A 71,922-nucleotide genomic window follows, 5' to 3' on the forward strand; every position below is an offset into this window, starting at 1 on the left:
AACCGTGATTGAAGGCTGTCACTCAATCCCCAGTCCCAGAAGGGGCTCCTTTCAGAGAGGAAAACACCCCTAGAGCCTCTGGCAGAATTCGGTGATTTTTATTATTATGTTGCTTAGATTTCACAAACATGAAACCAAGAACATATTTCAGAATGCTTATGGTTCTTTTGTAACCATGGAAAGAAAGTAATTTGCAGTCGATGGACAGTTTGCGGAAGCCGAACTGCCTACCTCATGAACACGGCGCTCTCCCTACCGCCCTGGGCCTTGCTTCGGTTTGCTGGGGAGGCTTTGCAGGGCCTCTTGGCTGGGATACCTCTCCCATGTTGCTGCCCCTGGTCACAGCCATACTGCTGGGCACCTACACCGTGAGGACACTGAGTGGACATGGAGCCATGGGGCAGCAGTTGGTCATGAGGTGGCATCCACATGGTCTGAAACAGGTTTCTGTTCATTAAGAATGATCATTGCGATAAAAACATGGAGTGAAAGAAAACCCTCTACTGACCTGAGAATGCGTCAGCTGAGTTGGATGGGGAAGTGGAGTGAGGAAGGTGAGGGCTGAAAGGAAATGAGGGAGGGAGAGGAAAGGAGAGAAGAGAAGCGAAAGCGGGAGGGAGGATGGGAGTGAAGAGGGAGATGGAGGAGAAGGAAGAGAGGGCGGTGGGCAGGAGCCTGGGAAATGAGCCCCAGAACCGGTTCCTGACCCTCGTGGGTGCGTCAGAGCTGATCTTCCAGGAGAGGCGGCCCGGGAAGGCTTCCCCTTAGGAAGTGAGGGCCGGGGGGAGCTGATTTTTTGGCTCTCAGTGGGGCTGTTGCTGACCTGAGATGCAGTTGACAGTTATCCCGAAGAGGTAAGAGGTCGTCTGCACAGCCACCATTTGCCGTCAGGTTGGAGAGAGAAGTGCTCATCCCCATGAGTTCTTTCTATTGTGGATTTTTCCCAGTTTAGCTGATCAGCCTGTCAGTGGAAATGTCAGGGATTACTAACATGTCTCCATTCTACAGAGCAGTCGGCCAGCTTCCGATTCTGTCATTGTTGGGGGCACCACTCCCGACCTGTCATTAGGCCAGTGCCGGCCCAGCGTGAGAGCTGCAGCCTGAGGCGCTGGGAAGCCTGTGGGGCTCTTGCTGCCGGGGCTCTGATGGGAGTTGTGCACTGAAAGAATGATGTCCCTTGAGCAGAGCCTGGCGAGGAGGGGGTGCTGCTGTTGCTGCAGTACATGGAATTTCAATGACGAATGAAATGCCCTTTTAATTATGACCAGAGCTCTATGCTCTGCATTTCTTCAATGGAAATGTGCTGAAATGAATTTGCTGTTAATCGGTTGCCTCATGCAAGACAGTGTGCTTGGGAGCAAAGTAGGATGTGGACTTACCTACAGAACTTCCTTCTCTCAACAGACTATAATCAGTTGGATGGTGCTACACAGGAATACGTGAGAATTCATGTGAGAAAGGTGATAGGTGCAGATCTGTGTGACCAGCAGGTGTGGGGGGAGTTTTGAGAAAAGCTTTTGGCTGAAGTGGTGTCAGGTGCAGGTGCTGAAGTGTGATGTCTGGCTGGATGGAAGAGCACATGCCTCTAGGCTGCAGGAAACAGATAAAAGAGGAGGTGGGCACACGTGGGTCACGTCTTAGGAATGGTAGCAATTCAGGCAGACCCAGGATCAGGCTCCCACGGGGGAGGAGTGGACTTTAGGACCCAGGGAGCATGGGGTGGGGGTCATGCCCAGGCTGCTGCAGGGCTTGCTGCTGTGTCAGTAGGGCCCTGTGCTTGGCCTCTTTAAAACTGTTTCCTGATCCATAAAATGGGCACTACAAAATCCACCTTGTGACACTGAAGCTTAAATGAGATGATCTACATGGTGCCTTCCTTGCCTTTCTGACATCATAGGCTCACAGCTATGGTGGCAGTGACAGGCTGGATGGAATGCTGGAGCCACTTTGTGTCTGGTGAAGCCACATGGATTTGTGCAGTGCTTGTGACTGTCTCTGAAAGCCTTTGGTCATGGCAGTGGCAGCCTCGAGTGGCTCTTGGCATATTTCAGTCTGTAGAGTGCAAGGTTGGCTGGAGCTCCGAGGCCATTGATACTAGCCAGGGGTGAGCTGATGGGACCCTAAAACTTGGGGGAAGGTCGAGAGGAGTTGGCTGCCAGAAGTATTGTAGATTTCTGGCTTCAAGAACTTGTTGATTTATGGACACAGGAAGGTAAACCCAGATGCCTCCAAAATTTTAAGTCCAGAAGAAAGGTGGGAGTGTACAATTGTTGACTAGGTCATGGTTGCCCTGTCCCTTTCTTTCTGACCATCGTTTCTCCTCCCTCCCCTTGCCTTTGTGGGCAGGAGGGCCTGAGTCTGTACAGTGGTCTGTTTCATGGTGATGATGGCCGATTACTACCCTGCAGTAAGAAGTCTCTCCACTTTATTTTGCAGCAGTAGTTAAATAAATTTAAGGAATAATGGTGAAGTGGAATTTGTTTTGTTTTTGCCTTTTTTTTTTTTTTTTGAAGTATGATTTATGTGAATGTTCTTCCCAATTTCACTGATCACTTTGAGAGGCCAAAACATGCTTTGGTTTGTTATTTTGTGTTTGACTTTGAGCTAGTTTATTTTCTCACAGAATTACATTCCTTATTTGGGCTTTTACAAAACTGAAACACAGGATGGTGCATCTCCATTGAGGGTTGTTCTGAAGTGTGACTTTTCTTGGCATGCTTGAGAATCAGTGACATTATTTTATAGAAACACTTTGTAACTGACAACAAAGCTTTAGAAGCTGTTGTAAAGGGCAAGGTAGGCAACGTGTTATGCTTTGTGGGTCACAGAATTCTCTGCATATTTTTCTTTTGTTAAAACTTCAAAGTGTAAAAACCACTTGTGGTTCCCTGGCCAAGGCTGGTTCGGGGATCATGGTTTGCAGACCCTTGACAGCACCTTACCTGAAAGCTGATCTCCCTGCTCAATGAAGTGAGTAGGAGCCCACCTCATTGGTTCAGCTAGAAAGATGCTGCCCTCATGCTGGAATTTGCTTCAAACAAACTTGAAAGTTCTGGCACCGCTGCTCATTTCCGTACTGTTGCAGGTCATCTAAAATACGGAGGGTGCCTTGGCGTTTTGATTTTGTTACTCCTCTTTATCGGTTCTGAGATGGCTTATCGAGGGTTAGACATTTTCAGAAATGATCAGGCAGAGCCGCAGCCATCTTGCAGATCAAGTGAGGTTTTTTCTGAAAGTTTGTTACAGGCTTAAATTTCTGATCCCTTTCCATCCACTGATTTTGTATGATTGGTTTCTTTTTGTTCCCATTTGGGTCTATGAAACTTGTTGAACAGCGTCTCCCCACCACGGTAGAACTTTAGCTCTGATTTCGTGCATGAGTAGGTATCCTCATTTGTCATTTGCGATGAGAAAGTGCTGCAGGTCCTGCATGGCTTCCGTCTCTTCCCTGCACACGGATGGATGTGGGAGTTATTTGAGGTGTGTGAACTTGCTACCCTTAGAGCCTCCAGGTTCACTCCCCTGGACCACACTCCTCCCTCCTGGTTCACGCCCCTGGACTGTACTCCTCCCTCCTCCCCTGGACTGCACTCCCCCCTCCTGGTTCACTCCCCTGGACTGCACTCCTCCCTCCTGGTTCACTCCCCTGGACTGTACTCCTCCCTCCTGGTTCACTCCCCTGCGCCGCCACCCCTGCCTCCTGGTTCACTCCCCTGGGCCCCCACTCCTCCCTCTTGGAGCTCAGTAGTTTCTGCTGTGCTTGTGCCAGCATGATAAGGCTGAGTGGCAGCTCCAGGGCTGTGGCAGCTCACACAGCTGTGACGTTAGTGCAGAGAACCGCGGGGATGCAGCTGCCCTTGCTGTGACGCTTTGAGTGTTGTAGTCGGGGTGGGAAGCTGGGTGGGACGTGGATGTCCCAGGGTGGGACAGGAGCCTCCCCTCAGCCTCTGTCAAACACTTCTCAGCCAGGTGTGGTGGCTCATGCCTGTAATCCCAGCGCTTTAGGAGGCCGGGGCAGGCGGATCACCTGAGGTCAGGAGTTGGAGACCATCTTGGCCAACATGGTAAGACCCTGTCTCAACTAAAAATTAGCCGGGTGAGGTGGTACCCACCTATAGTCCCAGCTACTCTGGAGGCTGAGGCAGGGGAGGATCCCTTGAACCTGGGAGGTGGAGGCTGTAGTGAGCAGAGATCACACCACTGCATTCCAGCCTGGATGACAGCAAGACTCTGTCACAGAAAAACAAAATGAAACTTCTCTATATCATGCTCACAGCTTGTAAGCAGAGGAGAGAATGTTTGTTTGGCAGAAATATTCAGATTTAGGAAGTCTTTTCTGATTAAGAGAATCAACAACTCAGTTAATCCTCTGCCAACTTTCAGTCGTGTTGTGGCTGGGAGCAGGGGTGGCTGTTAAAACAGGTGCCTGTCTTTGGGAGGCTGAGGCGGGTAGATCACAAGACCCAGGAGCTGGAGAGCAGCCTGACCAACATGGTGAAACCTCATCTCTACTAAAAATATAAAAGCTAGCTGGGTGTGGTGGCGTGCACCTGTAATCCCAGCTATTCAGGAGGCCGAGGCAGGAGAATTGCTTGAATCTTGGGAGGTGGAGGTTGCAGAGAGCTCAGTCAGGGGTGGGTGCCGGCTCCCGCAGATAGAAGAGCCAAGCGTCCTGCAGGAGGCCAACGTGTGCACTGGGAGTTTCCAGGTGCGTGTCCTGGTACATGGCCCAGAGGCTCCTGACAAGGCTCAGTGCACCAGGCACACAGTGGACTGTTGGTGCCTGATCCAACGAGGGAGTGAGTGAGGGCCGAGACACAGGTGCGGGGATGCACGGGACGGTGTACAGTCAGGTGGAGAGTCATGCTGTGGGGTCCGGAAGAGACGGGTTCGAGAATAAATGGGACGGGGGTACATGTAGGTGGAGAGTCATGCTGCTGTGGTCTGGGAAATGTGTTTTTGCTTCTATCTGAGAAGGTGGACCTGAGCATTTCTGTGCTTTGGCATTTAATCTGTGCACTATCCTCCATGGGGTGCGTGTCTCTGTGGTAGAGGACACCCCGGGCACAGTGGATGTCAGCGGCCGTGGCTGGACTCAGGGTCCATGAAAGTTGCGTGATCGAACGTGTTTGGTACATTCTCAGCTCCTGCCCAGGTGCCTCCCAAGCATCGGGTGTTGTGGCTCCCCACAGCCTTCCCATCTGCGTGTAGCATGACCACCACCTTCCTACCATGTGTTTGTCCTACCACGGATGCCGTGTCTAACGGACGCTGTGCTCTCCAGCTACTTTCCTATAATCAAAAGCCTTGACTTTGCCTGTGTTTCAGAGACAACAGGGTATTAATCTTTCATGATTGCTCTGAGGATTTCCAAAAGCAAATGCATCTTACAGGATGCAAGATAGAGGAGACAGTAATTACAGATGACTTTTCTCAGTCTTTTGATTGTGGTAAAGTTATATAGCATTTGAACCATTTTTAAGTGTATGGTTTGGGGGCATTAAGTGTGTTCACACTGTCGTGCCGCGATCACCACCATCCATCTCCAGAGCTTCCTGGTCTCCCCATGCTTGAAACTCGGTCTACCGAACACTAGCTCTCCTCCTGCCGCAGCTCTGGGAAGCATACAGATTGCTTGCAAAATAGGCTTTTTCAGTAAGAGAAGGGGCGAGGAGAAGAGCTCTCAAAACTCTTGAGATTTGAGGAAGTGTTTTAGGTTTTGCTCTCTGGTTCCCAGTGTAAAGGAGCTATTGAAGACGTGGGAAGGCGAAGGTCTGTGATCTCAGGAAGTGCTGGGCTGGGCAGCTTTCCCGCTGTGATGGGGGCACTTGTCCTCAAACCCTCCTGAGATAATCGCGTGAGGATGGTGCTGTATTGTGACAGCTCTGAACTTGGTCTCCTCCAACGTTGCCAAGTACATAAACTTTGGTGGTTGCCGTCTAGTGTCTGCGAGAGACCTAGAAATGGAACATTGTTGACTTTAGAACACACTCATTCTTATAACACTCTACCTGTTCTCTTCAGTAGGAAATACACTGTGTCCTTTTTTTTTTTTTTTTTTTTTTTTTTTGCTTTAATAGTCTGTGTTGCAGTAGCAGTAGTTGCAGCAGACGCTACTTCTGGTTCATGGTTATTGCCAAACACAAGCTTCTGGAAACCGTGTGAAAAATGAAGGGGAAAAGTGGTTTTTTGCCTAAGGCTTTTTTGAACATCTTCTTTTTTCTGGAATATCTGTTGTGGTGTGAAACATTTTCAATTTAGGGAGTTGTAACGTGTTTTATTCTGGTTAGCTTTGAAACTCCATGTTTCTGCATGTCATGGGGTTGCTTTATCCTGTTATTCTATGATATAGCTGGTTTTCAAAACTATTGGTTATTTCACTTTAAAAACCAAAGCAGCTTACAGTATGAGTGTGATTCCCATAAGAATTTAATTGTAAAATTGATTCGTGTTCAATAAACTTACTGGAATGACTCGTTAGATCAATGGACAAAAAGATGATAAGAACATGTCAAGTCTCTGGGCCAGGAAGGACTTGCAAATAATACACGTGATACACAGGAATTTCTTAACAAAAGATTAGATTTGGTACATAACTGTTTAAAATCTCTGTTTTCTATTATAGCCATTCCACAGTGCCCACGGGGGTGGGCTGCAGGACTGCCTATGGACACCAAGGTCTGTGGGCGCTCAGGTCCCTGGTATAAAATGGCATCGTGTTTGCATATGACATACGCACATCTTCCTGCAGACTTTCAGTCATGTCAGGGTTGCTTGTAACACCTATACCATGGACATGCCATGCGAGTAGTTGTTAAATGATATTGCTTACTGAATAATAAAGTCTGAATGCTTGGTACAAACACCCTAAAGTGTTCTCGATCTATGCTTGGTTGAATCCACAGGCCTGGAACCCCGGGATAGAGTACAGACTCTAGAAGCAAAATGAACAAATAAAGAACTTGAGGTCAGCAGTGACGGGTGTGGGATCACACTGAATCTCTTGTGTTTTGCTGTCTGTGTCACTACAGAGTGTAAACGGGGACCATTTTTGGCTTAAGGTAAAATAGGTAACAGGAAACACTATGGAATGGGCATGAAGGCGCGCCCCTCATTACCACATGTTACAGCCAAGCCCCTGCCTCCTGGGGAAGAATCTGTTCTGTGGGGAGACTAGACGTTGATGATTTCTGGACATGTGAAGGGAAATGCCCTCCAAGAAGCGTGGCTTTGGCTGGAGCACATCAGACGAGAGTTAGCGTGGTGTGGAGTTGCCACAGTGCCCCTCACACCTGCTGCTTCTCTCCTCTCCTCACCCCTGGCCCTGGCTCTGGTTCTTACCAAGGGAGGAAAGTTCATCTCCAGCTGAACCCCACACAGGGCTGTGGGTCTCTAGGGCCCGTGCTGCCTTCTCCTGAACAGGCTGCGACAGAGGAGGGTCTGGCCATACTTGAGCTGTGAGCGATGCTCTCGGAGATCCAGCATCCTGCAAACCCAGGTGCTGAAGGTTCCTCCTCCACCGTCCTGCAGGGAGAGGGGTCTGTTCCTGCTTCCCCTCCACCCGAGCTGACTTCTTGTCTGTTCGGTACACCTGGCTCTTAAGAGCAGTTATTGCTAAAAGTAATCATCCAGCAGACAAATACCATAAGGTGACAGTCTGGGAGGATAGATGGGGCTGGAAGGTGGTTTCCTGAATAACAGGGTTCAGGTTCCTGTTTTGGCGTCACTGGACCCAAGGCCCCCAGGCAATTGAAATATTGTTAGCAAAACACCCATGTTGTATCTGAGTTTTTTTTAAAGGAATGGGCGCAAACTTCTAACAGGGACCTGCCAGAAGAGAAGGATTTCTTCTCTGCAAAGCGAAGGTCAGGGCTGATTGGCATTTGCCACCTGGGACTAGCAGGGACCCAGGCTGCTTCCCTCCTGCTGCCCGACCCCTGCCCCTCCAGCTCCTGCCCCTGTTCCTGTTCCCACCAGCAGGAAGAGGAGTGGGAAGGTGCCTTTTCTCCTTTAAGGGGATGAGGTAAGAGTTGCACTTGCCGTTTCGCTAGTCCCTGGGGTGCTTCTCCAGCATGGATGGGAGTTGGGTTTGGCGGCCTGAGCCCCGTGAAGCTGGGGTTGCTGTTCCCTGAGCAGCAGGAAGCCGGGACTCTGGGGAGTGGGGTCAGAGGGTAGCCTTTGCTGCATCCCCAGGAGGGGCCCCTCGTCCCAGTTGACATCACTGCAGAAGGGGGTGTGGGCTTCATGGTCCATTGATAAATAGAACGTCCCTTTTTTTTTTTTTTTTAAGTACATCAAACCCTAATTCCTTCGGCCTTTACTAAAGTGGCATTTTGTGATTCCACATGATTGCATTATACCCGCAGGAGAGAATGCTTCCTGTAAACCAGAAGCGTCTGAGATAGTTCTCGGCCCATTCAGAAAGTTCATTTTCCCAAGGTTAAAGACACAGCGTCAGGAGGGGTTGAGGACACACTGTGACAGTCTCAGGATGGGTTGAGGACACACCTGGGACACAGCCTCAGGAAGGGTTGAGGACGCACCGTGACAGTCTCAGGACCCCAAGGTGTTTGGGGCACAACTTGGTCTTACACATTTTAGGGAGATGTGAGACAATATATGTGAGGTGTACGTTGGTTTGGTCCAGGAAGGAGGGATGACTCGAAGCGGGGAGGGGTTTCCAGGTCACAGGTAGATCAGAGACAGATGCGTTTCTGGTGAGCCTTTCCAGAGAAAGCAGTAAGATCCGCATTTATCTCCGTGTGTAGATGGTGACTTTGAGTTCTGTCCTCTGTCCCTGAGGAATTTCCTTGTGGACCAACGGTTGTGAGGGAGGTACGTGGCTTTCCCCCCCCTCCCCCCAGTCTCTGTTAGGAGCATGGGAGGCAGATTTGCCCTAAGCCGTTTCCCACCTTGACTTCCCTTTAGCTTACTGATTTCGGGGTCCTGAGATGTATTTTCACTTCACACTTCTGAACACACTGGCACTCTAAACAGTGTTGTAGGAGGCGTTCTAACTGATTTAGAAGAAGAAACTATTTGGAAGGACTTGAGCACCTTCGTCCTTGAGAGAAACAAGCCTTTGTTTATTTGCCCCGAGGCTGGTAGGCTGGCGGCGTGGGCGGCCTTAGAAAGCTGTGCCTCTCTGAGCGCCTGCCTGTGGAATCTGGTGACTTTGAGGTTAATCCAGCAGCGACATGTTTTGGAAAGCAGATTGTCTCTTAAAGTGTTGGTGATTGATTCTAACACCGGAATTTCAATGTGTATTTTCCACCCTCCTTACTTTGTCTCATGCCCTGAGATACTGCTGCATTTGTCCTTAGGCTTCATTGAGGGAGGGTCAGTTCTGGCCCTTTCTTTAGATATTGACCTTGAATGGACAGAATCGAGATTCAGAAAAAGCCTTGAGCTGTGAGAGTGTGCTGATATCTATGTCAGTGGAATTCATGTGTTAAACTCAGTAATAGTTTAAGAAATATCAATCCTAGGCTGGGCATACTGGCTTACACCTGTAATCCCAGCACCTTGGGAGGCTGAGGTGGGCAGATTCACTTTTGAGCCCAGGAGTTTGAGACCAGCCTGGGCAACATAGCAAGACCCTGACTCTACAAAAAATTAAAAAGTGGTGGTGTGCACCTGTGGTCCCAGCTACTCAGGAGGCTGAGGCTGGAGGATCACCCAAGCCTGGAAGGTTGAGGCTGCAGTGAATAGTGATAGCACCACTATACTTACGGTGCATTGTGCCTGAGTGACAGAACAAGAACTTCTGTCACCACACACACACACAATCAATTCTAAATGAACAGAAAAGAGACCTTTTAAGTGGAAAAACATCCTGTTTGGTTGCTCTACTTGGGTAACTGTTGACTCATTTGTCAGTAAGAAAATGCAGCGGCCAGGTCTGCTGGGACCACCTGTTAAGGCTACTCTGGGCCTCATGGTTTGAGAAGGGTCTGTCCAGGGGAGAGTGGGAGTGGCTTAAGGGCCTAGAAGCCAGTTCTTGTAGTTCAGCGTGACTCAGGGTGTGGAGCTGGGGGCAGGGCCCTCTAGGGCATGAGTGGATAAACCGATGGGCTTCCAGGATGAGCCCCTGTGACTTTGCCTGGTTTACATCTGTCCAGTACAAATCCACAGTCTCTTACTCTAGAAGCTTCTGCCAGGGCTGATGGACTGGCCTGGAGATAGAGGGTGCCCTCAGAGCCTCAGGGTGCCTTCTGGTTTAGGAAGAGCACTTAGTCACCTAGATCTAGGATTTATGGCACTACAGGGGACTCGTCACACTCAGAGAAGCAGCCATGTACATTCTAGACTTGGTTCTAGGCGAAGTATTTTAAAGCCTGTTGGAACCCTGTGTTCTGTTTATCTGTAAAACAAGTTAGAGTCCTAACTAGTTAAAACCTATTTTTAAAATTTTGCCACAGAATATGGCAGTTGTGGTGGAGCCTGGCCAGAGACCCCACACTCAGAGGCTGCTGCATGCTGGGGTTGCAAGTGTTGCCTGCATCAGCTGCCTCTCCTGGCGCATCTGTGTTTTTGACATGGGCGCCCATAGAGGCTCGGCCTGTGGGACTTGTGCAGCCATTTTTCTGTGTTCCTCTGAGTTTCCACAGACTTCATGGGCCCGTGGCAGAGCGTATGGTATCTGCTTGCATCCTGATTTCCCCAAACCCCAGGACAGGCCAAGAATTCCTTACACACAGCTGCAGAGGGCCCCGGGGCGTGGATTTGCGGGTGACACAGGCTTTCCCCAGCTCGGCCTTCATCTCCAGAGTTGGCTTTAGAGCGATAGAAGCTTCCATCAGACTGGGGGGCCCTGAAGCTTTGGTGGTAGGAATTGGGTGACCAGCACGCGTGATACCCCATTTCTTTGCATTTGTAGCAATAGTTGTTAACATGACCACGAGATGTACAGAGGAAGGAAAAAAGGAGGTTTTTTATTTTCAGAGTAAGTCTGTGCTTTGGGAAATGTGGTCTCGGGGGAGCTGTAAGCAGACGCCTCTCATGAGGGGAAGAGGCTGCGGCGTTAAACGTTCCGGTTTTTGTTTGCTGTGTGTGTTCATCGGGCTCATGGAATGTCTGAATGTTTACAGGAAAACTGGAGTTTCTTCATCCGGTTCGTGGAATGTCTGAACACTTACAGGGAAAGTCTAGCACATGCGCAGTGAGTTAACCTCTAACATCCATGTTCGCCTTGGGGCTAGTGTAACATTCGAAATGAGGCGGACTCAGCGTGTCATGTACAAAGGTGAGTTGTTGGGCACAGACGTTTATGCGCAGCCTCAATCACAGCCAGGACTTGCTTAGAGTCTGCGGTTTCTGGCGGGAAAGAACACTCATGAGGCCATTCTCTCCAGTTGGGGCTGCCGGCAGGGTCCCAGGGTGAGGCTGTCTGGTCGGCCGGCGTCAGAAGTCCACCCAGGTCCCTTCTGTCTGATGGCGGAGGAGACTTCAGGCTGGTTAACAAACTGTACAGGAGTTAGCGTCGTGGGGCTTTGGGGCTGACCTTCCTCCCTGTAATGCCGGTTACATTTCTCTCCGGGCCTCATTGTAGCCACAGAGAATCCACCTCGTCTGACAGCAGGGGGTGCCATGTTGACATAGTGATTTATTGTATTAACCTTTTTATTACTATTTTAATAAAAGCCTTTTTTTTTTCTTTTTAAAGTGATAGGGTCTTGCTGTGTTGCCCAGGCTAGACTTGAACTCCTGATCTCAAGCAATCCTCCCATCTCGGCCTCCCAAAGTGCTGGGCTTACGGTTTGAGCCACTGTGTCTAGTCCAAAGCCATGTTTTTAAAACTTGGCAGTTTAAAAACACTACTCCTTTCACCCCCTCAAGCAGGTTGGTTGGCCTTGTACCAACTGGAGTATCTGGACCTTGGTCCCCCTTTTATTTTTCCCTTTGGCCTCAAATTCTGATGAGAACAGCAGTTACAAAAGGGGCATTAGGTGACTCTTCAGTTACTAAAGCCAGAATTCTCACTAGTTAGAGATGTTTGTCCCCAGGATCCCAGAAAGCTGTTTTTGAATCAATCCCAGAGCAAATAAGTAAGGAACTAAAGCCTTGGTCCTCTGCTTAGTATCTGGGAAATGTGTTATTGCTCATACCCTTTCATCTGTGCTGACGTGCTGCATCTCATCACGGGAAGCAAAGTCGCCCTGTGGAATAAAGCCAGGCTCACGGTGGCACGTCGGGATGCTCCGGGCTGCCAATCCCTTAGATGGGCAGACATGGAGGCTCAGCATCTTGTGCAGAGCCCGGGCAACCGGGGTGCATCCTTGGAGACCACACAGACGGTCGGCAAGGTTGGACGTCCAGGCAGATGGCCCTGATGGTCTCGCCACGCAGTGGTGAGCTAGGAATTTGTTAGCAAAGAAATGAAACTCGCTTGTGGGTCCCAGCTACATGGAAGGCTGAGGCGGGAGGATTGCTTGAGCCAGAAGGTCAAGGCCACGATGAGTCATGATTGTAATACTGCACTCCGGCTTGGGTGACAGAGCGAGACTCCGACTCAAAAAATAAAAGCAAGCAAGCTAAACCCTTACTCTCCATAGCAGGAGGGAGAATTTATCCAAGTAACTGCAACAAAAGTCTTAGATGATGTAATTTCAGTGGCTAAATGAGCTGTCCAGCCCACGTGGCTGGCTCACAACGCAATAGAGCCAGGTGCTGCTGCAGCGCCCTCCCACCCGATTGCTTGTGGACATTTTCTGTTTTCCCATATCTCTCTTTTGGATACATAGCTCACTCATTTGTAGCTAAGCATCAGTAAAACAGGTTGTCTATTTTGAGACCTAACTATTGTGTCTTTTAAGGACGGAAAATGAAGCAGGTGACAGCGTGGCGATGTGGTGAATAGATTTAGATGAATATTTAATACTTGGCACCACTCTAATCGCTTCTTCCTGTCCCATGCTTAATTACAGCTGCCGCCTCCTAGGACAGAACACTTTCAGTTCTGTGAGTAGGAATTAAACATTTTCTAAATCAGAAGTTTCAGTTAAGCAGTATTTTACATGAATGCAGTCCCTAAGTGCTCACTGTACTGGTGTGTGGTGTAGAGGAAGGAAGAGGGGCTTGGGGCCGGGTCTATGGTGCAGTGTCTTGGTTCCCATCTGTGAGATGAGGGCCGTGAGAATGGCCTAGAAGTTTCAGACTGTGGGATTGAATGGATCTGCCCACTCCTGGGAAGCCTCGAGTCTACCTCGACTTGGGCTGGTTTTAGGGAGATGCCGGCAGCGCTGTCCTCACAGGTCACTGGGAGGGGCTCTGGCACCGTCCCCTTCAGGTGTCTCATGATCAGCCCAACTTGCTCATCTCAGAAGCTGCTGGTCGTGTTCTCATTCCTGTTGTTGCGTGTTACTTAGGTTCTGTTCATGTGGGGACCTAGGAAGTTCCACAGTGAGAGGAGAGCCGTTGAGCCGCCTTCCTGCCTGGACGCCAGCCCCACGGAGGACCGTGACTGCTTGAGGTTGGCTTCTGCCCCCGGCCTCACCTGTGGACGTGTTGAAGTAGTGGTACTATCTAAGCTCCTGGGGCACACAGCGCAGTTACGTGGATCCACAGGACACTATGGCATCCAAGCACGTGCTCCCGGAGGAGAGGACCCTGCGGGCGCTGATGTTGGGAGCTGGCCGAGAGTCCAGCGTGTGAGACTCCCTGTGACGTGCACAGCTGCCATCTGCGCAGGCCCTCGTGACGCCAAGATGATCATGCGATAAATGCACAAAGCGCATCTCCAACAAAAAGCCGCCAAGCATCCACATCCAGGATATCCACCACAGTGGCTTTTTGGTGTTAATACGATGAATGTGAGCAGCAGGTGGTCTGCGTTCTGGGGGTGTGTGACGGTGCCACTGCGGTTTTGTTCTCATGTCTTGATGAGCATGAACGGCTCCTGATGAGGGTAGGTAAGGATGCTGTGACCGGAGACTCTGCAGGATTGTAGCTTGAGGAACCAAGGAGGATTTTTCTCTTGCAAACCCTTCAGGGAGGAAGTTCCAGGCTGGTGACTACTCCATGAGGTATTCAGGGATCCAGGTTCCTTCCAGACCCCTGCTTTGAGTTCCCAAGGACGCGGCTGTTCTTGCTGTGGTTGGGACTGGGTGATTGCCACGCTGGTGGGGGGGAAGGGGGAGGCTTAGGGTGAGAGTGTCCATGATTTGCCTAATCTACATAATGACAGGGAGCTGGGAGTAAAGTGTAGCCATGGCCTGGAAGATGGATGTTGGTGAACGACTGGCTGCACTTACCGCAGCTGGCCCAGGGATGGGGAAAGATGGCTGATTATGCCATTTAACTGTACCTGGTTCTTTCAGATTTGACTTCCTTATGGATTTTTTGCTGTAAAGAGGAGAGAGCCTGTGGTTCTAGGTCAAGCATCTCACTCATCTCAAAACATCTTGTATCCCTTAGCGAACATTTATGTCAAGTTTTGGAAGTCCTGCAAACTGGCAAGCATTTCTCAATCTGGTTTAACCATTGGATTTTATATCTGTGTCTGCATCTCTATTTACATCTATGTGGTTATTTGGCACCTTGTAGTACCTTTGTAATAGGTTCTATTTGGTGGAAGTTATTTTCAACAAACCCTTGTTGCTACTAGAATTTTCAAGGTTGCACATAGAAAGGAGAAAATAAAAACCACATCTTCTCTAATTTTAAAATTTGTTGTTCCTCAAATCACACCAGAAGTACAAATATTACAAATTACAAAAGCAGCCAGAATCAAGAGATTTCTGGGTGATTCTGGCTAATCAGTAGTATTTGCTGAGGTGTGTGAAGCAGAGCAACACACCAAGAAGCCCGGGATGGGGGAGAGTTGGGAGGCCAGGCTGTGACTTCAGAGGTGCTGTTGCCTCAGGGAGAGGAGCTAGATGCAGAGAGGATAAATGGCCGCAGGTGCGACCACCGCCATCCTTACCGTGGTACGGGGGCGTTTGTGAGCTGAGTTATGAACCAGGTGAAGGCCGTGCAGGCATCGGAGAATCCAGGCCAGACGTGACCGGTGGAGGCTTGGTGGAGGTGAGGAGCCAGACAGCCTCGCTAAATGTGCGGTGGCTCACTGCAGACAGCACCCATCAGTCGCCAGACAGACGGGCTTGATCTTCAGCCCCTACAACAGCTGCCCTTATCCTGTCTGCCTCCACCTTCTGAGGGCCTATAGGCGTCGCAAATGTGTGTTTTTAAAACAGATTCGGATGAGTTGCTTTCTGCACAACACACCTGGACAGACGGAGGCTGGTTCTCCACAATGGCAGCAGGGATTTGGCATGGACTGGTGGGACAGAGCCTCGGAGCACAGCAGCAGCTCCCTGGGAGAAGATGGTGCCTGCGGGATGGAGGAAAGAAGAGGCAAACGGTGCTGAGGCGTGAACGCCAGTTTGTTCTTAGACATGACACACATCTTCCGGAAGTTTCCATGAAGCACCGTTAAAGCCACCAGTGTGGACGGATGCTGAGATCAGGACGCCCAGAACATACTTGTATTTGAAATCCTTCATGTGCTGCAATCTCTTCAAAGAGGACCACAAGTCGTCTCTAATAATGTAAAATTAATTTTTTAGTAAGTGCCATGGCTATTTTTTTTTTTTTTTTGGTGGGGTACGGCTGGTGTGTGACAGTAAAACAGATGCAGTGACACAGCTGGGGGGTGTTGGTTCTGGGCCCCAGTTGGGCAGTTGTATGAAAACAAACCGAAAAGTCTCCACAGTGGTATGAACCGAAACACCTGGATTACGTGTTTCCATGTATTTAACATAAATGCACACATTTGTATTCTAAACATACATTTTTCTATTATGTAATAAAATTCACACCTTTAAGTATTTAGCATAGAAACAGCTGTGCAGCATCTTCTCCCTGCCCACAGATACCCGGATGTTCTGTGTGGAAACTGCTACTGTGGGCTTTGCGAGTGGTGAGCCGTGCACAGATATGTGCTACGTTTGCTGTGTCCGCTGACGCGAGTCCTGGTTAGTCCTGTTTCAGGTGGATGCTTTCCCTTGTAGTTCCCTTCTCTTGTTCTGTTTGTAAGTTCAGTAAACTCGGGACCAATGGTGAAGAGTAGGCGTTACAGGAGCACGGTGTCGGCAATTAAGGAAAATCCACGCCAGTTGCACAAGGAGGCGTGCGGGGTTCCACTGCCTGTGTGAGCTATCACTGGTGAGGGCCTCTGGGCAGAAGCTCATCTGGGCTACTTGGAAATGCAGATTCCTGGGCACAGACCTGAGAGGCCGTGGAGTGACCACCCTCCAGGGATCCTGCCCAAACTTGGCCATCTTGTCTCTTGGCAGGTCGTCGGTGCCTGGCTGTCTCATTGACATGCCCGGCCATCACAGAGTTAGCTGAGTCATCTGCACAGCTGGTGTGGATGTGCTGATGGGTGTACAAGGCTGGCCCGTCTTCCTTTCTTCCCCTATGAAGTGTTTGAAGGTCTGTTATCCTACCCTGTTTCCTCCCTGTCCTCAGTGGGCAAGCAGGAGGTTCATTTTCACTTGCAGATGTGGAAAATTCTGAAAGTCTCATAAAGCAGCCAGGATCATCTTCAGAATCTTCTTTGTTCCAATCAGCTCTGATATTTTCAGTTGGAAAGACTTTTCCTCAAACATTTTGCATTCGTTCTGTATGAGAAGTGCTGTAGACTTTCCTGTTGTTTTAGTAATTAGGATCTGTTCTGTTGTCCATCACAAAGGTATATATTTTCATTCTGAGACACGCTGAGTCAGCCTTTGCAGTCCAGAGGGATTTCATGTGCGTTCATAGAAGCTTCCATCAGAAACCACATTCCAAATAGCTGTGGACATACAACCTGCTTGTGACTTTGGGAATTGCCAAAGTCAAATTCTCGATTTGAGACTTTAGGAGCTTTAGAAATCTTGAAATTATAAAATGAAAATGTGACAAAATTAAGTGTATTTAAAACAAAAGAGATATTATGCTGCGAGTTTTAAGGGCTGTGATGCATTATTTGGTTATCCTAAAGGATGTCCTGTTCCACCCAAGTTACAAATACATGAAATAATTTAAATATAAGGTGATCCCTTCAGAACATCCTGGATTTGATCTTGATCTTCTGCCCTTGAAAATGTGATTCTTTCTCTTTTTTTCTTGAAAATGTGATGGTCTTAAACTGTGTGTCTAGACCATCTCATCTGAATTGCTTCAGAAACATCTGCACGGGCATCTTTCTATTCTTGGGTATAGAGAGATAGATATCATTACGCTTTAAAGTATCAAAAGGCCCGTAGAGCAGTTTTTCTTAAACTAAGGAGCTATTGTTGGAAATCAAGGTGTAGCAAGTTATAGAATCTCTCAGTGAAAGTGATTATTTAAAATAGAAATCTTAGTTTTTAAAATAAAATGCTAATAGAGAACATTTTGTTCGCAAGAATGTAAAATGTTACGTCTTAGTTTAGAATTTAAGGATAGTAATTTGCTTCTGAAATCTTTGTGACTGAGAACTGAAATCTTAACTAGGGTTTATCATCAATGTTTTATACATATGCACGTATACATATATATGTAAGGTATGTAAAAGGAAAATAAGCATGTCTGTATTTACATTTATATACACTTCTATAATGTGTATACTTCTAGTCACACAGAGGTCTAAGTGACTATGACTTTATTTGATGAGCAAGAGGGTAATTGAATAATTTTCCTGCTCTTAGCCTTGCTTTTGCATCTGAGCAGAGACCCTGCGAAGTGTGCCTCCCATGTTCCAGGCCTCACACAGTCCGTGCGAGGTTTTGGAAGCAGGAGTTTTTCTGCAGCCACTTCGGGAAGCAGGTGGTTGCCAAGATTGCCTAGAGCTCCAGGCTGTCTCCAGTCCAAGCCCTCCCTGCGTCAAAGCTGCCCCACCAGGGGCCTGGAACCAGGGACTGCTCCAGAAGGAGGAGGGCTCCTGTCACTGCTGGGCATGGGAACCTAGGACAGGAGGTGGAACGAGCCTCGGGCCAGTGCACGGCATCCCGGGAGTACTTGCGGAAAGCCCCAGCCACACTTTCCTGACCCCACGGCCAGCACCCAACTCTGAGATCCCCTTGGCCCACCCCTCAGGTTCCTAAAATGGTTAGGGTTTCCTGGGCTGTGAATTTTTAAGTCTAGGCTAAAAAGTCCTGGGACAGACTCACAGAGTTCTTTATGTAGAAACGACGAGTGTGCTGGTGACTGAGAGCAGGCACTGCACCCTCACTCCAGGGTCCTTTGCGCCAGGTGGAAATGAGCGTGTGGGTCATTCAGAGTCCCTGCACCCTCACTCCAGGCAGTGCTCTTTGGTTTATTAATTTAAAGCCTTGATAATGAAAATGTGTTCTCCCCAGAGTAGAGTTTCCGGTTACGGAGGCTCACCTGTAAATGTCATGCCAGGTCAAATATATTGGGATCTGGGCCAGGTCCTGCTTCCTGCCCATGGCCAAGGCAGGTACTTCATTTGGGAGGTGACCCAGAGGGACATCTGAGAGGCCTGCTTGTCCCCGAGGGATGAAGCCGCTGGCCTTCACACTCTGCTCCGGCCTCCATCAGCTCCTTCCTACCTGCAAACTGCCTGCTTTTATGTTGCCATCATTGGAGATATGTTAGGGACTTCGTATGGAGAAACCCCCATAGGACAAGCAGATCGTGGAAAGGTGGAAACCAGGGCTGGGAGGGTGGTGACCACGGCCAAAATGAGAACTGTGGTGGGCTGGGAGGTCCATCTTCTGTCTAAAGTGTTTTTTAAAATAAAACAGTGTCTCAGGAGCATGAGAGGGCAGGCCACAGACGAGAACGTATCTGTAGAAGACTCATCTGATAAAGGCTGTTATCCAAACCATGCAAGGAACTCTCAAAACTCAACAAGAAAATTAACAACCTGATTAAAAATGGAAAAGAGACCTGGACAGATACCCCAACAAAGAAGATATACAGATGGCAAATCTATAAGTGGAAAGATGGCCCGCATCTTATGTCATAGAGCGAGGCACCACTGTACACCCAGCAGCCTGGTCAATACTGGAACTCCGACACCATCGCGTGCTGGTGGATGTGTGGGCATCAGGACCCTCACTCATCGCTGGGGGAAGTGGGGCAGCTGCTGTGGGAGGCAGCTGCTGTGGGAGGCAGCTGCTGTGGGAGGCAGCTGCTGTGGGAGGCAGCTGCTGTGGGAGGCAGCTGCTGTGGGAGGCAGCTGCTATGGGAGGCAGCGTGGCAGTTTTCCGTGGAACTAAACACTCCGACCACAGAAGCAAATCACAGTCCTGGACGTTTACTCAGAGCAGCTGAAAGTTTACTTCCATGAGGAAATGTGCACACAGATGTTGACAGCAGCTTTATAGCTTAATTTATATTTGCCAAAACTAGAAAGCAACCAAGATGCACTTCAGTAGGTGAACGGATAAACTGTGTTAGGTCAGAAACTGGGATACTATTCAGTACAAAAAAGAACTGGACCACTAAGCCATGAAAAGACACGGATCTTAAACGCATGTTGCTAAGTGAGTCTCCAATCTGGAAAGGCTGCCTGCTGTGTGAGTCCAGCCGCAGGGCAGTCGGGAAAAGGCAAAGCTGTGGAGACAGTAAAAATGGTCAGCAGCTGCCAGGGGTTGGGAAAGGGAGGGATGAATGGGAGGAGCATAGGGGGATGTGTAGGGTGGGGAAGCAACTCCGGATGGGGCTTTCATGGGGGATCCATGCTGTTCCATGTCTGTGAAACCCACAGAGTGAGCAGCAGCAGGCCGAGCCCTCGTGTGAGCTGTGGACTCTGGGTGGTGGTGCCGCGTTGATGCGGGTCTGTCGGTCGTACAGAAGTGCTGCTCTGGTGGGGGCAGGAGAATGATGGAGGCTCTGCCTGTGCTGGGGAAGAAGATAGAAATGTGAGGACTCTGTACTTTCCTTCTGATTTTGCTGTGAACTGAAAACTGCTTCTAAAAACGTCTATTGAAAAGGCAAACAAGAAAGAATGCTAGCCAAAGAGTGCTAGCCAGATAGCATCTGTGTGAGGGTGTGGCCTGTGTTCTACGTTCAGTATTTCCCTGTTAGAATACACATATCTGAATTACTCAGAAGTTAAACCTTTGCATTAAGTAACTCACTACAATGTTACAGTATCGGCTTGAGCACTGCCAGGATAGCCAGGATCCTGTATCCTGACTAGCTTCTCCCCTTACAGGTGCAGTGATGCCCACGGCCTCACCCCAGTGAGCAGCAGGGCTGGGACCAGGAGTCAGGCTTTGGGGGCAGAGAGGAAGTGAGATCTGTAAGCCCATGGCAGGGAGGAGTCTGTGGCAGGGAGCCAGCAGGAATGATTTTTTTTTTTTCCTACTAGTTTTCCTTATCACTGAGGCCTTCTTAGACTTGGGGAGTCGGGAGTCCCCACTCTAGGGCACCTCAGAAACCAAAGGCTGCTCCTAATCCTCATGTTCCAGATGCCTCAGGGGGAGGTACCTGGGTTGTTGGATGCAGTTCCGTTATTTGCTGCTCGGTGGAATTTGCCCCCAGCATTTCTGGTGGTTTTCAAGAGCTGATGCTTGAGCTGCTTAAAATCACATATGGATATTGATTTACCTGTAAAAGTTAAGAATGGAATTTGAGTTCAAAGATTTGTGAAAATGCTCAAGTTTGTGTACTAATATATACATTTCTGGAAATATCTAAAAGTCCGGAATTTATATTAAACACTTCTCTTGATTTTTGTAATATCCACCTGTCATATTTCCATTTGGTTAATAGATGTCAGAGGGCTTAAATTTTGAGTGCCTGAATTCACTGAATTTAAAACTTCTTACATCAAATTTAATTAAATTGAATGTAGCCAACAGTATTATAAGTATTGATTAAAATATATATAAAAGCACATATCCATGAGCATGCAGATGGGGGCAACATATTAAACCATGGAAGTAGAATTAATGTTCTTTGTTTTCTGAGAAGACAAATTTTTTTTTTATACTTAAGTTCTAGGGTACATGTGCATAACGTGCAGGTTTGTTACATATGTATACTTGTGCCATGTTGGTGTGCTGCACCCATCAACTCGTCAGCACCCATCAACTCATCATTTACATCAGGTATAACTCCTAATGCAATCCCTCCCCCCTCCCCGTGATAGGCCCCGGTGTGCGATGATCACTAGTCAGTGATCTCATTGTTCAGTTCCCATCTATGAGTGAGAACATGCAGTGTTTGGTTTTCTGTTCTTGCGATAGTTTGCTGAGAATGATGGTTTCCAGCTGCATCCATGTCCCTACAAAGGACACAAACTCATCCTTTTTTATGGCTGCATAGTATTCCATGGTGTATATGTGCCACATGTTCTTAATCCAGTCTGTCACTGATGGACATTTGGATTTTTAAAAAGCCAAGGGGTCTTACGACTTTTTAGTTTGCAACTTATTTGCCCTAAAGTGAGAGTTTGGCAGCAGATTGACAGCAGCAGAAGAGTAGATCCTGGGCAAGTGTAGGCTCTGGGAGCAGCGGGGTGAGTGCTGGAAAGAACTAGCTGGAGGCAGAGCAGGGAGGTGCTCAGGCAGGTCAGGATGGCCTCAGGGCACACAGCTCAGCGAGCGAGAAAGAGTTCACATTTCCTGGAGAGCCCTTGTCTCTGCCCACAAAAAACCCAGACTCCTTCCAACTGGGATGGTGCATCTCATGTAAAAGTTGCTACTCCCAGAAAGAAAGCCAGTGGATATAGAATTTTTTTTTGTATGCAGAAATTACTTTAAATTTGTTTCTAACCTTATCCTTTTCTTCCCCCATCTTAGTGTCTAGTAACTTTCTACAGATAACACACATATCTTAGGAGAGCGCTGTATTTCAGTTGCTGTTGGCTCTGATGTGACTTTGTGGTGTCTGAGGTTCTGCCCAGAGCGTGGCGCTCTCTGCTGAGCGTTGCTTGTTGAAGGCCGGTATGGAAACTTTGCCTGTAAGCTCGTCGACCCCAGCAGTCTTGGTTCAGAAACCTTTGGATTTGCTGAGACTTCACACGGCCTTCTAAACTTCTTGCGTGACCTTTTCGTTTTAGTGTTCCCTATTAATTCAGATGTTTTCCAGAAGGTAAGTAAGCTGCTGAATGCAGGGTGGGGGGTGCCCTCCATTGGCCCTGGTGAGAAGCATCGCTGTTTCTCCGGATGGAGCTTCCCACCCGCCATGGTGTGCTCCAAGATGGAGTAGGGTTCTTTGGCAGAAGTAACCGTCAAAGGCCCTTGTCTCAGCGGCAGGGTGGCTGTGGGTGTGCAGCCTCATGGCCATACTGACCCCTCCCTGTCAATGGCACCAAGGAGAGGAGCAGAGAGAGGTCAGGGAAATGTGCTTCCGAGACTGCATCGTCCGTTTGTAACTAGACATGCAGAGAAAGTGTTGGAGATAAGCAGGAGAAAGTGTCTGTCCCTAATGAGCTCAGGCGTGCCGTCTGAATCGGCCCCCTTCCCAGGCTGGCTGTGCCAGCTGAGCGCCTAGGCCTGACTTCCCACCAGGACAGAGGCCCCGTGTATGTTGGGAGGGGGAAGGTTGGGGGAGGATCTTGCTTTATTGCCGTATCCAATGCCACTGCGGTGTCACCACTCAGGAAACGCCACGCAGGGTGGGTGATTGAGTTAAGAAACCTGGAAAACTCAGCAGTGCAGACTTTGGACATGACCCGTCCAGCCCTGGGGCTCTTTCTCTGAGTTTCCTTCCATGGCATCCTCATCCCAGAGGCTCCTGTCCCCGCATGGCTGTTGGCAGCTTCACAGCTTCCTCTGCCTCCCCTCCCAGGCCCTGGTGTGGCTGGGGCAGCTGGTGGCTGTGAAGACCCCACAGCCAGTAGATCGTTGGTGCCAACGGCTTGGGCCTGGGTTACCTGAGCCAAGGACTCCAGTGCACGGCTGAACCCACCTTGAATGGCTGGATTGGAAGGCCTTGGGTTGCAGAGAGGCAACCAGAAGATTGCAGATTGAAAGACAATCTGCAAAGGAGAAAGGGAAATGGGTGTGCTGGATGGGCAACTGGAGAAGTCTGTGCAGAGCCTGGGACCCGGTACAGATGCAGAGCTGGCATGGGGAATCTGGTGACACGGCCACCGTGGAAGTGGGCAAAGTCAAAGGCTTCAGACCGACATGGAGGGGCTGGTCTAAAACGTTCCTCCTTTTCCTTTAATCCTAGCAACTGTTGGCTTACAGGGTGGGGGGATGAGATCTGTGGTGGTGGCGAGGAGAGACAGGGATTTTAATTAAACCCCTCTTTCTGGGAGAGGGGAGTAGCCGTCTCTGTAGGACGGTGAGCATTGTCATCTCAGGCAGCTCAGGCTGCTGTAACGAAACACCATTGACTGAGTGGCTTATGAACAACAGAAATTTGTTTCTCATAGTTCTAGAGGCTGGAAGGCGGGATCAGGGTGCCGCACAGGTGGGATCTGGTATGGGTCTCTTCCTGGTTCGCACACACCTTCTCTCTGGCCCTGACACAGTGGGAGGGTGACGGATTTGCTGGGCTCCTTTCTGAGGCACAAACTCCATTCACGGGGCTGCAGCCTCAGGAACTCATCACCTCCCAAAGACCTCCTGACAGCATCGCATTGAGGGTGAGCATTTCAACCTGTGTTTTGGGGGACAGGCAGGCGGTTCATAACCGTCAGCCTCTTTGTGTATTTCTGACTCAACATTGAGTCTGCATTGGGCTGTCCAGGGGACAGAGCCTATGTGGACACTGAGCGAGGTCAGAGCTGCAAGCATGTACACATCGGGGGTAGGGGAGCTGCCAGGGCTGCAAGAACGGTGTTTCAGCATCAATCGGAGCTACTTTCCTGGCAAACGTACTCATAAGCTATCCTGGCAACATTAGCTTTTCATGAAGAGTCGATCAGGCAGTGGGGGCAGCAGGCGGTGTTGCCAGAAATTTGGAACTGATGGGCAGCAGAGAAGGGGCAGAGGCCACGACCTTGGTGTGGTCAGAAGTGCCAGGTGTCTGCCCTCCAGGCCTCACGCCTGTGACTGCAGAGACTGAGCCGACCGGGGCTTGCCGGCCAGTGTGGCTCTCATGCAGGTGATTATCGGGGTGTGCTTTCTATGTAATGTTCCCTCAACCCCATCCCCACCCCACCAGTTTCTGTGCCTAGCAGAAATCATGCTGCTCTCCTTGATGAAGCATTGAGTTTCCTATGGAGGTGTAGGAATAGCACGATTTGGCTCACATCAAAATACTCTGCAGTGAAGCTGCACAGAAGAGGATTTTAGGCTTCCATTTGATGTTTCAGACAATGCCTGAGTGTTACAGGGCCCTCTTGCTTGTTGAAAAACACCAGATGAGAAAGGTTACTGGTTAATAAGGGAGATGTTTTACATTAGCGCAGAGAGGGTGGCTTGAGATAAATTCAGTGTAACGTAGGTGTGTTTGTAAGCCGTGAAAGGGACCATCTCTCTGCTGGCGACACATGTTTTCTGGTATGGATTTTGTTCTGAAAAAGGATGACTGGCATTCGGTAGAATCATTCCAAAATTCACCTGGAAGGCATCCACATGGTGCCTTGTTTTCTCCTGACATTCTGGGCACCACGAGGAATTATTCTTGTCTTCAGCACTAGCAGGAGACTTCCTCAACACCTGCTCCTCTTTGGCATTGTGGGTGTGAAGGGGTCAAAGTGACCCTGTCTTCATGGAGATTTCAGACACCATGGGGACAGTGTGGCATGATGTCGGGCTCGGGTGGGATGGAGGCTTCCCCCAGAAAACAGCTGCTGATTCCAGGTCAGCCCTCGACCCCTCCTCCCTCTGTTCCTCCACGTCATATCTGAATTAAGGTGGTTCTATCATAGCGGGGGTGTCATGTTAACTGGAAGTGTGCTTTTGTTCTGGGCGGTAAATAAATTAATGGTACATTTGCCAAGGACAGCGAGATTTGATTTGAGGAATCCAATGTGGAAAAGGAGAAGGGGCTTGGCTTGGTGGGGACGTGTGTGATGGCAGCAGAAAGGAACAGCTGTACAGGCTGGTGGGATGGAGGGGCCGCGCCCGCATTTCCATGGGGTCTGTCGATGTTTGCGCCACTAGACCTGAACCTCTGTCTCCACTTCTAAAACCTGCATGGTGAGGAAGCCCCTGATGGGCCTGAGTTGTTACTTCCCGTGGTCATCGCTGGGAAGGGCCCCGGACGCCTCTCCTGGCTGGTGACGGCCCCGGGCCTGGACACTAGGTTCGTCCTGAGCTCTGCGAGGGGCTTGGGCTCCACGCGCAGCGGGTACCGGCACATGCCTTTGGACGTGAGATGTTGGCCCTTGGCTTGGAGGCCACCGCGATATGGGTGTGGTCAGGACTGGCTCATCCTTTGGGGAGAGAGCACCTGCCTGGGGGCTTCTCTGAGGTGCATAGCCCTGCAGTGCCCTCATAGGATGCCATGTCCTTTGGGCACTTCCTGCCGTTCCCCTGGACCCTCAGGTGTGGGAGCCAAGTGTGGTGTGTCTGTCACGGGCGGGGGGTGCTGAGGACACCACGTGCCTGCTCATGTGAAGACCCGAGGCGCTGCGTGGGCTTGTTTCTAGGGGGCCGTTGGCGTCTGGGGGCCTGTGGGTGTCTTTCCACTGGCAGGAAATAATGGGTGGCCCATGTTACTTTTTTTGTCTTTTTTTGCCAAAAAGCCCTAATGCCAACGTTGTTGTCCCTCTGTGGGAACCACCCATCTCAGACTCACTGGCCCTTCTGTTCCTGGGCTGTTGCAGTGTTGTGTTGGGATAACTGTGTTAACTTCGTTTGAATTTTCTTCCTGTTCCTTTGGAATAAGTGTTGATAGCTTGTGCTGCTTGTTCACCCCAGAGGCGATGGTGTCCTTTAGGCCTGGCAGAGCACAGCGGTGCAGGGAGGTGCTGGGCCTCGGCCTCCCTTGTCGGCAGCCCTCAGTGCACGTCTGCTCTTCACTCGTTGTGCACACGGCTGGGGTCACGGACTGCTCGCTCTGCTGTTTGAGATCTTCTGAAAAGGTGGTGTTTACACTGAAGGGAGATTGGGGGTGTGCAACTGATTTTAAATAGGAGGAAATGATGGTAACAGAATGAGCAATGCCTAGCACTTAGACTTAGGCTTGAGAAATTGTGTTTTAGAAGCAAGGTATCCCCAACTCCGGTTTTCTTCAAATTAAATCTTTTAAAGAGTCCACAAATATAGTTAAAGCCTAAAATTATGCAACAGAGGGCCTAGAGCCCAAGCCACTGCCACCTCTGACTCCAAGACACCTCAGCAACTTGGTCCTCCTCCTCAGAGAACCCCGCTTCTGCTCCTCCCTCCACGCTCCTCTTCCTCCCCCTCCCTTTCCCTTGGACAGCCCTCCCCTTCCCCCCCTTCCTCGGACAGCTTTCTTCCTCTTCTTCCCCATGCCTGTCCTTGGGCAACCTCCTTCGAACTCCGGTTGAAAGTCACTGGTCTGTGGGGCCGCCCACTTGACAGACGAGCATGCTGAGGCCAAGGCACAAGTGACTGACTCAGACCCGCGCAGAGGCTGACCCAGAGGCCGTACCAACGTGTTGACACTAATGCAAGAGAATCAATGATGCTGCTTCACTGATCTCCAGGGAAAGCAGGTCGATAACAGGTTGGAAAAGCCGTTGTCCACCTGTCAGCTTCATCTCTCCTGCCTGGAAGATGTAGGGAGAACCTGCCTTCAGCCCACCCTCATCCCGTAACAGGACAGAGGACAAAGGGGCAGAGACCCACGTCCTGTCAGTGCCCTCAGGAAACCCCCGTTTCCTCCTCGTGGTGGAAGTGGAAACTATCCCGTTGGATGATCTTCCCGGGGAGACTCTCCACCCTGAAAGCGAGGAATCTGGTTTGAGCACACACACATTCTTGGTGCCATCACTTTCTGCAGCTGAACGCTGTGTACGTGCCCATTATTCTTGCTAGTCCGGTGTTACTGGGTCCTGGGAGTTTCTGTGGGCTGAAGGCAACTGTTTACCATTGTGTTTAGAGAGAATAGAACTTTATTGTGTCGAAATCAGATGATAACCATTGCCATGTGATTCCTTGGGTTGGTTGGGGTGGCGGATGCTCAAGCATTTTCTGAGGGCTAAGTGCTTGTTTGAGACAGTCTCACTTTGTCACCCAGGCTGGAGTGCAGTGGTGCGATCTTGGCTCACTGCAACCTCTGCCTCAGCCTCCCGAGTAGCTGGGATTATAGATGTGTACCACCACGCTTGGCTAATTACAAAAATTTCTAATACAGGAAGAGTTTTTGCCATATTGGCCAGGCTGATCTCGAACTCCTTACCTCAAGTGATCGGCCCACCTTGGCCTCCTAAAATGCTGGGATTACAGGCTTGAGCCACTGTGCCCGACCCGATCCTGACATCTTTTAAAGCTGCCTTCATGTATCAAAAGCCAGTCTATGTTTGAAAATCAGGCTTGTGGAAGAGCCAAGGAGGAGAGAGGGATATACTTCAGCTAGGTAAATAACTATGCATATGTTAAAAATATGGGCCAAAATCTACCCCAAATATTAACTCTTCTGCTTGGTGTTTTATATCCATTTATGGTTATTCCTTCAGTATTAAGAGTTTTAAAGATTCTTTTGATAGTTATAGACAAATTGCTATTAAAACTCAGCTGCATTTGTAACTTTAAAGAACTAATTGGATGACATTTTTCTCGGAGGCATTTTGGATAGTTACATAATTGTTTATCTCTTTGCCAGAAATCTTTTCCAGAGCAGAAACCTGAAAAAAAAACATTCCTTTGCATTAAGTGCTATTTCACTGTGTGGCAATCAATTTTTGAATGTGAGAACAAGATCATTGTGTATTTTGGGGATAATTCTTGCTTAATAGTGATAATGCTAAGTGTTTAAATTATGGAACAATTTCTTTGAAAATTACTATTTGCCTGCTCACCAGGTGGGAGCTGATGAGAACGTGAATGTAAAAATTAAATTGTATTTTGCTTGTATAAGAAAAGTTAAAAAAAAAAAAAATTTGTGTTGTGCTACTACTGAAGTTTCTTAGCTGTGGAAATGAGGTTATTGCAGGCACCCAGAATTTTATCTCCTTCACTTCCATGATGGGAAGAAATTCTCCAAGAAGCACAGGAGTCTGAGTTTCTGATATTGAGACTCCTAGGCATCAAGCCCCATGGAAGGGGTGATGATTATGTGAGCTTTGGCGTTGATGTGAGCATCCTCCAAGCCGGACGCAGGGAGCAGGGAAGGGCAGAAAGAACAGGCCCCTCAGGAGCCATGAGAAAATAAAGTGTTGGCAGCAGTGGTGAGGGTGGGTGGCAGGGGCCAGGAAGAGGTGGCAAAGGGGAGCATGTGCCTCAAGGCAGCCCTGGAACCCGCAGTCCCTGCAGTGAGGTCTGGTCTGCAAGGGACATGGACGGCCACTCGGCGAGGCCCACAGGCAGCCTGAACTTGGCTGCCTCAGAACTCTGGTGGATGTTGCAAATGGCCCCACAGGGTTGCAGTGCACATTCCTCGGACAGAAAGAAGATGCTTGGAACTGTTCCCGGCACGAAGCCAGCGCCCTGTGAACAGTGGCTGCTTCTGTCGTGATTGAGTGTCGTCCAACTGGGAACATTAGCTCTGCTCAGTTCACTGCCTTCAACAAGCTTGACGCATTGAACGAGGGTTCAGTCGATAATGTACTCTGTAAGTACCCTCTCCTGGCTAGAGTGAGAAAAGCCTAGGGAGTGGGTGGTTCTTCATTGTTAACCACGTGTTTGTGGTGGGGCCAGCTGTGTGGCTGCCAGAGCGAATGTGACCAGGAAGCCTCTGTCCCCCCGGGGTGGCCAGCGTTCCTGTTACACGTGCCATAGGCAGAAGGTGGGCACTGCTGGGGAACTTGCTCATGTTCCTGTTGTCTGATTGGAAATTCAAGGTTTCTGAGCATCTTACGTCAAATTTGTACATTGCTGACACTGTACACATTTCAACACTTTTTTCTGCTTTTCAGATCTATATAACCTGGCATTTGGCCGTGGCTTCCAGGACAGCCTGGATACAGAGTGAAGTCCTCTCCTCACTGTCAATGTTTGCAGATGTCTTCTTGTATAAACTTCGTATTTCTTGAGACTTTCAATTAGGTTTTTACTTAACTAGACTTTATTATTATTATACTTTAAGTTCTAGAGTACATGTGCATAACGTGCAGGTTTGTTACATATGTATACTTGTGCCATGTTGGTGTGCTGCACCCATCAACTCGTCAGCACCCATCAACTCGTCATTTATATCAGGTATAACTCCCAATGTAATCCCTCCCCCCTCCCCCCTCCCCATGATAGGCCCCGGTGTGTGATGTCCCCCTTCCTGAGTCCAAGTGAGCTCACTGTTCAGTTCCCACCTGTGAGTGAGAACATGATGCGGTGTTTGGTTTTCTGTTCTTGTGATAGTTTGCTGAGAATGATGGTTTCCAGCTGCATCCATGTCCCTACAAAGGACACAAACTCATCCTTTTTTATGGCTGCATAGTATTCCATGGTGTATATGTGCCACATGTTCTTAATCCAGTCTGTCTCTGATGGACATTTGGGTTGATTCCAAGTCTTTGTTATTGTGAATAGTGCCGCCATAAACGTACGTGTGCATGTGTCTTAATAGCATGATTTATAATCCTTTGGGTCTATACCCAGTAATGGGATGGCTGGGTCATATGGTACATCTAGTTCTAGATCCTTGAGGAATCGCCATACTGTTTTCCATAATGGTTGAACTAGTTTACACTCCCACCAACAGTGTAAAAGTGTTCCTATTTCTCCACATCCTCTCCAGCACCTGTTGTTTCCTGACTTTTTAATGATTGCCATTCTAACTGGTGTGAGATGGTATCTCATTGTGGTTTTGATTTGCGTTTCTCTGATGGCCAGTGATGATGAGCATTTTTTCATGTGTCTGCTGGCTGTATGAATGTCTTTTGAGAAATGTCTGTTCATATCCTTTGCCCACTTTTTGATGGTGGTGTTCTCTTGTAAATTTGTTTGAGTTCTTTGTAGGTTCTGGATATTAGCCCTTTGTCAGATGGATAGATTGCAACAATATTCTCCCATTCTGTAGGTTGCCTGTTCACTCTGATGGTACTTTCTTTTGCTGTGCAGAAGGTCTTTAATGAGATCCCATTTGTCAATTTTGGCTTTTGCTGCAGTTGCTTTTGGTGTTTTAGACATGAAGTCTTTGCCCATGCCTATGTCCTGAATGGTAGTACCTAGGTTTTCCTCTAGGGTTTTTATGGTATTAGGTCTAACATTTAAGTCTCTAATCCATCTGGAATTAATTTTCATATAAGGAGTAAGGAAAGGATCCAGTTTCAGCTTTCTACTTATGGCTAGCCAATTTTCCCAGCACCATTTATTAAATAGGGAATCCTTTCCCCATTTCTTGTTTCTCTCAGGTTTGTCAAAGATCAGATGGCTGTAGATGTGTCATCCCCATCAAGCTACCAATGAGTTTCTTCACAGAATTGGAAAAAACTGCTTTAAAGTTCATATGGAACCACAAAAGAGCCCGCATCTCCAAGACAATCCTAAGTCAAAAGAACAAAGCTGGAGGCATCACGCTACCTGACTTCAAACTATACTACAAGGCTACAGTAACCAAAACAGCATGGTACTGGTACCAAAACAGAGATATAGACCAATGGAACGGAACAGAGTCCTCAGAAATAATGCCACACATCTACAGCCATCTGATCTTTGACAAACCTGAGAGAAACAAGAAATGGGGAAAGGATTCCCTATTTAATAAATGGTGCTGGGAAAATTGGCTAGCCATAAGTAGAAAGCTGAAACTGGATCCTTTCCTTACTCCTTATATGAAAATTAATTCCAGATGGATTAGAGACTTAAATGTTAGACCTAATACCATAAAAACCCTAGAGGAAAACCTAGGTACTACCATTCAGGACATAGGCATGGGCAAAGACTTCATGTCTAAAACACCAAAAGCAACTGCAGCAAAAGCCAAAATTGACAAATGGGATCTCATTAAAGACCTTCTGCACAGCAAAAGAAAGTACCATCAGAGTGAACAGGCAACCTACAGAATGGGAGAATATTGTTGCAATCTATCCATCTGACAAAGGGCTAATATCCAGAACCTACAAAGAACTCAAACAAATTTACAAGAGAACACCACCATCAAAAAGTGGGCAAAGGATATGAACAGACATTTCTCAAAAGACATTCATACAGCCAGCAGACACATGAAAAAATGCTCATCATCACTGGCCATCAGAGAAACGCAAATCAAAACCACAATGAGATACCATCTCACACCAGTTAGAATGGCAATCATTAAAAAGTCAGGAAACAACAGGTGCTGGAGAGGATGTGGAGAAATAGGAACACTTTTACACTGTTGGTGGGAGTGTAAACTAGTTCAACCATTATGGAAAACAGTATGGCGATTCCTCAAGGATCTAGAACTAGATGTACCATATGACCCAGCCATCCCATTACTGGGTATAGACCCAAAGGATTATAAATCATGCTATTAAGACACATGCACACGTACGTTTATGGCGGCACTATTCACAATAACAAAGACTTGGAATCAACCCAAATGTCCATCAGAGACAGACTGGATTAAGAAAATGTGGCACATATACACCATGGAATACTTTGCAGCCATAAAAAAGGATGAGTTTGTGTCCTTTGTAGGGACATGGATGCAGCTGGAAACCATCATTCTCAGCAAACTATCACAAGAACAGAAAACCAAACACCGCATCATGTTCTCACTCACAGGTGGGAACTGAACAGTGAGATCACTTGGACTCGGGAAGGGGAACATCACACACCGGGGCCTATCATGGGGAGGGGGGAGGGTGGAAGGATTACATTGGGAGTTATACCTGATGTAAATGAGGTGATGGGTGCAGCACAACATGGCATAAGTATACATATGTAACAAACCTGCACGTTATGCACATGTACCCTAGAACTTAAAGTATAATAAAAAAAAAAAAAAATTTACAAAAATGACTGGCTCTAAAGCTGGGCCTTTGTTCAAGATTCTGTTGTTTCAAGAGAGCACTTGTAGACTCATGCAGCCCCAGGTCCAACACCCAGAATCAGTACAGAATTTCTGTGCTAAAACATGCCCTGTGAACTCGAACAGGCTTGACAAGCTGCTGCTGTAAGGCTCAGGCCTGAGAGGTCCCGACCTCCACCCTCCTACCTGGCATGATCTGGGTCCGTGTAGGGGACAGTTTGGACACTTCACCCACATAATGCATCAGGAAGTGAGTCTTTATGTGCCAGGGCTTGAAGGTGGGTTCCTGAGGGACAAGCTGTGGGCAGAGGCAGCTGTTTTTATTTTGGCCTTTTTCTCAGTGTGTGTTTTCTGTAACTACTGCTGTGTAGAACCTCTATGTGAGTTTTAGGTAGAGAATCTTGCCCACCCAGAGGTCCCCCCAGGCTGGTCCTGCCTGTGCTCCACTTGGTGTGAATGTTGAGTGTGACCGATCCACGTGGCTGCTTGACCCTGCATCTCCTTCCTTCTTGCTGAGGCCAGTTTTGTTTTCTTTCTCCACCTGAACTGCACTTGAAGCCAAGATGAGAAGTGGTTGCTAAGAAGGATCCTCCTGCAGTGAATTCGCTGTGAGGCGGCTGCACTGGCCCAGCCTGTGCTTTCCTTCTCAAAGCTCATTGCAGAGGTTGGCCAGGGGCAGCCCGTACCTGCCTGCTCCTGCGGCCCGTGAATCAAGAATGGATTTTACATTTCCAAGTGGTTGAACAAATAACACTTCATGACACCGAGAAGTTTCCATGTCCATAAGTTTGATGGGGGTGCAGTCATGCCCATCTCTTCAGGGGCCACCTGCAGAAAGCTGCTGTCATGTAGCCAGGGCAGTGTTATATCCTTGAGGCAAAGATCAGTTGACAAAGCTGAAAATACTGACTCCTGGCTCTTTAGGGAAAGTTTCCAGTCCCTGGTTTAAGGGCTGTGTGACAAGACCCAGGATCTTGGTCAGATTGCTCCTCACTCAAGGTCTGCTGTGGCCCTGAGTCATTCTCTCTTCTAGGTTTTACGATTTATATCACAGGCGGGTTGTACACCCCTTGTTATATTGGATGGAATCTCATCCTCTTCCAACCTGTATCTTTAGAACAATATCCCATGGGGCCTGTAAATCCCTTCGGTATTAGTACTAATACCATCTTCTCGTTTCCTGGATATAAGAAAATACCATAAGAGGGGTGTACAGCCCTTGCAATATTGGTAATATCACCTCTACCATGTGGTTATTAAGGACAAACATTAAGGTCTTCAAAGTCTGAGTGCTATGGTGCCTCTCATGGCGGCGTTGAACTCTGTTGTGCTAGATTTCAGGGTGTCTGCCTCATAGTCATGTCTAACAGAGACCCTGTGGTCAGATTCAAACAAGCAGGAAGTTGGTCTTTGGCAGCAAGGACACCTTAGAGCTGAGTTGCCACCCACCCTGAGGTGGTCCCATGATACCCACTGTCTGGGTCAAGGTTGGGGCAGGGCTGGTGTCCTGAACTGCCATGCGATGTGGATCATAATAGCCAGGAGGGAGAGGAGGCTGCTATTACTCCCCACATTGCAGGGGGTGCCTCACCCCCCTGCGATGTGGATCGTAATAGCCAATTACTCCCCGCCACAATGTGTGTCCATTATTAGTCTCTTTTGTTCAGGATATTAGGAACAATTTCACAGGTTGTATGTACACAGCCTGCAATCGGAGAACAAATACCATTCTCTGCACCTCCGGATATTAGGAACCATATCACATAATGGGTGTACACTTTTTGGGAGATTTGGGGTAATGTCCTGTGTTTCCCTTAGTACTTGGAGACACATCACAGGGCGTCTGTACACTCACTACTCTCTTGGCAGGAACATCATACTTTACCTACTGGAAATTAGGAGCAATATCACAGACTGGGTGTCAAGCCACTGTCATATTGCTAGTAGTATCATTCTCTCCCCCACAAGCTATGAGGAACAATTTCAGAGGGGGTTGTGTACCTTCTCCGGTAGCGGGAATAGTATTTCCTCCTTTAGATGACAGGAAAAATATCACAGGGTGGCTGTACACCCCGTGTAGTTTGGAAGCAATGTCATTCTCTTCTAGGTTTTACGATTCATATCACAGGTGGGGTGTACACCCCTTGTTGTATTGGATGGAATCTCATCCTTTTCCAACCTGTATCTTTACAATATCCCATGGGGGCTCTCCATCCCTTCAATATTAATACTAATATCTTCTCCTTTCCTGGATATAAGAAACAGTATCACAGGAGGGATGTACCCCTCTTGCAATACTGGTAATAATCTCTCTCCCCTGTGGTTAAGGACAAAATCCCAGGGTGGCTGTAATGTTCCTACTTTATTGGGAGTAGTAGTATCCTCTCGTCCCTAAGATATTAAGAACAGTATCACAGGAGGGGTGTACAGCCACAGCCCGCGTTATTGGGAGCAATAGCAACTTCTCCCCCTCTTGATATAAGGAACAATATCCCAGGGTGGGTGTACATCCCCTGCGATACTGGGCGTATTCTCATCGTCTCCCAACATGGATATTGGGCATAGTGTCACAGGGGGTTGTATGCCTTCTTCGATATTGGGAGCAATATCATCCTCTCCCCTCAGGATTGTAGGCAAAATACCGAAGGAGTTTTACAACTCGTGCGATATGAGCAGTAATATCCTCTCCCCACCTAGATGTTAGGAACTATATCACAGGCGGCTGTACACTTCTTGCGATATTGGGAGTCACATCCTCTCCCATCATGGATATTAAGAACAGTATTACAAAGGTGTACAGCCCCTGCCATATTGAAATATTATGCTCTCCCCTTCGGGATATTAGGAACAATATCGCAGGAGTTGTGTACATCCCCTGCAATATTGGAAGTAATATCCTGTCCCCTTGAGTGTAAGAAACAATATCACAGGAGGATGCACACGCCCTGTGATATTGGGAATCATACTATTTTCTGTCCCTCTGGATATTCGGAACAGTATCACAGTGGGTGTTTACACCCCCTACGATATTACCACTAGTATCATCGTCTCCCTCCCAGGATATAGGGAAGAATATCACAAGGGGCTATACACCCCCTGCAATATTGGGAGTAATATCTTCCTTTCCCCTACTGGCTATTAAGAACAATGTCACAGAAGGGGTGTACACCCCCTGCTCTATTGGGAGTGGTATCATCCTCTCCGTGCCTGGATGTTAGGAACTGTATCACTAGTGAGTGTACACCTCCTGCAATATTGAGACTAATATCCTCTCGCCCCCTGGATATTAGGAATCATACCACGGGCGTGGTGTACACCCCCTGCAAAATCAGAAGAAATATCCTCTCCACCTTTGGATATTAGGGACAATATCACGGGGAGGTCTACGCCCCCTGCGTTACTGGGAGTCATATCCTCTCCCAATCCAGGTACAACGAACAACATGACCGAGGGGATGTATACCCACTGCGATAGTTTCAATGTTACCCTCTACCTCCTGGTATTAGGAATAACATGATAGAGGGGTATACCCTTTCATCGATATTGGGAGTAACATCTCTCTGCCGGCTATCAGGAGCAAATCTATTAATATAAAATTAATAGTAATCATCGATATTAATCACAATATAGTAAAAATTACTGCTCAAAAATGTTAATTAGTATTAATACTAATATCACTTAAAATATATCAGCAATTGTTACATCAATACTGAGATATTGTATTAATATTGTTAAATGACAAGTGTGTATAATATATTTAAAATTATGTATAATAATGGTATCCTGTTTAATAGTATCATTAAAATGGACCATTGATGTTTAATAATTAATCATATTATTCCTAATACCGCAGGGGGTGTACACCTACCTGTGATGTCCTTCCTAATATCCAGGGATGGAGAGCATTATATTAAATATCAATGCCACCCTGGGACACTGATCCTAAAATCTAAGGGGGAAGAGTATGACATGACTTCCAACATAGTAATGAATGGACAGCCACCTGGTGATATTGCTCCTAATATTCACGGAAGAAGCGTATGATATTACTCCCAATATCACAGGGAAGGTACAGCTCTTCTGGGATATTGTTCCTAGTATCTAGAGGGGGAGAGGAGAATAATTCCAGTATCACAGGCTGTGTTCACCCGCCATGAGATAGTTATTAATATCCTGGGAGAGGATATGACTCCACATAGAGCAGGAGGCATACACCCAGTCTGGGATATTCTTAAAATCTCAAGGCCGAGAGGTTGCTATTACTCCCAGTATCATAGACACTGTGCACCCCCGTGTGATACTCTTCCTGATATCCGGAAGGGGAGATGATGGTATTAATCCCCATATCGCAGGAGGTGAACACCGACTCTGATCTCTTTCCGAATTTGCAGGGGGCGAGAGGATAGTTTCATTCCGAATACTGCAGAAGATGTACACGCCCCTCTGTGATATTGTCCTTAATATTCCAAGGCACAGATGTTACTCCCAATATCGCAGAAAGTGTACACCCCCCAGTGATGACGTTCCCATGTTCCAGAAGGGAACAGGATATCGCTCCCAATATCGCAGAGGTTATAAACACTCCCTTTGATATTGTTCCCAATACCCAGGTGGGGGAGAGGATGATCTCCCTCCCTATATTGCAGAGGGTGTACACCCGTCTTTGATACTGCTGGAAATGTCTAGGGGGGAGACGATATTACAAAATTGTAAACACGCTGTGTCTACCATGGATCCTAATATCCAGGGAGGACTAATACTCCCCAGGTCGCGGGGGTGTCCACCGCGCCCGTCACATTGTTTCCTAAACCCAGGGAGGAAAGGATATCACTACCAAAATTGAAGTGAACATGCCCCCTGTGATATGGCTCCTAATATCCACGTTGGGAGAGGATATTCCTCTCAATCACAGGGGTTGTCCAACCCGCCTGAGATATTGTTCCTACTATCCAGCAGGAGAGAATGTTACTCCCAAAAGTGCAGGGGATGTCCCCCGCCATGTGATATTGTTCTCAAGAGCTAAAGGTATTCTTCTTTGCACTACAGGGGGTGTTCAATCAACAGTGATATTGTGAGGGGGGTGAGGCACTCCCTGCGAGGTGGGGACTAATAGCCACCCCCCTCCCCCCCTTAGCTATTAGGAGACATGGTGGACTCACAGCCTGCTTACGATTTTGTGAGTAGTATCTCCCCCTCCGAAAATTATGAACTCTTTCCTAGACGGGTGTACACCCTCAGAGGATGTACACCCATCTGTATTGGAAGTTGTATCATCCTCTTCAATATTAAGAACAGTATCCCAGGATTGTATCTACTCGCTGCAATATCCTCCTCTCCCACCTGGAAATTAGAAACACTATCACTTGGGGCATGTACACCTTCTGCGGTATCCTTTCCCTCCAGGATCAGGATCATGGGAACAATATCCCTGGGGGGTGTATACTTTCTGCCATATACATAATATCCCCTCTGCCTCGGAAAGTTATGAAGAACCATCTCACACGGGGGTGTACATCCCTTGCTGCGATATTGGGAATGTGATTTCCAAATAGCTGCATATTTGGAAACGTATCAGAGTGAGTGTACCCCTCCTGCCATATGGGGATTGATATCTCTTCTTCCTTTCTACATATTAGAATATCACACGGGGGTTTGCACTTTCTTCCATATCTGGAGTCATGTCACCCTCTCCTGTTTTGAATGGCAAAAACAGTATCTCAGGGGGGATGCTGAGAAGTTAGGGGGCTGTCACCTGCCAGCTTAGTCCATGGGAACAGATGTGCTCTTCTATTTTCTTCTGAAAAGCTCCCTGGGATTTTAGAGTTGTGGCCATCTTCCATCCATCGGTGAATGTTACGTTTGTAGAAACTCTACTCAAAGGCAGACGGTGGTTCTTAGACCAAGGCGCCTGGGGAAGCCTTTCTGATGCATAGGCATCAGGTCCCCGAGTGAAATGTCTGCCATCAGCCCTCCACGAGGACCCAAGCTCAGCGGGAAGAAAAACAGAGAAATGCATCCGTGGCCTTCCCACCCACACACCAGTCCGGGCTGCAGCGCCCTCTCCTGGGACTCTGCAAAGCCTCTGCCTGGGCCTCAGCTCCCACCCTGGCACCCTGCAATCTGTTCAGACTGGAGACCCATCTTTAAAAAACATTCAAAACCCTTTGCTCACTTCAAGTACACGTCAAGCCTTTCTCGGGAATCCCTGGCCCTGCCTGCTTCTGACACCAGGTCCCGCTCTAGCTCCAGCCACCCCAGGTCCTCCTGGGACCTCTGGATATGCTGGTCGCTGTGCACATCACATTCAGGCACAGTGGTGGGTGGGAGTGTGTGAGAGCGGGAGGGGGGGGCCCCCCAAAGGAATCCTGGTACTAATCCCTGGAACCTGGGAATGTTTCCTCATGCGGTGATAAAGGTGAATCCTGAGGACTACCCAGGTGTGCCCTAAGTGCCGCCACTTGCATCAGAAGATGAGGGGTGCAGAGGCTGAAGGCCCTGGAGCAGGATGCTGCACTCCCACATGGGAGGCGGCGGCTCCAGGGAACAAGGCATGCGAGGCCCACAGCTCTCGGCCCCTGAATGGGCCATGAGGGACTCTCCTGGAGCAAACACTCTGGTCTCAGCCCATGGCTCCCGCCCTCCAGAGCTGTGGGAGAGTGAGTATTATTTTCCAGCCCCAGGTGTGTGGTCAGGGTCACAGCGGCCACGGGACACCCAGAGGCACCTTCCTCAGCTCTGACCCAGAGGGAAATGACATTTCCTCAGGAAAACGCCGCCTGGTTTCTAGGACCAAAGTTCCCTCTGTCAGGGGCTCTCGGGGCACCCCATGTCCTCTCCTCATAGAAATCACCCCGGTGCCTCTCCCTGCAGTTACCTCGTGGTTATGTGACTTGCAGTTCTCACTAGGCTGCGAATTCCATGAGGGCAGGAACTGTGGGCTGGGCTTACGGCACTGCACCATCAGCAGTACCCGGCTGAGCCCCCACAGCAGGCGCTCAAGAAATGCTTGTCTCTGAATGACATAAGCACAGTATTCCCCAGCCAGCCAGCCATCTGTCCGTCCGTCCGTCTGTCCTGGTCAATAAATAAGCCCGGACTTATTTCTGTGCCCGGGACGTTGTTGCTGATCGTGGCCGGCACCACCCACGTGGGATGCAAAGCTCCTGGTGGCGGCCTTGTGCCTCGGCCATGTCGCACGCGCTCTTGTAAGCCTGAAGCAGCAGGGCCAAGTGTTTAGCAGGGGTGCCGGGTGCTCACCTGCCAGCCCCAGGGCCTGCATTGAGGTCCAGGAAGGGACAGGAGGGGCCTGAGTCACCAGGGGAAGCCCATTCATGTGGGTCAAGGGGCCCGGGGAGCTCTGGAGGCTGTGCGGGAGCAGAACAGGCCTCAGCGACACAGGAGGCTACCTGCAGAGTCCAGGTCCTCATGAAAGGGGAGGCCTGCAGGCAGCACAGCAGGGTGGGTGTGAGACAAGAAGCAGAGCAGGTTGCAGGCAGTGGCGAGTTAGTCAAGAGTGGGACAGCTCAGCTCTGGGCATCTCATTGTGGGTAAGGGAGGCCAGGGCAGTCAGGACGTTTAAAGGCAAAGCCAGTCCTGTAGCTTTCTGCAGGCAGGCAAGGATGAGTGGGATGGGGCCCACAGCTGTAAGGACCACACCAAGTGACCACCGTCATCGTGCAGAGGCGGCCTCCACGCGCAGGCAGGGAAGGAGGCAGGCAGCTGGATTACCGGGGGGCCACACTCAGCCCCGGGCCGCATCTCTGCTCTCCGGCAGGAAGCCGCACAAAAAGCCACACAGGCAAGAACCTGAGTTGCTGCTCTGGGGTTCCACTGGGAAATGGGCTCTGGTGTCAAAGGGGAGCAGTTCTCGAGCCCGTGTGCACCGGGGTTTTTCAGACTCCACCTCAGGGTGTTAACCAAGGTAACAGCTGGACAGGTCCACACGCCCACTGTTCCCACCTCCCAGCGGCCCCACATGGCAAGGTGTTTTTGTCATCCACTTGGTGGCAAAATGAACAATTTATGGACTTGGACGTGTCCCTCTTACTGTGAATATCCCCACATCTGCTGCAGAAATGCTACCGTTGGGACACAGGGTGGGGCCCACATCTCCCCGGGAGAGTTGGACAGTGAGCGACCCAGGCTTTGCAGCCCTGGTGCAGCCCAAAGCATCCCAAGGCCAGGAGCCCGTGTGGGCTAAGGGTTTTGGACAGTGAGTGGAGATCCGTGGCAGGTGAGTTCACAGCGTTGTGGGTAGGAGGGTAAGGTGGGTGCATCAGTGTTGGGTGACCACAAGGTGAGCTGTGAGCAGGGGCCCCCATGCCCCCATGGCACAGCCTCCACGTCCACCCAGGCCCAGCATATGCCCAGCTCTTGGGCTGCTCTGTACAGGCTCTGGCCATGATAGTTTTTGCAGGACTTCAATCCAAAAGCCAGCCTGCTTCCCAGCCAGAAACACTCATCTGGGGATACTCACTGGCCTGGTGCCCAGGATGTGGCCCCCTCAGCACCACCACATGCGGGGCTCCTTATGCTTTTCAGACAGGTGATGTCACTCCTTTACTGTGGAATACCCTAGCTCAGGACTGACCAAGACTGGCTGCGGGGAGCTGGCTGCTTCTCCAAGAAGCTCTCGCTGGAAGCCAGAGGGTGTGGGTGACCCGGGGCCAGGAGGGGCCTGAGGCACACAAGAGGGCAGGTGGGGGGATCTCAGCTCCTTAACTCCACATTGAAATCTGTGGGAATGGCCACATTGCTGCAAATCCTCTCTCCCCTCTTCCCTATCACTCTTTTTCCTTCCTTCAGTCTCCAAAAAAGGGGAGGGAAGATTCAAGACAGGGGAGACCCTGCCCAGAAAAGCATAAAACTCTCAAGACCAAGCACAGCTGGGCCCCTGGGTCTGTGGTGGGGCCACTATGACAAGGAATTACAAGGCTGTGGTCACCGCCACCTTCGCGACACCTGACAGCAGCGTGGCACCCACCTACTGTGTTTCTGATGTGACCTGATCAAGCTTACAGGACAGAGTAATGCACCAGCCAGCGCTAAGGAATGAAAGGAGTCCAACGGAAACTCCCTGCAGCCACATCCTGAGAATATGTGGCACCTGCCCTGAGGTATTTCATTCATTCTGTTCTGCCGGGAAGATCCACTCGCCAGCACTGCATAGATTCTGAGGGGCTGTGGTGTCAGCTAAGCATCAATGCTGGCAAGAAGGAAATCATGAGTGAGGATGAGGACGCACGTGTCCAAAGATGACGACTTCACCACATCAGATCCACCCAGGGCTTCTGAAGCACAACACGGCCAGGTCCTGAGCCAGACGCCTACTATGGAGCTTGCCCTGTGCTTGGAGGAACTTTCCACAGCGTCTCTTGTCTCCAGCCACAGGTGCTGGGAGCATCCCTTCTCCCAGTTCTAACCAGAAACCTCCCTGGACGGTGCAAACATCTCCTGGGTCAGTCACCCCATGAGAATTACCAAATTGAACACCTGGAGCCATCCAGATACCCCCCCAAACATAAATGCTGCCCAGGGCCAGGCCAGGAGTCACGGGTCACAGAGGGTGTGTGGCCAGACAGGGAAAAGACGCTCACTCCCACACGTCCTCAGCCTCCGACGGCTTCAGGACAGTGGCTGGAGTGACCCGGAGTCATCCACATCAAGTCGCCTCACGCCCTCATTTCCCGTGTTCGTCACCAGCTCCTGTTCTACGGCCAGATGAGCCCAGTTCAGACCCAAATTCAAACCTTCTCAGGATTCAGCATGTTTGGCCGTCAGGAAACAGGGCTCTGGAGAAAACAGCTGCCATGTTCACATCTCGGTCCCTCTCCCTTCAGGGGTCCACAGAGGGATCCTCGGCGGCTTTCTCGTCCCTGCCCCAGCTCCCGAGCAGCTGCAGCATTCGCCAGGGTGACCTCGATCACCTCAGCCGGCATCACTCACCCATCACGAGACTAGAACCACAGCACTCCCAAGACCGCCTCATTCCTCGGAACTCAGGATCAGAAGGGCAATGAGGACACACATACACACTAAGGTGGCTGTGCCTGGCCAACGGGAGGCTCCACTAACTACATGCTCCAGTTCTTTCTCTATTGTAATCAGTTAACTTAAGGCCCAGGGCGGTGGCTCATCCCTCTAACCCCCGTGCTTTGAGAGGCCAAGACAGGGGGACTGCTTGAGCCCAGAAGTTTGAGACCAGCCAGGGCAACATAGGGAGGACCTCATCTCTGTACAAATACAAAAAATTAGCCATGCACAGTGGCATGCATGTAGAGTTCCAGCTACTCAGGAGGCTGAGGTGGGAGGATCACCTAAGCCTGGGAGGTCGAGGCTGCAGCGAATTGTGATTGCACCACTGCACTCCAGCCTGGGAAACAGTGAGGCCCTGTCTAAAAACAAACAAAAAAAAAAAAAAAAAAAAAAAAAAAAAAAAAACACAAATTGTTTAAGCTAGCTTTGAGAAACTCAAATGAAAAACTGAATTTAAAACAATCGCATAATAAATCACAGTCCCTCCAAGGGAAGTCAAAGCGGGTGGAACTGACCATTTGTGGGGTGTTTGCCTCACGTGTTTTGGTTTTCAAATTTTGACCCTACACATTTGTTACATATTTACAATCTGAAAAAAAAAAAGTTATTTATAGTGGAGGACCCTGGAATTAAAGATTTTCTTCATGCCTGAAAGTGTACATCACATACCACAAGGATCTATGCATTGTGTGGAAACTTGAAAATAAAAAAAGTCACAGGGAGATCAACACCAGCTTTGTCCCACATCTTCAGATGCTCAGCTAACCGCAGTGACTACTCTCAAATTCTCCACCTATTCCCTCTGGGCAAGTTCCAATTAGGTAACGATTAAAAAAGAAGCTTCAATCCCTCCCATTGCACACCCAACTTTCACAGACCCAAAAATCCAGCTAAAGCTGGTGAAAGAGCAGTGAAAGCCATGCTGGAATCCCCTCTGTGAAACAGACACTCATGTTCACGTTCCCAGCGTGAAGGTCAGCCCAGAGCCGGGCTGGACCCACAGCAGCAAAACCATGACACCCGTCACCAGGATTACAGAAGCAACGTCTAGGTCAGAGATTAGTGACTGCCAAAAATAAGCTGAAAGTTGCCCCCAAAGCCAGTGAACATGGGAAGACCTGGGCAGGTTTCCTTCGCAAAGAAAGTGAAGAAAGTTTAAGATGCTCAGAAAAGCAAGAAACGAGTGGTAAGCGTTACTTACCATATGAGCTGTATGTTAAAATCTTTTATTTACCAGTGCTAGAAATAAGTTTCATGCCAAGGATTTACAAAAAAAAAAACTTTGAAAAATATTCGTGAGACCAAGTCGCACAAGAAAAATTAAAACTTGAGAATTTCTGAAAAATTTTAGACATCGAGTTTTAAAATGAAATGCTTCCTGCATTAGGTACGGTTCAGATTCCCACGTGAATCACCAAGTGTGACACACAAACATGGGGATAGGCGTGTATTTCTTTTAGCCGGGAATGGTGGCACGTGCCTGTGGTCCCAGGTACTTGGGAGGCCGAGGTGGGAGGATCACCTGAGCCCAGGAGGTCGAGGCTGCAGTGAGCCGAGATCACGCCACTGCACTCAAGCCTGGGTGACAGAGTAAGACCTTGTTTCACAAAGAAAACAAAACAAAAAAACAGAAGAATATACTTCTATGATTTATTTTGTTTCACAAAGAAAACAAAACAAAAAAACAGAAGAATATACTTCTATGATTTATTATTGTCTCTTGGCAAAAAACTAAACTAGTCCCAATATTGCCTTAGATGCAATTTAACACCCCCAGTTTACAAAGGGGAAAATGAGGTCAATAGCCAAGATGAAAGAGATAACAAATGCAATGGTGTGTTCAGGACGATGACTACAATTATAAAATATTCTGTTCCATTTCTACCCTCAGCATCAAGGCAAGGGTTCATCATAATGGGTATTGGAGGTTCAAAGAAAGTTTAGGCTGAGCATTTAAAAAAAAAGGGGGGGGGGGCTTTTAGTGCTGGTGCAATCACAGGAGACTGCGGCCCAGCCACCCTCAGCACTGCAGGTACTCACGGGGTCTTGGCCATACTACGTCCCCACCGGTGGCCACACAGATGAGGCGGTCAAACTTTTTTAGAAGTGAGATCAAAAATATTCAGAGTCTAAAAACCTACTTTTCTAGGGGGGAAAAAAGACCGAGAAGCTCTCATTCAGGGTATTTGTAAAAGGCTGTTTCTAGCGCACTGGTAGATAAAAAGGGCCGGGGCCCTCGGGTTAGCGTCAGCGGGCGCCCGCCTGGCGGGGCGCACAGGGACTTACCTCAGTGATAGTGTTCAGGGCTGTGTCTGCCCCGATACTGAAATCGGAACCCGGCACATTGCTGGACACAGTAGCGGGAACCATGACCATGGGCACACAGAACTCCTCGTGCTTCTCCGGGGCGGCTGACAGCTCTAGGAGTCCCATCTAAATTGACCCAGTATCTGCACGCTGGCTGCTCAGAGGCCGTGGTGTGGAACGGCCAGGACATGGCTTAGACATACGGGGCACAAGCAACTCACTTGCCACTCCTTTCTATTTCATCAAACCCCATTTTCTCCTGAATATTGACCATAGCAAAGTCAGCCTTCGAGATGCATTTGAAACATCAACTTGCTTTGTTCAAGAGGTTTAAGACACACTTGTCTTTCTTGCCATGCTCAACACACAGGGCCGGCTGTTTCTGAAGTGTTTCTGGAACAAAAGCCTTGGCCTGCCCCATGAACATTCACGCTGAGCACACTGCGGCGAGGCCGCTTGGCAGCCAGCAGGGGGCAGAAGAGAGCCGCCAGTGCCACGTGGGGTCCCTGCAAACTGCGCCTCTCCCCCTCAATCAAGGGGGGTGCCTCCTGCCCATCCAGCGGCTTCCTCCAAGGCCTTCCTCCAAGGCCTCTTTAGCTGCCACAGCACTGACTTCAGACTGCTCAGCCAATGGGGCAACAGGTTCAACAGAGTTCCATGTTGTTAAAGGAAAACTTCTGTTACCAGGCAAACTTAATATCAGGTTCAAGGTAAAATAACCAACAAGACTGTTTCCAAGCCAACATGCTAGTAGTGCCTTATTCTTCAATGCTGCTTAAACACGGAGAAGTATGAGGAAAGAGCATGACACTTCTTGAAAAATAACACCTCTTCCAGGTTCATTTTACCCATATCATAAAGACTTAGAACTGTGGATTCCCTACAGAAACGTGGAGTGGGGGGTGAATCCCCACCGCTGACCCAGCCTCCCCCCCCAGCTCAGTCACCCCTCCCCCCCCACCACGGGGTTCACACCTCTTCAGGCCCTGTCACCTCAACAAGGAAAGGTGGCGTCTCTGAGCTCTCTTCACAGGGAGCACCCGAACGGGAGCTAGAGACAGACACACCCACAACTGCTTTAAAATCCTGAAATGCAATACATATTCAAGGAGTTCATTATTAGTTTTTTAAAACTGTAAAAACAGAGTGAGCCTGGTTTTAACTTCTCTGCCACAATAACACCGTGTACATCCGTCTTTTACTGTTTGTTCCTTCTCTAGCAGCTGCTGCCTGGCTGGCCGATTGCAGAAGAAGAGCCTCTGGTACTCCCGGTGGGCCCTCGGGAAAAGCCTGAGCATCACGATCACGTCTCAGGAAGCCGCACACGTTAGGGTCGCCCACAGACCGCCATTCCCAATGCCTAGAAGGCACTGAATGGGCCTCCTGCTCTTTGTAAATGTCAACTCTCCTAAGCTATGTTGTGTTGAAAATTTTTAACTGCAGTCCACACATACGTCTCTGTTTCGGTCTTGTTTTTATCCTAGAGGCATATTATTATGGAAAATTAAGTTTGCAAGGTTGAAGGATTTTCTGAAAGTCGACTTCTAATCCTGGAAGGGGAAAAAAAAAATGGGCCAGATGTGGTGCTCACACCTGTAATTCCAGCAGTTTGGCAGGCCGAGGCAGGCAGATCGCTTGAGCCCAGGAGCTCGAGACCAGCCTGGAAAACATGGCAAAACCCTGCCTCTACTAAAAATACAAAAAAAAAAAAAAAAAATTAGCTGGGCGTGGTGACATGTGTCTATTCCCAGCTACTCAGGAGGCTGAGATGGGAGGATCACCTGAGCCCAGGAGGTGAAGGCTGCAGTCAGCCAAGATTTGCGTCACTGCACTCCAGCTTGGGTGACACAGTGAGACCCCGTCTCAAAAAAACAAAGCAAAAACTATATAAATCATTACAGAAGGGAGCTGGCCAAGCACAGTGGCTCATGTCTGTAATCCCAGCACTTTGGGAGGTCGGGGTGGGCAGATCACCTGAAGTCAGGAGTTTGAGACCAGCCTGGCCAATATGGCAAAACTCCATCTCTAATAAAAATACAAAAATTAGCTGGGCGTGGTGGCAGGTGCCTGTAGTCCCAGCTACTCAGGAGGCTGAGACAGGAGAATCACTTCAACCTCGGAAGCAGAAGTTGCAGTGGGCCAAGACTGTGCCACTGCACTCCAGCCTGGGCAACAAGAGCAAGAGTCCACTTCAAAAAAAATAAAAATAAAAATAAAAGGGAGCTAATTTTTTCATTTAAGGGAAGGGAGAACATTCAGTATTTATACATCTCACGCACACATCTGCAGTGGTGGCCTCAAGTATTCAAGATACACATTCCCACAAATATAGTTCAAAACCACTCACCAAGTTACATGCTAAAAACTCATGCATTGTAAGAATGCTACATTATATTTTTTAAAAGCATCTGTATCCAATATTTTAGCATACTGGCAGTTTTCCCTTCAGGTGCTGTATGCCTAAATTATTACATGTTTAGTCACTCATTTTAGAATTTATGACTTGTTTCAGACAAGAGAAATATATTTAAACATAAGCTACTAAATTGACTTAGGGGAAAAATTACTAAATTAACTTGGAAGTTCAACTTTGCAAACTGAATTTGTTGGACCTCGTGTAAGCTACATGATCAGTTTTTTAGGTTGTTGTGTTTCCCCCTCGAGGATAGAAGTCTCCTCTTGTCTCTCATCCACTGTGCACACCACTGCAGCCCGCGCCTGTCCTCCACGGTGCCACAGTGCGGCCTGCAATTCACCCTGTACCACGCCTTCCACACCTTACCTGAAAGTCACTAAGTATAACCAACCAAGAAGGAAATGAAAAGCAGATAAATGACCTCCACCCCCACATCCAGCATGCAAATGTTAAACATTCATCAAAGTAAAACTAAAAACCCATGTTAGCTCACGATTGTAACTGGTAGAGTTATGTGCATGGCAATTTTAAGTCTAGTTAAGTAAAACCTAATTGAAAGTCTCAAGAAATACGAAGTTTATACAAGAAGACATCTGCAAACATTGACAGTGAGGAGAGGACTTCACTCTGCATCCAGCCTGTCCTGGAAGCCACGGCCAAATGCCAGGTTGTATAGATCTGAAAAGCAGAGAAAAACAAGCGTTGAAATGTGTACAGTCTCAGCAATGTACAAATTTGACGTAAGATGCTCAGAAACCTTGAATTTCCAATCAGAAAACAGGAACATGAGCAAGTTCCCCAGCAGTGCCCACCCTTCTGCCTATGGCACATGTAACAGGAATGCTGGCCACTTCGGGGGGACAGAAGCTTCCTGGTCACATTTGCTCTGGCAGCCGCACAGCTGGCCCTGCCACAAACACCTGGCTAACAGTGAAGAACCACCCACTCCCTGGGCTTTGCTCACTCTAGCCGGGAGAGCGAATTTACGGAGTACATTATTGACTGAACCCTCGTTCAATGCGTCAAGCTTGTTGGAGGCAGGGCAACCCCATTCCTGGCCCAGTTAAGTGAACTGAGCAGAGCAAATGTCCCCAGTTGGACGGCACTCAGTCACGACAGCAGTAGCCACTGTTCACAGGGCGCTGGCTTCGTGCCGGGAACAGTTCCAAGCATCTTCTTTCTGTCCGAGGAATGTGCACTGCAACCCTGTGGGGCCGTTTGCAACGTCCACCAGAGTCCTGAGGCAGCTGAGTCCAGGCTGTCTGTGGGCCTCGCCGTGTGGCCGTCCACGTCCCCTGCAGACCAGACCTCAGTGCAGGGACTGCGGGTTCCAGGGCTGCCTTGAGGCACATGCTCCCCTTCGCCACCTCTTCCTGGCCCCAACCCTCACCACCCCTGCCAACACTTTATTTTCTCATGGCTCCTGAGGGGCCTGCTCTTTCTGCCCTTCCCTGCTCCCTGCGTCCGGCGTGGAGGATGCCCAAATCAACGCCAACGCTCACGTAATCATCACCCCTTCCATGGGGCTTGATGCCTAGGAGTCTCAATATCAGAAAGTCAGATTCCTGTGCTTGTTGGAGAATTTCTTCCCATCGTGGAAGTGAAGGGGATCAAATTCTAGGTGCCTGCAATAACCTCATTTCCACAGCTAAGCAACTTCAGTAGTAGCACAAAACAAAAAAGCTTTTTTTAAAAAAACTTTTTATACAAGCTAAATACAATTTAATTTTTACAACCACGTTCTCATCAGCTCCCACCTGATGAGCAGGCAAATAGTAATTTTCAAAGAAACAAATTGTTCCATAATTTTAACACTTAGCATTATCACTATTAAGCAAGAATTATCCCAAAAATACAAGATGATCTTGTTCTCACATTCAAAACTTGATTGTCACACAGTGAAATAGCACTTAATGCAAAGGAATGTTTCTTTTCAGGTTTCTGTTCTGGGAAAAAAAAAGATTTCTGGCAAAGAGATAAACATTAATTATGTAACTATTCAAAATGCCTCCGAGAAAAACAGTCATCCAGTTACTTCTTTAAAGTGTTACAAATGCAGCTGAGTTTTAATAGTAATTTGTCCACAATTATCAAAAGAATCTTTAAAATCTTAATACTGAAAGGATAACCATACATGGATATAAAAAGCAAGGCAGAAGAGTTAACATTTGGGGTAGATTTTGGCCCACATTTTTAACATATGCATAGTTATTTACCTAGCTGAAGTATATCCTTCTCCTCTTAGGCTCTTCAAGCCTGATTTTCAAACAGACTGGCTTTTGGTACATGAAGGCAGCTTTAAAAGATGTCAGGATTGGGCCAGGCACAGTGGCTCAAGCCTGTAATCCCAGCATTTTAGGAGGCCAAGGTGGGCCGATCTCTTGAGGTAAGGAGTTCGAGACCAGCCTGGTCAATACGGCAAAACCCTGCCTGTATTAAAAGTTTTTGTAATTAGCCAAAGGTGGTGGCACACACCTATAATCCCAGCTACACGGGAGGCTGAGGCAGGGAGAACTGCTTGAACCCAGGAGGCGGAGGTTGCAGTGAGCCAAGATTGCACCACTGCACTCCAGCCTGGGTGACAAAGTGAGACTGTCTCAAACAAGAACTTTGCCCTCTGAAAAAGCTTGAGCATCCCTCACCCCAACCAACCCAAGGAATCACATGGCAATGGTTATCATCTGATTTTGACACAGTGAAGTTCTATTTTCCTCTCTAAACAGAAGGGTAAACAGTTGCCATCAACCCACAGAAACTCCCAGGACCCAGTAACACCAGACTAGCAAGATTAATGGGCCACGTACGCAGTGTTCAGCTGCAGAAAGTGATGGCACCAAGAATGTGTGTGTGCTCAAACCAGATTCCTCGCTTTCAGGGTGGAGGGTCTCCCCGGGAAGATCATCCAGCGGGATGGTTTCCACTTCCACCATGAGGAGGAAACGGGGGGTTTCCTGAGGGCACTGACAGGACTTGGGTCTCTGCCCTTGTCCTCTGTCCTTTATGGGATGAGGGTGGGCTGAAGGCAGGTTCTCTCTACATCTTCCAGGCAGGAGAAATGGAGCTGACAAGTGGACGACAGATTTTCCAAAGCATTCCCATGTTTATAACCTGTTATCGACCTGCTTTCCCTGGAGATCAGTGAAGCAGCATCATTGATTCTCTTCCATTAGGGACAACCCAGTGGTATGGGAGGCAGGAGACGGCATCCGCCCTGGGTCAGCCTCCACGGGTCTGAGTCAGTCACTTGGCCTGGGCCTCAGCGTGCTCGTCTGTCAAATAGGTGGCCCCACAGACCCGTGACTTTCAACCAGAGTTTCAAGGAGGTTGCCCAAGGATGGGGAAGGAGAAAAAGAGAAAGAAAGCTGTCCAGGAAATAGGGAGGAAGTGGGAAAAGGAAGGGCTGTGCAGGGAAAGGGAGGAGGAGGAGCAGGAGCATGGAGGAGGAGGAGCAGGAACATGGAGGAGCAGGAGCATGGAAGAACAGGAGCATAGAGGAGCAGGAGCAGGAGCGCGGAGGAGCAGGAGCGCGGAGGAGCAGGAGCGCGGAGGAGCAGGAGCGCGGAGGAGCAGGAGCGCGGAGGAGCAGGAGCGCGGAGGAGCAGGAGCGCGGAGGAGCAGGAGCGCGGAGGAGCAGGAGCGCGGAGGAGCAGGAGCGCGGAGGAGCAGGAGCGCGGAGGAGCAGGAGCGCGGAGGAGCAGGAGCGCGGAGGAGCAGGAGCGCGGAGGAGCAGGAGCGCGGAGGAGCAGGAGCGCGGAGGAGCAGGAGCGCGGAGGAGCAGGAGCGCGGAGGAGCAGGAGCGCGGAGGAGCAGGAGCGCGGAGGAGCAGGAGCGCGGAGGAGCAGGAGCGCGGAGGAGCAGGAGCGCGGAGGAGCAGGAGCGCGGAGGAGCAGGAGCGCGGAGGAGCAGGAGCGCGGAGGAGCAGGAGCGCGGAGGAGCAGGAGCGCGGAGGAGCAGGAGCGCGGAGGAGCAGGAGCGCGGAGGAGCAGGAGCGCGGAGGAGCAGGAGCGCGGAGGAGCAGGAGCGCGGAGGAGCAGGAGCGCGGAGGAGCAGGAGCGCGGAGGAGCAGGAGCGCGGAGGAGCAGGAGCGCGGAGGAGCAGGAGCGCGAGCGCGGAGGAGCAGGAGCGCGAGCGCGGAGGAGCAGGAGCAGGAGCGCGGAGGAGCAGGAGCAGGAGCGCGGAGGAGCAGGAGCAGGAGCGCGGAGGAGCAGGAGCAGGAGCGCGGAGGAGCAGGAGCAGGAGCGCGGAGGAGCAGGAGCAGGAGCGCGGAGGAGCAGGAGCAGGAGCGCGGAGGAGCAGGAGCAGGAGCGCGGAGGAGCAGGAGCAGGAGCGCGGAGGAGCAGGAGCAGGAGCGCGGAGGAGCAGGAGCAGGAGCGCGGAGGAGCAGGAGCAGGAGCGCGGAGGAGCAGGAGCAGGAGCGCGGAGGAGCAGGAGCAGGAGCGCGGAGGAGCAGGAGCAGGAGCGCGGAGGAGCAGGAGCAGGAGCGCGGAGGAGCAGGAGCAGGAGCGCGGAGGAGCAGGAGCAGGAGCGCGGAGGAGCAGGAGCAGGAGCGCGGAGGAGCAGGAGCAGGAGCGCGGAGGAGCAGGAGCAGGAGCGCGGAGGAGCAGGAGCAGGAGCGCGGAGGAGCAGGAGCGCGGAGGAGCAGGAGCGCGGAGGAGCAGGAGCGCGGAGGAGCAGGAGCGCGGAGGAGCAGGAGCGCGGAGGAGCAGGAGCGCGGAGGAGCAGGAGCGCGGAGGAGCAGGAGCGCGGAGGAGCAGGAGCGCGGAGGAGCAGGAGCGCGGAGGAGCAGGAGCGCGGAGGAGCAGGAGCGCGGAGGAGCAGGAGCGCGGAGGAGCAGGAGCGCGGAGGAGCAGGAGCGCGGAGGAGCAGGAGCGCGGAGGAGCAGGAGCGCGGAGGAGCAGGAGCGCGGAGGAGCAGGAGCGCGGAGGAGCAGGAGCGCGGAGGAGCAGGAGCGCGGAGGAGCAGGAGCGCGGAGGAGCAGGAGGGCGGAGGAGCAGGAGGGCGGAGGAGCAGGAGGGCGGAGGAGCAGGAGGGCGGAGGAGCAGGAGGGCGGAGGAGCAGGAGGGCGGAGGAGCAGGAGGGCGGAGGAGCAGGAGGGCGGAGGAGCAGGAGGGCGGAGGAGCAGGAGGGCGGAGGAGCAGGAGGGCGGAGGAGCAGGAGGGCGGAGGAGCAGGAGGGCGGAGGAGCAGGAGGGCGGAGGAGCAGGAGGGCGGAGGAGCAGGAGGGCGGAGGAGCAGGAGGGCGGAGGAGCAGGAGGGCGGAGGAGCAGGAGGGCGGAGGAGCAGGAGGGCGGAGGAGCAGGAGGGCGGAGGAGCAGGAGGGCGGAGGAGCAGGAGGGCGGAGGAGCAGGAGGGCGGAGGAGCAGGAGGGCGGAGGAGCAGGAGGGCGGAGGAGCAGGAGGGCGGAGGAGCAGGAGGGCGGAGGAGCAGGAGGGCGGAGGAGCAGGAGGGCGGAGGAGCAGGAGGGCGGAGGAGCAGGAGGGCGGAGGAGCAGGAGGGCGGAGGAGCAGGAGGGCGGAGGAGCAGGAGGGCGGAGGAGCAGGAGGGCGGAGGAGCAGGAGGGCGGAGGAGCAGGAGGGCGGAGGAGCAGGAGGGCGGAGGAGCAGGAGGGCGGAGGAGCAGGAGGGCGGAGGAGCAGGAGGGCGGAGGAGCAGGAGGGCGGAGGAGCAGGAGGGCGGAGGAGCAGGAGGGCGGAGGAGCAGGAGGGCGGAGGAGCAGGAGGGCGGAGGAGCAGGAGGGCGGAGGAGCAGGAGGGCGGAGGAGCAGGAGGGCGGAGGAGCAGGAGGGCGGAGGAGCAGGAGGGCGGAGGAGCAGGAGGGCGGAGGAGCAGGAGGGCGGAGGAGCAGGAGGGCGGAGGAGCAGGAGGGCGGAGGAGCAGGAGGGCGGAGGAGCAGGAGGGCGGAGGAGCAGGAGGGCGGAGGAGCAGGAGGGCGGAGGAGCAGGAGGGCGGAGGAGCAGGAGGGCGGAGGAGCAGGAGCGCGGAGGAGCAGGAGCGCGGAGGAGCAGGAGCGCGGAGGAGCAGGAGCAGGAGCGTGGAAGAGGAGGAGCAGGAGCGTGGAAGAGGAGGAGCAGGAGCGTGGAGGAGGCGTCTGATACAACACGGTTACTTTTCAAAGGTTTGGAGGTGAAGAGCAGATACAATGCATTAACTTCCTATTGCTGCTGCAACAAATTACCACAAATACAAACCTCCTCTCAGCCCTGGAAGTCAGGAGTCCCAGGGCTGAAGCCAAGGGGTCAGTAGGTTGTGTTCCTGCCTGGAGTCTCCCAATTCAGAGAGGCCACCATGCAGCTTGGCTCACACAGCCCCACACCCCCCTCCGACCACTGTCCCAGCCTCATCCTTGCATGCCTCTGGCCCCTGCCCCACCCTTGGCCCCATGCCCCTCCAGCCCCTGCCCCACCCCCGCCCTCAGCCCTCCTGAGGCAGACCTTCGTACTCCCTCTTATCAAGGCACATGTGAGGACACCAGACCCCACCTGGACAACCCAGGGTCCTCCCCCATCTCACTGTCCGTTACGGTCACATCTGCAAAGCCTCTTTTGCCATGTAAGTTCCATTATACTAACATAATCATTTAACAAGTCCATTATAATGATGTAAAAATTGGCATTGTTTTCCTAATGAACAGATCAGTCACCTGTAACCTATAAAATATGTGACTATTAAATACACAGTACTGTAGGAGACAAAGAAGAGGAAGACGACTGGACCCTGGACAGAAGGATGATCATTCTGAACAGAATCAATGTAACTCGACATTTGAGTCAGAGAGGCCAAGCAGTAAGACTTTCAAAAAAGCAACCAGAAAGTACCGTGCCTGTAGTTCGCAGCTGAGCCTGGCCTCATGAGCACGAGCGTGCTGACACACACACCGGGCCCAAGTTTAAGATCAAATATAAGGAGCTTTCAACTGTAGTATTTAACTAGATCTTATTACAAAATAGCCTCTTGATTGCAGTTTTTAATCCAAAAAGTTCTCTGTAATTAAAGAAATTAATTTTCCCCTAAAAAGACATTTCTCTATCATTCCATATAAACTAAACTGGTATATTAAAGAAAAAAGACAAATGTTTGACTTAGGGGGTTTGCCTATGACCTGGATAAGTATGATTTTCTTCTGGCCAAGCAGGGAGCAGCTGGACCAGACTGGAGGGAAGGAAAAACAAATTTCCACTCTGACCTCAGTTGGGCACCAGAGTCTTCCCTGTCAGAATGTGGGTGTGGTGCTTCCTACACACCAGCCTCTGACAAAACTCAGCCCAAGGGTGTGGGAAAAGGCTGTCTACTTCAGAAAAATCTATAAAGTGCAGACACATCAAAAGCTTCAGAAGACTGTAAAGCACCAAGGAAACCACTGCAGCACCCTTGGAGTTTACAGAAAATGGTCACCAGCACACGTGCCTGAGGCCCAGGGTCACCTCCCAGCTGCTGCGACGTCGTGAGCGCAGCCCTGGCTTCCCCTCTGATGCAGAGGGCTGGTCACTCCGCCAGCAGCACTCAGAGCTCAGAACATTCTAGATGAAAGCAACGTGTTCCTTTTAAAATGGGGAACTGGGGCAGCACAACTGAAGCTCTACGACTGTCTCAACTACTGGGTTTTGGGGTTGCATTAGGAAATCATGAGAATCCAAATCTCAATTTCATACAGATTCCAGATTCACTGCAGGTTCCAGAATTTCCTGAAACATTCTTCCAATTTATCACTCAGGATTCCCTTGCCAAAGCTAATAAAGTCTAAATTCCTTATGGAAAAGCCACCAATAAGCACCACCACAAATAAGATCAAATGACGCCTGCCCTTCACACCAAACATATAAACTGTTACTCACACAAGACTGTGCTGGAGGCAGCTCTCAGCTGAAGCCGAATCTGTGAGACTTCATTATCCCCATTTTGGATGGAGTGTGAAGACTGTCAGTGAACCAGGGCCCCAGTGTGAAGCAGAGAACAGATCCCCTGACGTCTGCCTGAACATTTCCTTCCCACCTCTGTCTTGGATATTGAACACCCTCAGAGCTACTGAGTCACCCGCATTTGCAGGTCATTTATCCAGCCACCAGGATAACATAATGCCATAAAATGCCTTCTCAGGCCTTTGTCATACTCAACAAGGAAGCTCAGAAGGCTACATAAGCCCAAGGAAGGGGGAAGCGTCCTCCAAACAGACAAAAACCAAGGAAAACCGTGCCGAGACTCTCTCAAGAGAGCAGAAACACAGCCCGATGTAGCCTTTCAGGCCCTGCTGGCTGCAGCCCTGCGTTAGGTGGCACCCTTTCCACAGATGCATCCTGCTGGGCCCATTTGAAAGGTCCTGTGAGAGACACTCACCCCCACCTTCCAACTCCTACAAGACCCGCTGCAGCCCCACTCCACCCCGGGGCCGACTGTGCAAGTCTCCCTGGCGAGACCCCTCAGAGCCTGCGCAGCGAGACTGGGAAGCACCAAGGATCCAGAAACGCACAAACCTGTTCTCCTCAGTGCTGCTTTCTGGGTTCCAAATTGTCTTCAGAAGGAGTCCTGCACAAACCCCGGGCTGGGGAGCCAGCCACGGCCCAGCAGCACCCAGCTCATGCGCTCCACCCACCCCACAGAGGACTAGGGAGGCCCCAGCACGCTCTGTCCGCGGGGGCAAGACACCAGAAACAGCCACAGTTCAGGGTTCTGCCACCCGCCCCGCTGCCCTAATTACCTGCTGTGATCTGAATTCTCATTGGTTGGGAAGGGGATCTCACTGCTCAAGCTCTCCCTGCTGCCTCCTTGCAAACATAAAAAATCCAAAACCGCTCTTAAAGAACGTTTACTATAACCTCAAAACAAGACCCATCCCGAGACCGGGGAAGATACACACGCACATCTGACATCTGGTGGGCGTCAGTGACTGACGCCACGGCTTCCTTGTGGCCTGTGAAGTGGGAGGCCTGTGACTCAGGCTGGGGTCTGAATAGGGGTCTTCCAAGCAACTAGGCAACCAGGACACACACACCAAACCCAAATCCCTGCACTCATGTACCTGCCAGAAATGCTGCGTGGCCAGACACCAGTTGTGAATCAAGACCGATCTGTGTCCTGTGGCCCTCACAACGTCCATACACGCCTGGGCCCAGCTCAGGCCCGCACTGTACCCTGCTCGCCTCCAGTGGGGCTCTCTCCTGCCAAGGGGATGGCCCTGAAGTCCGTTGGGATTTCCAAAGCTCTCCAAAGTCGTGCTTCCTCCTGCTTGTTCCGAAGGCCTAAAGCCCTGAATACACCAGTGAGAATTAACCTAGCCTCTTAAGGAAGCTCAAACACCTAAACACAGGAACGCTGGACCTCTCTGCCCTCCAGAGCAGCCGATAACCCACTGGGCTAAGCAGAAGGCACACACCTCACATCCACAAGCCAGTGGCCCTCACGTTTGCATTCCAGGAGCCGCCATTGTGAGTCCCTCCAAGGCTTCCAAGTCCCACTTGATTGTTTTCATTGTATCTCTATAACGTCAGTAACATTATATCTCATGGTATCAAGGAGATCGTCTCTAATTTTATGAGCACATATGCTCCCTGACTTACCATGGTATGAAACTTTCCAATAAACCCAGTGTAAGCTGAAAATATCCTAAATAGAAAGTGCATTTGACATAATAGTTTCGACTTACAACGGGTTCATCCAGAGGCAGCCCATCTCGGGCCGAACAATTCACTGAGTGTGACTAGTTCACACCATCACAAGGTTTGGGGGGGGAAAAAAAGTCACAAATGTAACCATTGTGAGCCAGGGACCATCTGTATTGTGGCTCCTGTCTTCAGAGACAATAGAAACATCTTCTTAGACAAGAATCACAATTTATAATCCTCAAAATGTTAAACTAAAATTAGTTTAACAATCTACAGGTTCAAGCAAACCCAAAGTAGGCCCACAAGGCCATTTGTGCCATTCACTAAGACACACGACTCTGTAATAACCCTCACCACACCCCTCAGTGTGGTTCCCAGAGGTGGCTGAGGCTTGTGGCTATGGACACTAACGAAACCAAAAATCAGAGTACGCAGGTGCACTCAAGTCATATGACTTCTCCACTAGAATATGCACAAATGTTCATCAGCAAATCTGATCTTTGCTTTACCTCCCTCCCATGACCTCAAAAGGAGTCCACCCCCCACCCCACACACACACACACACACACACACCCACTTCAAAAACATAATTGTTACTTGCATTCAATTCTGGGTATTTGGAATAGACCTAATGGGGGATTAAACCTCTCCTCCAATCCATTGCTTAGTCTTCTTACAGGATGAAGGATTTTGCATAACACAAGTCAGCATATAAAAGATCTTGTATAGAAACATACTTTCAAGTGGTCCTCATTATACTGATTCAATATACAAAGGACCCAACATACAGCAGAATGTCTATTAGAAGAATAATTTGTTCCCCTAAAAATCATAATGTATACACAGAAAAACATATCCTATATATCATTCTTTACCATATAGTCATACAAACAAAGGAGTATCACAAAAGCAAAAGAACACATTTGGTTTGACTCGCAGTTCTAAATTTAATATAAAATTGCTAAAACCACCAAGACAAACATGACTGAAATATTTAATGATCTTCACCTAAATTCAAATCACCATTCAACCACCAATACCTCTGCTCTCCTTACAGGAACTTTCCAAAAGTAAATTCTGGAATTAACAGGACAGTTTTCTGGTGATAGAAATTAGGAAGAAATTGGTTGAAGGCTGTTCCTTGGCTGTCAAACTTTTTCTCAATATTTTGTAAAATAAAAGCATCAAACAGATCTTTACATTAACTTACAATCTATCAAGCAATACTGGAGCAAGCTTTAAATAATAGCCACATTCTATCAGGGCTAACATTATATCAGCCTCAGTCTCATGTCTTGCAGCATCCACAGTTCGTCTTCTCAAAACCACTTAAGATTTCATAATTAACTCAAACTATGTAAGTAATCTCCTTGATCTTTGACATGATGGGGTGATTTTCCCCCAAAATAGTACCTCTTTCCTTGACATGATTTAATCTGTGGTTAGAGTATTTAACAGGATTTTTTTCCTTCTTAGAAAATATACACCTTTCCAATATGAAAAACACTAACTGATAATGCTATAGCTTAACCAGCTCAAAGGCTTTTTTTTAAAGTTAAAAAAAGAACCTAACTGAATCTTTGGACCTTATGTGAGGCAGTGTCCAGGGTCACTGGGACCCCCGCTTGGTCAGTGCAGCCAGGTACCAGTTAAAGACAGAAACCCAAGCGTTCACTCAAAGCCCCTTCCCAGCGGTTCATCCTAGTGGAAGCCATGGGCACAAAGGAATGCGGCATTCCACGGAGGATTTTGGGGATAGGATGCTTGAGAACATCAAAGTGGCTCACGTCCCCCGAGTATAAAGCCAGTGACTGCTCCCGACTTCAATGCAGCACCATCCACAGCAGCCAAGGTCCGAAATCATCTGAGTGCCCATCAACAGGGGATGAAGGGAACGTGGCCCGAACATACACAGGAGCAATACTCCACCACACAGCGGAGAGCCCTGTCATCCGCGACAGCATGGATGGAGCTGGAGGACATTACGTTAAGCAAATGAGCCAAGCAAAGAAACGGCACATGTTCTCATAAGCAGGAGCTGAGAGCAGATCTCATGGAGGCCAAAGGTAGGTGGCCAACAGGGCCCAGCAGAGCCCACTTATAAGCAGGATGGGCAGAGGCTGGTAACGGGCACAAACACACAGCCTAATGGGAGCACAAGACCTACTATTGATAAATCAGCAGGGGGATGGCAGTGGGTCATCTACTGTGTATTTCAAAACAGCTAGGAGAGAATAACTTGAACATTACCAGCACAAGGAAAAGAAAATATTTCAAGTGAAAGACATCCCAAGTACCCAGATTTGATCAATATAGGGATGAATCAAGATATCACATGCACTCTGAAAATATGTACATATATTATGTATCAACAAAAACCGAAACCAGTGACAGAACCAATTGTGAAGCACGTGCAGAAGAATGGGAAGCCTGACATGGTGTGGCTGTGTGTCCCCACCCAAATCTCATGCTGAACTCTAACCCTGTGTTGGAAGTGGGCCCTGGCGGGAGGTGATTGATTCATGGGGGTGGTTTCTACTGGTTTAGCACAATCCTCCACGTGCTGTCCTCATGATAGTTCTCCTGAGATCTGGTTGTTTGGAGGTGCATGGCACCTTCCCCTTCTCTCTCCCCTTCCAGCCATGTGAAGACATACCTGCCTCCCCTTCACCTTCCACCCTGATTGTCAGTTTCCCCAGATGTAGAAGCCTGTCCAGCCCACAGAACTGTATGCCGATTAAACCTTATTTTCCTTATTACCCAGCCTCAAGTAGCTCTTTATAGCAGTGGAAGAACAGTACAGTCCTCAGGACCGGCAATGTTTTCCTTCTACCCAGCGGCCAACAAGGTCCCACACCCTAGCTGGTTTTCCGAAGCCTTTTCCAGAATGCTGAGGCTGTTTTGGGGATACTAACTTTCCCCATCTGACAAACCAGATGGGGCATCCAATTTGCCTCTTACCACCTTTCTCAGAGAGATCCCACCTCTGAAACAGCCTCTGCCAGGGGCCTCCTTCAGCAGCAGCAAAGCTGAGTATTCCTTGCACTTCCCTTCTTCTAAACAAGTAAATATCTTAAGCTTGTTTTTCCATCTTCCCAGCTCATTGAAAAAACTCTCTTATGCTTTCTATTTTCCTAAGAGACACACACACACACACGAGAAAAGCCATGAAAGCAGGGGCTCTTGTTCTCCCAGATCTGAGCCTGGCCCTCAAACACTAGCCGAATTCATACTAACACAATATTCAGAGGCAGAAATGCAAATATCCCCACGACTTCAAACACCCTAAGGATCTAACAGGCCGAATGGCTCATGTAACTACGGTTTGTGCTGGGCCATTCCACTGGTGTCCAAATCCCTGTCCAAGTAAGCTATTTTGGGACTTTTCAGACAGCTGTTTTTTGTTGTTCTGTTTTGTTCTGTTTTTATTAAAGGGATCTATTACAATTACAATCAAGAATATCCCAGGCCGAGTGTGGTGGCTCATGCCTGTAATCCCAGCACTTTGAGAGGCCAAGGTGAGCGAATCACCTGAGGTCAGGAGTTCAAGACCAGCCTGACCAACATGTTGAAACCCCATCTTTACTAATACAAAAATGAACCAGCCATGGTGGCAGGCACTTACAATCCCAGCTACTCAGGAGGCTGAGGCAGGAGAATTGCATGAACCAGGAGGTGAGGCTGCAGTGAGCCAAGATCGCACCACTGCATTCCAGCCCAGGCAACACAGCAAGACTCTCTCAAAAAAATAATAAACCACCATGCCCACTTAGTTCTTCACCAATGTCAGATACATCGGTTAAAAGAAAAATAATATGAAAGCATGTTTTTAAATTTCAGTGTTGAATTTAACCATATCTTTTAAGAAGATATGAAGATAGAAGTTCCCCAAGGATCGGGGGAGAAAAAAAGTACAGTTAAAAAAATTTTTAAACCTCAGGAGAAATACAAGTATGGGGTTAGACCTGAAGGCAAAACTTTTTCTTTGCACTTTGATTTCAAAAGAACAGAGATGCCCAAAATATTAACTCTCCCATCTGCATTTTATATTCCTCTACATCCTTTAGAAAGGCTGGAGATGGGATCCCAGGTTCCAAAGTGCCTGGCCATGGTTCACATCAGGCGGCATCTTCCACAGCCGTTTACTTCCGACTGTGCCTAGAGAGCTCTGTGACCCAATTTACACAAAAATGTCCTAATTTACACACGTTCATCACTATGAACAAAGTCTCAAGAAAGGAGACAAATATTGACACTCCACAGAAGCAAGCATTGTCATCTGAAAAGTGTTAGGTTCCCATGAGCCAGGCAGCTTGGTTACAGAAAGCACTGGCTGACTTGCTGGTTTAATGTTAAATGCATTTAAAATGTTAAGTGATCCCGCTCCCCCTCCCAGTGGGTGTGCGCGTTGAGCTGGCTGCAGTAGTGATGCACACTGACCATGTTCTTTCCTTTGGTTTTGCTTCAAGCAGAGCACCCCACACCCAGGAAGAGGCCATAGGACAGCATCGAGGTCTAGGACAGTTCTAAGGAGAGCTGCAGGCTGACTGCCTTGTCCGCAAATAGTCTCTCATTTCAGAGGAAATCACTGAACAGAGTTCGTAACACGTGAATCTTAACTCATATTTCTAATTTCATCCCATTAGAACTTTTGAAGAACCGATGTGCACCTGCTCCAAGTCAATGAGAGGACACTCGGACAGTCCCTCACAGGTCGTCGGCCTCCGCCTCCCACCTAGAAAACGTCAGCTCAAGCCAATCACAGCGCAGTGCGATTTTCTATAAATAACGTGCACACCTGCATCTGAACTGAGATGTGAATGTCTGGAATGTGCCTGCCACGCCCAGGGGGAACTGCAGCAGCTGTGGGGACACAAGTCGCTAAGGAAACTGATTTGGAGGGAACTCAAGGCAACTAAAACTAGTTCCACTGGTTTGTCTTGGCAAGGCTTGACCAGGCAAACTGTTATCGCTGTTGTTAATTCATGGTAATTGGGATGGGGACTTAACAGTAAGTAATTAGAGCAATTACAGAATTTGCTCCTCATTCGCAATGGCAGATTCCTGAGAATGGAAGAATTGTTGCCCAGGAAGAGTTCAACAGGTCCTCCCCACGCCCAGGGAAACATGGCATTTCCACGCACCCCTGCTTTGGTCCCCCGGCCACCACCCTCCTGATCTCGGCCATCTGATGGCATCACTCCCCACAGCTGGAAACACCTGACCGCTTGTCACCCTCCTGTCCTCCCTGCCTTCCTCCAGCCTGGGATATTCAGGGATGCCCACATACAGGACCAGGAAACCAGGGTTATCCTAAACCAGTGCCTGCATTCAAAGTCCTCCACGGCAGGACAATCACCAACGGCCAATACTCCCAGAACCTTCCACCTCAAAATGGGAGCACATCTGGATTCAAGCTGACAATGCTGCATTCTCTTTGCCATGAACACACGGAGGCATGTCAGGTTCCACCTAAAGGTATCATCAGGTTCCACACTGGTCAGGAGCCCAAGCCTAGTCACTCTGTATGATCTCACTTCACCATCCACAGAGAAGCCTGCAGTTTTCCTCTGGTACACAGTGTGGATGGTGGATGCATTTCCCCTGAAGACTCGGAGATGGGAACCTGGCCAAGGAGGCCAGTCACCCCAGCCCCTGCAAGGCCCGGACCTGCCCGTCTGCTCTCTGCACACAGTACCACAAGTCTAGCAGTGCTGGCTCTGTGGTGGGATCCATCTGGGCCTGCAGAGGACCAGGGGCACAGAAACCGTGCAGCCTGGCTGCAGCCAGATGCCTAAGGGATCCCCACAAAGCTCTCCAGCCAAGATGCCCTCACCACAGGCAGAGCCATGCAAGAGAACTGCCGGCTGAGCTAGAAACCTCCCAATCTGCTCAGCCAACTCGAAGGCAACAGCCACCTACAGCTGCTGAGCCCCGAAACGTGGCCACTAGACCTGAAGGGCTGAATCTGGAATTTAACCTGTGAAGTTCTTTTCCAGTGTGATTAGCTATGTAATCAAATCTTTATTCTAATTAAAGGAGTCTCAGGTTATGGGCTCCCTTGTCGGGCATCACAGCTCCAGGGAGTAAGAATGGGAAGGAGAGGCCCAGAGCCTCTCTCCATTCTCCACGCTAATTCAACACATCATAAGGACAGGCACTCCAGCAGGAGAGGTGTGCATGGGAAGAACTGGGTTGGCCCTGACACAAGCATGACCCCCATGGCATCACAGCTGCCTCAGCCAACAGGCAAAAGACAATGATGCCCACCTGGATAGGCCACCGGATGTGATGAGGCACCCCAAGCCCTAGTCCCACAGCAGCCAGAGACCACCCGCTGCTCATCCCAGGTGAAACAGGCAGAGCTGCCCGAGCCCTCCAAAGCAGGAAGAATTAAGGAGGCAATTCCCGGGATTCCCACGACACACATGACACTCCTCGGAGACAGACACAAGCTTCGCTGTGAAAGTGCAGAGGACGGTGCAGTCCCTAGGCGGGCTGCTTCTTCCAATGATCGGGGAAGAAACCAGATCCATTTCCTTGTAGGAGAATCATTTAGTACTGTTATTAGAAGACAGAAGGTAGCTGATGTTATCAAATCAACAAGCACCGCAGGGCAGCTTCTCCAAGGAGGACCTGGAAACTTGCAGCCACCCACGTAGGGGCCGCAGTGTTTACAATGGAGACACGGGTGACTGAAGTCTGGCTTCCTCAGGGAAGCTAAATTTGAACTTTCACTACTGAGGAATCGGTCATTTACAGTCACTCATCCTCAATGCAGAAGAGGGCTCAAGACACTGCACCAGACTTCAACACTCAGGGTTAGGGTCAGGGTCAAATTCACAAGTTTTACAAAATGTATTTACTTGGGATGTCAGAAAAGATGTAACTTCACACACCACCCCCCCACCCCCCAGGGTTTGCTTAGCCCCTTCACCAGTGGCTCTCACCAACAGATGACACATCCAGGCCTCATCCACGGCAGCACAGAAAAGCACTTGGGAGACAGCCACTCCCACCAAGCTTCCTGGCTTTGGTGTTTAAATTCTGCATCTCATACGAGATTACACTCCTCCGAACAACAGACATTGCGACTGTCATTTCACCCAAAAGGACTTTAGGAAATGACACGCGGCCCAAACGCCAGAGGCTGCCGGCTGCCTTACTCTAGCCTAATTCCTTTGTGCCTCTATGGAGGCTTCACAGATATAGCCCGGTCACATTAATGACCGTATGAGAAGCTCAGGGCATAGTGAACTCAGTGCTGAATTTTTCCATTTATCGCCCCTTTGTTTTATCCAGAAGACAGCTGAGAAAGGCTGGGGCAGATCATCTCCTCCAGTGTAATGACTCCACCCACTTCTCTTCACCCCAGGTCACCCCCTCAGTCACACACTTTTGAGAAACCAAAGCAATTCTGTTCTCTTCACTCTGGTTTCCAAGTACTAAATTCCTCCGTTTTCTCAATTAGATTATCAAGCAGCTGTTTGTAATCTGGACTGCAATCTGATACAATTTAAAGCTAATTTAGGCCGGGCGCGGTGGCTCAAGCCTGTAATCCCAGCACTTTGGGAGGCCGAGACGGGCGGATCACGAGGTCAGGAGATCGAGACCATCCTGGCTAACACGGTGAAACCCTATCTCTACTAAAAAATACAAAAAAAAAAAAAAAAACTAGCCGGGCGAAGTGGCGGGTGCCTGTGGTCCCAGCTACTCGGGAGGCTGAGGCAGGAGAATGGCGTAAACCCGGGAGGCGGAGCTTGCAGTGAGCTGAGATCCGGCCACTGCACTCCAGCCTGGGCGACAGAGCCAGACTCAGTCTCAAAAAAAAAAAGAAAAAAAAAAAAAAAGAATTTTAAAGCTAATTTAGGTTGCGGTAATAGCTATTTACATTATAGACGGCAGGAATAACTTTAATCTGTTTGTTCATAGGATCAATTTTGTAAATAAACTATTCAATGATTGTCTTCAGATACAAATTTGCTCATAAAAGATTTTCCAGTAGGAATTTTTAAATCCATTGTCTGTATTCCCTGAGCCTGTCTCTGCACCTTCCCCCGAGGGCACAGCTGGACTTCCCAGGGCATCACATTAGCAGGCCCACTGAAGAGAACCAGCCCACAGCCCCCAGCCCAGGAATTCAGTCCGAGCCCCAGCAGCCCCTTGTCCAGCCGGGGCTTCCTCACCAGCACAGCACCCAGAGATCTTCCAGGCTTAATGCCACGTGTGTGTGGAGAGTGCTGGAAGGACCACAGTGGACATTCTGCAAATGCAAATTCCCTCCTGGAACAACCCAACAACCCTCTGTACTTTCCTCAAAGTACCCATGCCAGGCAGGCGTAGAGAGTCTAATGTCTAATGGGGTGCCTAGGAATCAGCATTTAACTCTGATGAATAAAAAAGTCTGAGAGGCCGGTCAATAAGAGGCTGCTGTGGCCTCCACTCATTTGCAGGCTCTGGAGAGACAGATTCAGATAACAGGCCGGATAGGACAAGGATGGGGAGGTGGAAGGCAAATTACATGGACCACCAACCACCCTGCCACCCCCACTGAGACTCCATGATGTAACGAGAGGCAAAGCCAGGGAGAAAAGATGCCCACACCACGCGAGGGACTGAGATTTCACCTAAAGTGCACAGCATATGGCTGAGGGCCAAGGTTGGGCAAGCCAGGAGCACAGAATGGGGTTCACAGGCCCAGAGGTGCCCCCCCACACCCAGACCTCCCAAGCACTGCCTGTGTCTCCCGCCTGATTTCCTGCCCCCCTTCTGTTTTGGTTTCTCAGCTGCCCCCCACCACCACACACCCCTCTCAAGATTGGTGGACTGAAAAGAGCAGGTGGCGTAAGAGCTGGGCTCTGGGACAAACATCCTGCCTGAGACATGAGTTCTAACCCACCCAGCTGTGATGTGAGCCCCTGAGATTTCTCAAATGAGAGATGGAATGGTAACTGAACCCACGTCCCAGGGCGGCTATGGAGACTGAGATCACATAGCCACACCTCGGCGTCCAGCACACATGGGACACCAGCTGTGTTGTCCCTGATGGGAATCCCTCTATGCCCCCTTTGCTACCAGAGCCAACTCCCAGAAGTAGCTGTGGAGGGTGCGTCCTCCATTCCCACTCCACTCACCTCCCATCACTCCACGCAGTGACCTGCCATGCAGCAGCCACCAGCAAACCCGGCCCCACTGGATAACTGACCACCACCAACCCCCCCTTTGGGGCGTCTTCCACTGGCAGTTCCGAAGCAGGCCGAGAAACTGCCTTCAAGGGCACTCACCTGTTCCGTATTGCACGTAATGACCTGCCACGCAGGACCACCAGCAAAGCCGGCGCCACCATCCAGACTCCAGGGAATAACTGACCCACTACCCCCCACCTTGGGTCTTCTTCCACTTGCGGTTCCGAAGAGGGCTGAGAAACCGCCCTCAAGGGCGCTCACCTGTTCCTTATTGCATGTAAGGACCTGCCACGTAGGGCCACCTGCAAACCCGGCTCCACCATCCAGGTTCTGGTGGGTAACTGCACCCCTCTCCCACTTCCTCCTGGGGTGTCTGGCTCAGAAACTGCCCTCCAAGGGCACTCATCTGTTCCTTATTGCACTAATACCTCATTTACAGAAATCCACTTTGACTTCCAGCACGGCAGGTGAGACAATTTAGGAATCCTGCTTGCTTGCAAGCTCCAAGAGCTTGAGGTCACATCCACCTCACCAGCATCCCCGAGACCCAGCATGGTCCCACTCTGTTTAAAATTCCAAAATACTCTTTCAAACTGCTATTGGCATTTGGTTTGCACATAAAATGCTAAAAAACCTTCAAGTGAAACATCAACAGTTGGTTCAATCATAACATGTGAGTTACACAACTGCCAAGTTGTAAAGCCTCATGCATTTAAAACATTTTATGTATGGCCAAATGGTTCATTAATATAAATTATGAGAATCTCTAAGAAACAGGTATTTTTCTGGCATTAGATGACCAAAGGAAAACTGGGTTCTGGCTGGCTTGCGAGCCTGTAGAGGCAGACATATCTGCTGACACAACCAAGCTCCTTGCCACTGACGTGGCCTCATCCCAGGCCCCTCACGCACCTGGAGGAGCAAGCTGACCTGCCCACATTTCTCAACTGCACAGCTGTTGCTCACACCGCAGATGGAGCTCAAGGCACGAGCAAGCCACCACACTAAAAATACCACGCAGCGTCCACGCCAGGTGACGATGGTTTTCACTCCATCCCAAAGCCCCATGTGAAAGTTTACAGCCATGACTACTAAATGGATTTCTAGGCCCTCAAGACATATTTGCTTTTATGCAACAAAGTTAAAAGAGTATCCCTCAGATACAGGCTCAAACTGTGGAATACTTATTTGGGAACAGAGCCTCTGCCAGATCAGGATAAGCACTTGGGACAACACCCCGTACCTCCGTCCACACAAACCCATCCAGACCAGAGGCCTCCCGCACTGCTCTGGAATTTCTGTGGATTTCTGTAAACGAGGTATTAGTGCAATAAGGAACAGATGAGTGCCCTTGGAGGGCAGTTTCTGAGCCTCCCAGCCACACAGCATTGTTCAGGCTGAAGCCACACCACCTCCAGAAACACTGTCCCTCGCCGAGGTGTGCCTGGCTTCTCCCTTTTTCCCCAAACAAAACCTGAAAGAACAGGTCTGTGTAGAAAAACACAAACTACTAGCCATTCCTCTTCCCAGTTCAGGCTGCAGGAAGCTCATTTCAGCCCTCACCGTGTTCTGACTGTGGCTTGGTTCCTAAAAGAAATAAAGTCCGAATTCTAGTCCCTGTCTCCTGGGCGGTGTGGCAGGCATACATACCTTCAGTTACATGAGGAAAGGCGTGGCGAGCTCCCTTCCTTCAGTAAAACTGCACGGTTCCCAGAACCCTGATGTCCCCTCTGTGAACACCTGGACACAGCACATTTCAATGCGTGCACCTTTGTGAGCTAGTTTTCTATTTCTCCACTAAATCACCCCAAATTTAGTGCCCTAAACACTGACTTTTCTCACATTTCTGGAAGCTGGAGTACAAGTCCCACCACCTAACATCGAGGTGTCGGCAGGGCTGGGTCTGGGGAAGTGACCGTCTCCTTGCCTCCCGCAGCCTCTAGAGGCTTCCGCATCCCCTGGTCCATATGGCACCCACTGTCTTCAGGACCCACAGCGGCTCTGACGGCCGCTCAACAGGAAGATGCAGAACGTCAGGAGCCCGGGCTCTAGTGCTAGGGCCAAACCTCCCCCACCCTCCCAGCTCCTCACGCACTCCCGTGCGAGCTAATATAGATTCCACTTTAACTAGTGTCACCTGTGTAAGGGGTATGTACCCAGCTGTGAACTGGTTACCCTCGCCCACACAGACCCCGGGAATAAACTCACAGGCCATGGACCACTCCATAAGCAATGAGTGACCACCTGCTCGGGGACCTCCATGGCCCAGCAGAGCCCTGCGGTGTCTCCCCGTGGGCTCAGGGACCGGCGGCCGGTGTCTGCAGCGCCAGAGGGCCCTGGATAAAAAAGAAAGCTCCCATGTCGGGAGGCACCCACCCGAGGTTGGGTTCCCGGTACTTTAAGGAGCCCAGGTGGACAAGCCGTGCCGCGTGCAACTCCATCACCAGAATAACGGCTGCACGTGGCAAGTGCACGGGTGGCCACCCCTCAGCCCAGCTGGCCTCGCTAAACACATCACCGCCGTGAAGCCCAATCAGACTCAGCTGCTGGCACAGTCCAGGCATCCGCCCCCAAGAACATTCTGGATCACAATTCACAGTAGTGATTGCGATCAGGGCCACAGGTGGCTGAATGTATTTGCAGGAGGACGCCACAGCCGAACTGGCTGACTGAGAGCATTTCCCACTGTACCTTCTTACAACACCATTTTATTTGCGCTTTATTAAACTTTTATGGCTTTTTTCTGCCTATCTACTTTATGGGAGTGTTTCTTATTCTTATGACTGCAGCGATACTTCAAGCTACAATTATCAATGTGTAAAATTAGTTTGGAAGGCGCCTTATCATTAAACATTTCACAAGCAAGCAGTCAGAGGCACCCAACCCGGAGGCCTGTTTTCTTCTCTGAGCCAAACCTACATTGGACTCAAAGAAAACGGCACACGGAGAGGGGCTGGTTCTCCAACTCCCATTCCTGGGGGGCCTCCTGGGGAGCAGATATGGAAGGAGAAGCCCTGGGCTATGGCACCATCGTACTAAAGAAAATCTATTTGGGTAAATGTAAGCATCAGACTGAAGAGATTAAGCAAACCATGAAAAGAAACCACTAACCACAGCTTCTCTAAAACAGAACTAAACTCCCTTTAGTTTGAATTGGAAAAGCAGAAGTGATGATCAGGATACAAAGAAAAAATGACAAAGTATCTGAACACAGGAGAATAAACAAGGGCCACTGTCTCTTCCTGTGTCAGTGGGAGCCTCACATCTAAGCTGGATTTAGAAGGTTGCTACTTTGGACTGAAAGTTATCCCCAACCCTAGTTTGTAAGCAAGTGGAGGAGAACGCTTCAATTATTTCAAGGTTTAGCGGTAAAGCTCTGTAACTCTCACAACCATTTTAATTGGTGTGAATTTTAAAGTGACTCAATCTGTTGGCTGGAGTATCTAACGGCTTAACCACGGGGTCATGTTGGAAAATTATTCCAATTGCTTTTGTTTTTCCTACTGAAGATGCATTTGAACGTTCTTGTAGTTTGCAGTTGGCTGGTTCTGACATTTGGTCCTGAGGAGGCCCAAGTACCCCGAGAGGAAGAATCTGAAACCTCAAGACACTCAAATGTTGTCTGGGGAGATGCAGACCCCAACCCGAGGGCCACTGTTGGACTCAGCACGGGCACAGGGCCACCCTAGGCAACGGGCCACGTATTTGCCGCTTACGAAACAACATAAGCACACACCCCCAGGTGTGCACATATGCTCTGTACACACTCACATCTGTCCGTGCCAGCACCAGCAAACACTCCCAGGTGTGCACACATGCTCTGTACACACTCATGTCTGTCCATTTCAACACCAACATACAACCCCGAGGTGTGCACACACGCTCTGTACACATCTGTCCCTGCCAACACCAGCACACACCCCCAGGAGTGCACACAAGCTCTGTACACATCTATCCCTGCCAATGCCAGCACACATTCTGTACATGCTCACATCTGTCCCTGCCAACGCCAGCATACACCCCCAAGGTGTGCACACACGCTCTGTACACGCTCACATCCCTCCCTGCCAATATGAGCACACACCCCCAGGGATGCACACACGCTCTGCACATACTCATGCCTGTCCCTGCAGCCTGAGTCAAACAGTCACAGAGAGGCAGAGGAGGAGGAGGAAGGACGCGATGGGCACTGAGGTCCTGGGCCGGTTCCCCTCCCTACCTGGGGAGAGACCCCTCATGTGATCCTGCCATCACTCACCCTTCCGCCTCCATCCTCCACCCTCCCACATGGATCAGGAGGACGCCCACTGCACAGAGCTGTGATGAGCATGAACAGAAGATGGCAGGAGCTCACGCCAAGGTGCTGAGCACGGGGCCTACGGAGTGCTTCTTTCTGCTGTGGCTGACATCATCAAACAAGAGGCTGACACGGCTTCCGGAGAGAACATCCCTCACTGAGAAACTGAAACGTGTGACCTAGGAGCCTGTGAAGGTCTAAGAACAAACCAACAAACCATACGGCTTTGTTTGTTTTCAAACACCATAGCCTGTTTTTTCTTTTCTTTAATGGTCTACCTTGGGTATCATTTAGTTTAATTTCAAGTTAAGTCCAATAAATACACAAAATCACAGGACTGAGCATGGAGCATTGTTTCACTTCATGTCCTCCAGCCTTTAGGACACATTAAGGAAAGACATGATTCCAGGATTCCCATTAGAAAGGCTGCCCTGAGGCACCTGCTGGGGCAGCCAAATTGCAGCTGTTGGTGCTGCCCCCAAGCTGCTTGGATGAAGCAGAAGATTCCGGAGGTCTCTTCTCTTCTGCCCCTTGCCCAGGAGAGAAGGTTGGGGGAGAAAGGTGAGAGAAGACAGGAAGAAGGAGGAGGGAGGGAGGGAGAGAGGAGGGGGAAGGGAGGGAGGGAGAGAGGAGGGGGGAGGGAGGGAGAGAGGAGGGGGGAGGGAGGAAGGAGGGGCATGTTCCTTCCACCAAGGCAGTCGCACTGCAGAGAGAATGGAGGGTGTGTTGCCTCTCAGGACAGCAAGTTCAAGCTGTTTATAATTGTTAGCATAAACAGGGACCAGCTGAGGACAGGGCTGTAATTGGAGTTGACAATGTTTTATTTTTATAGTTGATATTGGGGACCTGGACCTGAAGCACCGTGCCTTGCCCTTTCGCCAGATGGGCCAACGCCTCTCTATACTTGAGTCTATTTGACTAAATACCCGATATTGACTAGGAATTATGACGTGTAGGATACCCCTTACCACAGTAACATCGAATTCGCGTTCTAAATGCAATTTGCTCAGGGACTGGCTTCTAACTCTGGGTGGGAATGTTAAGCTCAGTCCCATTCAATTCAATAAGCATTTATCAAGAAACTCCTAGACCAAGAGCTGTGTTAGACACTGGGTATGGGGTGATGGGGATACAAAGATGTGGAATTAGAACTCGAGAAGCTCAAATGCTTTCATTTAATTCCCTAATGCAATTACCTAGCTTCAACCTGATGGCTGTAATGTCTAGATTCACATTTTCTTTATTCCAGTTCTACATAACAAAGCATAAATAATCACAGAGGAATGATTCTGTGTTGGACTATTCCGTGGACAGAGAAGAGCATTCTGACCGGCCTGAGACACTGTCTCCGTTCCCAGGGAGCCCGTGAGGTGGCTGCACGGAGCACAGGCGTGAAGATTCGGGAGCAGGAGCGTCAGGTGATGGGAGGGGCACGGAGGAGCACCAGGCAGATGCTTGCCGAGGGGCCGCTGCAGCAGGGCTGGCCGGGAAGGTCACGGGATCGGGCACAGGCGTCACCCTCCAGCCGCACTTGGTTTTCATGAGGACGTCTGCAGGGAAGGGGATGACACTGAAATGCTGTGGCGCTGAGGGGAGGAGGGGAGGGACGCAGGGCTGAGGGCTGGCCACCACCCCTTTCCTCCCTGCCCCTATGGACGCTGCCAAAATCAGCCCCAATGGGGAGAAGCGAGGTGGGTGAAACAGGTGGACAGATTGGCTTCCATGGAATTCACATATTCCAGCCATTAAAAATCCCTTCTGAGTTTTCATCTGGAAAACTTTGTAAATGTATTTAGGGACAAGAGGCAGAAGATGAAGGCAACACAGTTGGGCTCAAACCGCCGCCCTTCTCCTTCTCTCTGCATCCAGGACCCGCCCCGAGCCCCTGAGTGTGAGGACCCGGAGCCGCGCAGCTCAAGGGCGCGGCCCCTGACCAGAGGAAGGAGGCGCACAGCGGGGCCCCCAGCAGTGGATGGCAGGATCTGTGCTGTCTCAGTCCCAGGGCCCCAAGCAGAGAAGACCTGGGGCTCCCAGCTGAAGTTTTGCTGTCTCCTCTGTCACCAAAGTCGAGAAGGACTGAGTGGGACCAACGCTGGACCTGCCGGCTCCTCAGTGGCTGCAGATGTGGCCCTCAGGCTGCGGGTGAGACCGTCTAGGGGAGCCCAGACAGTG

General features: G+C 49.9%; 1 long non-coding RNA gene across 1 annotated transcript; it reads right to left on the minus strand.

The window, feature by feature from the left end:
• Window positions 1-19,255: 19,255 nt before the first annotated feature.
• LOC139356896 (uncharacterized) lies at window positions 19,256-54,735 on the minus strand. The gene is made up of 3 exons (XR_011609407.1): window positions 54,505-54,735; window positions 20,425-20,544; window positions 19,256-19,833 (listed from the first exon to the last, which is right to left on the minus strand). It is a non-coding gene; the product is annotated as an uncharacterized lncRNA (long non-coding RNA).
• Between the last annotated feature and the right edge of the window lie 17,187 nt (window positions 54,736-71,922).

Source organism: Macaca nemestrina, chromosome 10 (genome assembly GCF_043159975.1).
Source record: "Macaca nemestrina isolate mMacNem1 chromosome 10, mMacNem.hap1, whole genome shotgun sequence".
Classification (NCBI taxonomy): domain Eukaryota; kingdom Metazoa; phylum Chordata; class Mammalia; order Primates; family Cercopithecidae; genus Macaca; species Macaca nemestrina.